The sequence below is a fragment of the Lathyrus oleraceus genome, chromosome 7 (genome assembly GCF_024323335.1).
Source record: "Lathyrus oleraceus cultivar Zhongwan6 chromosome 7, CAAS_Psat_ZW6_1.0, whole genome shotgun sequence".
Classification (NCBI taxonomy): Eukaryota; Viridiplantae; Streptophyta; class Magnoliopsida; order Fabales; family Fabaceae; genus Lathyrus; species Lathyrus oleraceus.
Window position 1 is genome coordinate 244,296,906 of NC_066585.1, and position 72,089 is coordinate 244,368,994.

General features: G+C 35.2%; 3 protein-coding genes and 1 long non-coding RNA gene across 4 annotated transcripts; 3 read left to right on the forward strand and 1 right to left on the reverse strand.

Annotated features, from left to right (window-relative positions):
- The first annotated feature begins 2,093 nt into the window (after nt 1–2,093).
- Nucleotides 2,094–3,271, forward strand: LOC127107309 (senescence-specific cysteine protease SAG39). The gene is made up of 2 exons (XM_051044606.1): nt 2,094–2,601; nt 2,685–3,271. The coding sequence occupies exons 1-2, from the start codon at nt 2,154–2,156 to the stop codon at nt 3,269–3,271; spliced, it is 1,035 nt and encodes a 344-aa protein (XP_050900563.1). The 5' UTR covers nt 2,094–2,153.
- Nucleotides 3,272–11,020: 7,749 nt separating this feature from the next.
- LOC127107308 (senescence-specific cysteine protease SAG39) lies at nt 11,021–12,226 on the forward strand. The gene is made up of 2 exons (XM_051044605.1): nt 11,021–11,528; nt 11,612–12,226. Exons 1-2 carry the CDS (start codon nt 11,081–11,083, stop codon nt 12,196–12,198), a joined length of 1,035 nt encoding a protein of 344 aa, XP_050900562.1. The 5' UTR covers nt 11,021–11,080; the 3' UTR covers nt 12,199–12,226.
- A 12,398-nt stretch (nt 12,227–24,624) lies between these two features.
- On the reverse strand, nt 24,625–26,196 carry LOC127103219 (F-box/LRR-repeat protein At4g14103). Its single transcript, XM_051040488.1, has 3 exons — nt 25,258–26,196; nt 25,006–25,164; nt 24,625–24,699 (listed from the first exon to the last, which is right to left on the reverse strand). The coding sequence occupies exons 1-3, from the start codon at nt 26,194–26,196 to the stop codon at nt 24,625–24,627; spliced, it is 1,173 nt and encodes a 390-aa protein (XP_050896445.1).
- A 36,135-nt stretch (nt 26,197–62,331) lies between these two features.
- LOC127106719 (uncharacterized) lies at nt 62,332–64,324 on the forward strand. The gene is made up of 2 exons (XR_007795471.1): nt 62,332–62,919; nt 63,537–64,324. It is a non-coding gene; the product is annotated as an uncharacterized LOC127106719 (long non-coding RNA).
- The last annotated feature ends 7,765 nt before the right edge of the window (nt 64,325–72,089 follow it).

The following is a 72,089-nucleotide window of genomic DNA, read 5'->3' on the forward strand; positions in this document are numbered from 1 at the left end:
TAATTTCACAAGTTCATTCTTTAAATTCAAATTCTAAACATAGTCATCACTAACAAAAAAATAGTACAAAATACAAATCAAAATAAAATTTGAACAAAGTCTAATTGCAACATAATATAATTTCATATTTTATAACAAAAAAGTTGTAATATATAATAAATTTAGTTCTAAGGAGGGAAAATTGTTTCAATGTTGGGCTCTCCTTCTTCATCAAAACCTTCCACGTCAAAATCAACTGCAACGTCTTCCCCATAAACGATATCATACTACTCTACGATCGTTTCTCCACACATGCCTTTACTTGGTTAACCAATCTTGCAATTCTCATCGTGAACTCGCTAATTGTTTCTTTTTCTTCCATTTGAATCAACTTCAGTTTCCTCTTGTGAGTTTGTAACCTCACCATTTTTGCCTTGTATGCTCCTGTATAACTTTTCTCCATGGTTTCTCAAACTTCCTTTGAGGATGTGCAATCATCAAACTTCTTAAATTTATCTGCATCAACACATTGTTGAATCAGATATAACGCCTTGTAATCTTTTGTCCTCTCTTCCTTATTCTTATTCCTATATGCAACTGTTGTACCTTCTACAAGTGGAGTAACATCGTTCTTGATCGCTTCAATAACATCTTGATAACCAAACAACACCTTCATCTACTTGCATCACTTATCGTAATTCTTTGCATCGAGAATTGGGAGATCTGCACGGATTCATTCATTGGAAATGGAAATCAATTTTGCACTCTGAGTGTTTGATGGATCGGGCCAGGTTTTTGATGGCAAATGTTAAAACAAGGAACCACATGAATGATGATTTTCAATGCGGAGAGTAAGAGAGTGGGAGAATGAGAGAGAGTAAATATTGAGGGTGAAAATGGTGAAGACTTTATTATTGAAACGCCCAAGGGGTATATGTACATTTACATGGAATGAGGTACATGTAACAAACAAAAAACTACTGTTGTAATCGATTACAACCCCGCAATAATCGGTTACTAAACGCTTTTGTTTCATTGATATAGTGTGGTAACCAATTGCATTCCTGCAATAATCAGTTACAATTCAATCATGTTTCAACTGTAACCGGTTACAATCACGCATTAAGCAATATTTATTCAAATTTTTATTGTAACATTGTCTCTCAAGCACATGTACTACAAAGTATGTACGCACTCTTGTCGAGTATATCTATCTTATTTGTGGTATTTATATTTCTGAGAAATTCTTATCTACTCATTAGAACAAAAAATTATCTTGAAAATCTCTTGAATTTAAATAATTTAATAAATAATTAAATATAATAAAATTAAATAACATTAAATGATTGATTGGAAGTACATTATTCGACTTTAGAGGTGGATAGAAAATTATCACCTAAATTTATTTATTATTTTGTTTCAAATGAAGTTTATGATTTTTGCATATAGTAATATAATATATTTATTTATTTTCATTTATTTGTTATGGTAACTTAACATAATCTTTTTTATTTAAATTTTTATTGTAATATTTTATTGTAAATTGAATAATTTAATCTTTTATTAATATATTTTATTGACAAGTTTTAATTTATTATTGACATACTTTATTTTAATATATTTTGCTTATAAAAAAAATCGGTTTTTCTATTCACTCGGTCAAATATTACAAGTAACCATCAAATGAAATAAAGTACTACGCATGCATTAAGAGATTATCTTCAAATCAGAGAAAACAGAAATTAATGTCATGAAGCATTATCATGCGATTCAAAAAACTTTCGTGCAAGGGAATTCAATCACCATGCAACATTAGACTTCAGCAAATCATAATTCCAAATATTGTTTGCCCATATATATTATATTTTTATTTTGGGTAGGTTGTTCGCTATTCTGTTTTCACATGTAGTTTAATGAGTTTTAACCAAATTGAAAATCCCCTTAGACAGAACAAAAGCTACCATGTTCTTTAAATAATAATATAAAATAACTAAATAAATAAAAGAAACAATGAAATATGCCGTGGCAGCAAATTCAGATTAATTTAAAGTTTTTTTATATCTATATAAACCACCACTTCCATTTTATTTCAATTCATATCAATTTACATTTCTTTCTCCAACACATAAACATACACACCTCAACTCAACAAGGCTTTCTTTGATAACAACAAAATGGTTTCTAACAACCAAAAACAATACATGTGTGTTCTGTTCCTCATCCTTGCTCTCAATATCACCAATGTAATGTCCCGAAAGCTGCAACAATCAACATCATCACCATCCTTAGAAGAAAGACACGAGCAATGGATGACAGAATATAGCAAAGTGTATAATGATGATGCTGAGAAAGACAAACGTTTCATGATATTCAAGGACAATGTTGAATTCATTGAATCATTCAATGATGCCAACAACAAACCTTACAAACTAAGTGTTAATCACCTTGCTGATTTGACTCTTGACGAATTTAAAGCTTCTCGTAATGGTTACAAAAAGAGGTCTTCTACTACTGAGTTAACTTCAACATCATTTATGTATGAAGATGTTACTTCTATTCCAGCATCTGTAGATTGGAGGGTAAAAGGAGCTGTTACTCCAATCAAGGACCAAGGTCAATGTGGTAAGTAACATAAACAATGAACAATATTTTACTAGATATTATTTGTTTCGAATAATTAATGTTTGTTTTGAAAATGAATCAAGGGAGTTGCTGGGCATTTTCAACTGTTGCTGCAACTGAAGGTATCAACCAAATAACAACAGGTAAACTAGTATCTCTCTCAGAACAAGAGCTAGTTGATTGTGACACAAAAGGTGAAGACCAAGGTTGTGAAGGAGGTTTAATGGAAGATGGATTTGAATTTATCATTAAAAATGGTGGAATCACAAGTGAGACGAATTACCCTTATAAAGCAACTGATGGAAGTTGTAACACTGCAACAACCGTTCCTGTTGCTAAGATTAAAGGATACGAGAAAGTTCCGGTTAACAGTGAGGATGCACTTCTCAAAGCTGTGGCTAACCAACCAATATCAGTTTCTATTGATGCTAGTGATTCAAGTTTCATGTTTTATTCGCATGGAATTTATACAGGAGAATGCGGAACTGAGTTAGATCATGGCGTTACTGCTGTTGGTTATGGAAGTGCAAATGGTACTGACTATTGGTTGGTTAAGAATTCATGGGGAACAGTGTGGGGTGAGAAAGGATACATAAGAATGCAAAGAGGTATAGCTGCTAAGGAAGGCTTGTGTGGCATTGCCATGGATTCTTCATATCCAACTGCTTAATTAACAACTCCAATTATGTATAGATTCAATCTCGATCATGCTTGTATTTTCCTTTTCTATATGAAATTATACATTCATACATGTAAACTTATATTTTGAAAACATTAATACATTAATATGAAATCTATATAGTTGTGTTATTTAAACAAAGGATAGACACACTACACGATTGCATCCATAACAACAACAAATCCAAAACTTATCTTATTAAGTATCATCAGTTATGTGAATCAACTTTTATTATAATGTTCTATTTATGATTATATTTCTATCCAAATCATTAATCTCTAGATCTTTCATAATAATTTCTCTTATTGTTTTTGTAGGTCTTTCTCTGTCTCTAATGGTTTGACTCATCTTCATTTCATCTACTCTCTTTATTTTTGAAACTACATGTCTTCTCTCTATAAACTCAAATCAACTAAATATATTTTCCACCATATCTTCTACTATAAATTTTAGGGGAAAATATGGGTGAGAAAAATCTAGAAAGGAGGGATGAATAGACATTTCTTTAAAACTTATTTCGGAAAGTTTTTCTCAAAAATCATAATTTTTATAAAATTGGACAGCGGAAATTTTATTGCATATACGTTGGATTTGTACGACGAGTTACTCAATTTTTAGACAATAAAATAAAATATATAGAACTATGAACAACCTAGCTAATCAATGTATTAATCAACTTAAAAACAAAAATTAACAGCTTCAATGTGAATTTTTTTCTTCTTTTGTTGTGCACATCCAACACAGTTTAAATGCCATGACCTTCACTCAATCTTGATTGTCCTCTTACTCATATCCAAAATCTGCTCTAAGCATCTGCTCCGTTGTGATCTTTACTTAATCTTATTAGTATCTTGTCTGAACAATTGGCTCATCTGAAGTAATAGAAACTCTCAAACTCATTTCGCAACAACCTTTACTCAGTTCTACAAAAGTCTTCGGTGGAGAAGAAATCCTTTCTTTTTTACTTCTGCTGGATTTTCAATTCCAAGCAACGCCCAAATCTTGACCTACAACTCAAGTACTTCACAAACATCAATGATAAAAGACACTTCTCATGATAGATCACATGTTCTCTAAGAATTAAGAAGCAAACAACTCATAGTATCTTATTAGAGGTTAAAAAAGATTAGATCTAAAATCTAATTGTGATTAAGTGTACTTTAAAAGCTAAAAACTTCATTTTTGAAAGGCTCTCAAAGTTATGATGATAACACACACTCTTTTGAAAAATGACATAAAATGATTTATATATGTGCTTGAGATATAGCACTAAAATTGAGTAAAAATACTCATTTGAGATATAGAACACACTCTCAAAGAAGGTGAATATATACAGTCGAAATAAAGACTTACCTCAGGAATCTCAGTGTTAAAGCTAGATCTCCCGCTCTCTGTGTCCTTCGACTGAAGTTTAGTAGTGGGAGTACTTGCATAATCCTTCCTGGTTGATTTAACAATGGACCTTTGAGAAGAGACCTTCGTGATTTTCTTCTTTTTCTGAGGAGGAGAGATTAGCTCTGGAGATTCGTCACCAGACTCTTCATTAGGAACTTTATCCTCCTCTTTCTCCTCTTCACTCTTTCTCTTCTGGATTGTTGGGGGTTTTCGACTTACCTAGTCATGCAGATCAAAGCCAGTTAGTTTTAAAAGGGAAAAAATAAATGAGAAGAAAAAAGGGTTGTACCTTTGTCGAATGTTTCTTAGCAGCACTTGGTGATGCTTCAACAGAAGTTTTCTTGGCAGGAATCCTCACGGCTAAGGAAAGAAAGAAGATTCAGAAACAGATATAAGAAACACATGATAATACAGTTAGAATAACAAAAGGAAAAATCATGTTTTCTGTGAACACCTTCAAGAATGGGATCTTCCACGCGAACGTGTTCTATTCCAATATGAAGGTGTCCTGGGTATTCACCCAGATGATACTTAGTCGGAACCACACGCTCAGCAGGTTTTTTGTCCTGTTGACGAAGAATTTTCATAAAATCCCCACAAACGAACCAATCTGGAAATGGAGGGCTAAAGCCACGCCAAATTCAGCAGTTGGCAAAGGAGGAAACTTTGGTGGATGACAACTGAAAGCCAGGTCATAGCGCGCCTCTGGTCGAATATTTGAAGGCAATGACAATTTTTCAAACTTCTCCGTCAATTTACGTTTTAACTCTGCTGCTGCTTCGTGTATGGTTCGACTAAGATCATCAGGTCTATACGCAGTTTCGAAATATTTTTGAAATTTTTGTATTTCCCTAATGTGTCTTTGAATACCTTTTTTGGTCCGATCCTGCACAAAAGCGAAAGCATTTGTTAAATGTGTAGCAAAGGCAGCCACGTCAAAAAATTTGTTGGAATAATAATCTTTCCACCATTCATCAAATTCAGGAGTACATAGGAATGATGGTCGGATGTCGAGAGAGTCATCAGTCAGTTTCTTCGACAGTTCTTTGCCCTCACCTTCAGTATGAAGGGAGTTGTAGAAGATGATGGATCCTTTCTTGGGGAATATAGGTCGAGGTTTTATCTGGATCAGGCCAAACTGTCTAGAAACAAGGTTGGGTTGATAAACTATCAAAGTAATTTGGGTTTTAGTGGCATTACGATAAGAAAAAAGGAGCCTAGGGGTTAAGAATGATTCCCAAACATTCAGAAATATATTTTCATCCTTCTACATTTCCAAAGGCAGTTGTTGGGTAAACCATTTAGGTCCAATTTTTCTATCAGCAAAAGGTGTCATGGTCGAAGTAAACTGATACCTCTTGGAAAACATCATGACATAGCCTTTGAAAGCTTGTCGAAGGCTAATCCCTTCATCAGTTGGCGTTATGTGCACCAACCTTGGCCATTCGACAGTCCTATTTTTCACTTCTTCTTCATCTACCTCTGGCTCTACAGGGAAAGAAGCTTCAAAGGTGGCATTAAGCCATAATTGCAAGAGCCATAAAGGTCCTGATAAGTTGATTTTACCTTGGGTTTTGATGGTTTTCAAAAGATGTACGCTCTCACTCAGAGATTCGTAAAGGCTCGCCAGAATCATTTCGCTCAAACATAGTTTTGTGCCTGCATGAAGCTGATTGGCTATGGTGATGAATCTCTTGGCAACTTGGAGGGAGCGAGAGCAGAACACATATTTGGATAGCCACAGAGTCAAAAAGGCTATGTGTTCAACATCTGAGACTTTCGTGGTGCTCTTGTCATGATAATAGGACGTAAATAAATAATACGGGGCGAGGCTAGTCTCGAAAGCGATGGTATCTTCATTCAGGATAGTAGGGTCGAAATCTATACCATTGGGATGAAGGCCAACAATGGCTGCTGCGTCGAAAAGAGTGGGCGTAACCATCCCCACAAGGAAGGTGAAAGGTGTTGTAGGTACTATCCCAGAAGTAGAGAGAAGCCAAAAGCATATTTGGGCAGATATTGGGTCCTACTCTCGACAACTGAATAAGGTCGAAAATGCCTACTTCTTTTCAAAAATCCCCTTTAACCTTTTCGATTTTATCTAGCCAAGATAAGTAGTCAGAAGGGTCTTTCGACCATGGACAGGTTCTAAATATCCTATTGTAATTCAAATAATTTAAGTTCAACTCTCCAGCATCCGTCGAACTCGATGGGTCAATTTGTTCTACAATTTTCTCCTTAGGTTGAGGTTTCACTCCATCGCCTATGGGTTTTGTATGGAAATAAGATGGAAAAAATTCTCTTAAACGATCTGGTTTAATCTCAGGATTTGGAAGGGGGCCTAACATAGCATGACAGTTTCCAGAAATAAGAACAGGAATTAATACCTGGGATCTATAGATGCATTCTTTTTCTTTCTCATTTGGAAGTTCAGGAACATACTGTTGATTTCCAATAGTCATTGGTACCTTCAAATCATGCACAGGAGAGAGAGCTGGATCTTGTTTCTTCTTGGAATGTTTGCTGCTTGAAGGTTTGTGAGGAGCCATTGTTGGGAAGAACAAAGGAATATTTCTCAGGGGAGTTATGAAAGCTTAAGAAATGGGTATGAAGAAAAGTAATCTGAAGCGTTAAAAAGTTCAGAGAAAAAAGGTTTATGGGTATTTATAGGAGGAAGATGATGAAAGCACTTTAGAATGGTAATGATGATAGTGGGACACGTGGCCGATTTTTATGGTGATGTTGAAGAGGTGGAAGTTGAAAAAAGGCCATGATGTTAGGAAATGATGGAGGTAAAGTCTGGACGTGGGCTAGACGTGACATCTTGGAGAAAGTGTAATGATGAATCTGTATTGGAACTTGAGATTACAAAAAACTTGGAAATAATGAAATTAAATGACATGGCATCAAAACACTGGTTGACAACAAATGACTGTTTCTCCAAAACAGTCGAAACATCTTTGTTGGGGGGCAATTTGTATACATGCGTTTTTGACGCCATGAGATTAGTATGCAGAATGGTTCTTTCGACAAATGACGTCATGAGATTAACAAGTTAGTTGATAAGTGTTGTTCGACATTTCGACAAGATATTTGCAGATGGAAAGACGTCTTTGACAGGCATGGATGATGTTATAGTATTTCGACAATTCGACAAAGTCTGGAGAGAGACGTCATTTCGACGTAAAGTGAAATTTCAAATTCAAAAGAGTTGTGACGTTTTGCAGAAGACACGTGGAAGCACCTGGCGAAAGGAAGTTATGCAGAAAGCCAAGTGTCATAGTTTTAGGATTTATTCGTTAGTAACAGTTATTTTTGTTGTATATAAATAGGATAGTTGTTATCTGAAAAAGGGTGTGAAAAATTACTTGTACAAATTCCTGCAAACACTCAAAGTACCCGTGTGATAGAAAAGAGTCTTATTTGGAACATGTACGTGTAAACAAACACCAATTCTTTCAAAGTTTTATCTTATAGAATTCAAAGTTCTTTACCAGTTTTCCTTTACATTTACCAGTCATTTATCTTTCTGCATTTCCTTTTCGACACTTTATGCTTTGCCAGTTATTTTCTGCCATTCATCTTATTCTTGTCAAATTTACATTTATTTAAACAATTGTAATCAGTACCTTTCGACATAAAAGACTTAATGAGTCAAATAAAAGATACAAAAGTCGTTCTAGAGATTTACGAAGTTATTTAGATTTGCACATGTCCTAGGATTTGTGTGGTTGATCCTGCAAGTAACCCAATTCTACAAGTTTTGGAAAATCAGAGGTTGTTCGCCAAAATTCACAGCGAACAATATACCATATTTTAACCTCGATTATCTAATAAAATCGAGAGGCAAAATAATTTTGAGTTTATTAAATCTAATGTGGATTGCTTATTTCACTAAACCCTATATTGAACATATAACTTCTCAAAATTGGGTAGGAAATAATTATATGAACAATTATGTTATATTTGAAGAAAAAATTACATTGATTAGTGATTTTGAAGCATCATACAACTCATCATTCATCTCACGTTATTTTATGGTTAAATCTCTCCAATGTTTCAAGTTTTTTACTCAACCATTCCTTTTCTACTAATTCATTCTTGAAAACATAAATTTTGATGCTTTAAAAAATGAATAAATATGGAAGAAAGTTGAGTGAAACTAGAAGTATTTGAGAGATTTTAACGATAAAACAACATGAGATGAATGATGACTTGCAAAATTATAGAAAATCATTAATCAATGTAAGATAAGTTTCAGATACAACATAATTTTGCATATGATTATTTCCAAAATTAATTTACTAGGTTATATGTTCAAAGAGGGATTAGTGAAACAAACAATCGACATTAGATATAATAAACTTAACTCGGCGGAACAAGATGAGAGTTGCACAAAGAGTCACAAAAAAATATAAACTCAATATCAATATCAATCTAAAACTCAAACTCAATAACAACAACTAAACTACAACATATAGATTTTCATAACTTTTGGTAGTAGAACAACTAAACAACGATAATAATAACATCAACAACTCAAAAACAACAGCTTACATTAAACAAAAACTCAAAAAAACAATATTTTATCAAAACTACAATAGCATCATCAATAAACCTATAGCATAAATCAGTTTATACAACAACAACAAGATTAAACCTCTAAGATTTAGGGTCTCAACGAGTCTCAACAACAACAACAACAACAACAACGTCAATAAACTTATAACATAAACTTGCTTAAACAACAACAACAACAATATTAAACCTCTAGGGTTTAGGGTCTCAATAACGGATCTCAACAACAACAACAACAATAATATCAATAAACCTATAATATAAATTTGTATAAAGAACATCAATGAAAACAAGATAAAATCTCTAGGATTTCGGATCTCAACAACAACAACAACAACAACAATAACAACAGTATGAGTAGTGATGTTTGACATGTCATATCTCTGAAGAAGAAGTAAAATAAAATGATTTGGATCTCTGAAGAAGAAAGAAGAGCACTAAACACATAACATATTCCTATTGAAGATGGTATGTATTTATGGTTCTCGTTATTTAGGGTTCTTTTTGTGTTGTTTAGATAAGTGAAACTGGATTCTACAAGGTAAAGTTATATATATCATAGAAGCATACTCACCTCGGTTGGAAAGAAAATCGATGCGAAAAGTAACGTTCTTTTAGATTAAAAATAAAATATTCAAGAAGGTGCCACTTTTAATGAGATAAAAACTATAATTGAGACTGATGGGATTTGAAACATGTACATTGAATAGGTTTATCCCTCGATTTTCAAAATAATCGACGGAATATGTTGTATATTTTTTTATAAACAAAAAACAGGGTGCGTCTAAGAATTATACATCGGTTTTTCAATACGTGAGGTGAAATCGTCGTCATAAAATGTATTATTTGTAGTAGTGCATATATCATGTTAAGTATGATTCGAAAATTTCATTTATGTCACTCATTTCTCTCAGAATGATTTATGGAGTACCCATCAACCATCTTCATGTTCATTCTATTATGGACAACGCTTGATTGGCAATAAAGTATTTGACTTCATATCTAAGGTATAATGTGGTTTCATGTCAAAATGTGATATACACTACTATTACCGTGAGAATAACTTATAACACTTTACATAATGTTCCATGAAGTATTCTTAAAGCGGATCAACTTAAGTATTACTCATAATATTTACACATATATAAAAACTTGATAACTTTTTATCCATGATATTAATAGATATGAGAATATACATTAAGTGGCATGCACCACATAATCCTATGCGGCACTATAGTCTTTAGAGGCTTTGCTAATTGGCAGAGTGTGATTATAACCAAAAAAAAAAAAAAACATTTTAATGACTTCACCTTTATTAGATAGAGAATACAGAAATGTCATCTGCCTATATTTTCAGTCATGTCATGCAAGGAAATTCCGTGCAAGGGAATTCAATCACCATGCAACGTTAGATTCAACAAGTCAAATATATCGATAAAATTCAAATAATGAATTTCCCATAACTTCAACTCCAAATATTACTTGCCCGTGTATATTACTAATACTATATTGATTTTGTGTAAGTTGTTCGCTATTCTGTTTTCTTACCTTAATTAAATAGTTTAATGAGTTTTAACCAAATTGAAAATCCCCTTAGACAGAACAAAAGCTACCATGTTCTTTAAATAATAATATAAAATAACTAAATAAATAAAAGAAACAATGAAATATGCCGTGGCAGCAAATTCAGATTAATTTAAAGTTTTTTTTATATCTATATAAACCACCACTTCCATTTTATTTCAATTCATATCAATTTACATTTCTTTCTCCAACACATAAACATACACACCTCAACTCAACAAGGCTTTCTTTGATAACAACAAAATGGTTTCTAACAACCAAAAACAATACATGTGTGTTCTGTTCCTCATCCTTGCTCTCAATATCACCAATGTAATGTCCCGAAAGCTGCAACAATCAACATCATCACCATCCTTAGAAGAAAGACACGAGCAATGGATGACAGAATATAGCAAAGTGTATAATGATGATGCTGAGAAAGACAAACGTTTCATGATATTCAAGGACAATGTTGAATTCATTGAATCATTCAATGATGCCAACAACAAACCTTACAAACTAAGTGTTAATCACCTTGCTGATTTGACTCTTGACGAATTTAAAGCTTCTCGTAATGGTTACAAAAAGAGGTCTTCTACTACTGAGTTAACTTCAACATCATTTATGTATGAAGATGTTACTTCTATTCCAGCATCTGTAGATTGGAGGGTAAAAGGAGCTGTTACTCCAATCAAGGACCAAGGTCAATGTGGTAAGTAACATAAACAATGAACAATATTTTACTAGATATTATTTGTTTCGAATAATTAATGTTTGTTTTGAAAATGAATCAAGGGAGTTGCTGGGCATTTTCAACTGTTGCTGCAACTGAAGGTATCAACCAAATAACAACAGGTAAACTAGTATCTCTCTCAGAACAAGAGCTAGTTGATTGTGACACAAAAGGTGAAGACCAAGGTTGTGAAGGAGGTTTAATGGAAGATGGTTTTGAATTTATCATTAAAAATGGTGGAATCACAAGTGAGACTAACTATCCTTATAAAGCAACTGATGGAAGTTGTAACACTGCAACAACCGCTCCTGTTGCTAAGATAAAGGGATATGAGAAAGTTCCAGTTAATAGTGAGGATGCACTTCTCAAAGCTGTGGCTAACCAACCAATATCAGTTTCTATTGATGCTAGTGATTCAAGTTTCATGTTTTATTCGCATGGTATTTATACAGGAGAATGTGGAACTGAGTTAGATCATGGAGTTACTGCAGTTGGTTATGGAAGTTCTAATGGAAGTGATTATTGGTTGGTTAAGAATTCGTGGGGAACAGTATGGGGTGAGAAAGGATACATAAGAATGCAAAGAGGTATAGCTGCTAAGGAAGGCTTGTGTGGCATTGCCATGGATTCTTCATATCCAACTGCTTAATTAACAACTCCAATTATGTATAGATTCAATCTCGATCATGCTTGTATTTTCCTTTTCTATATGAAATTATACATTCATACATGTAAACTTATATTTTAACAACATTAATACATTAATATGAAATCTATATAGTTGTGTTATTTAAACAAAGGATAGACACACTACACTATTGCATCCATAACAACAACAAATCCAAAACTTATCTTATTAAGTATGATCAGTTATATGAATCAACTTTTATTATAATGTTCTATTTATGATTATATTTCTATCCAAATCATTAATCTCTAGATCTTTCATAATAATTTCTCTTATTGTTTTGGTTCGAATGCTGATGTAAGTCCAGTGATTGGCATTCGGGCTCCACGTTTGCCTGTGTGTGTCTTGTTTTGTTTGTGTGCGTGTCAGCCGAGCTACGAATGCTCTGATTCTCCTTCGTCCAAGGAGATACGTATGCATAGGATGCGATATCCTAGCGAGCATGTGTCGTTTCCCCAGTCCGAACTACTTCGACTCTGATGTCTATGCCTGATAGACTAAGTAGGCCCAGGATGCGATATCCTGCCGAGTCAGTTTCAGTCTGTTTTTCTTGTGTCTCTTTCAGCCAGTGTGTGTGTGTGAGCAGCGTTTTAGCAACCATTTATCCTTCCTTTTGTGCGTGGATCCCGTCGAGTACGACGGATGCGTAGGGGTGCTAATACCTTCCCTCCGCATAACCGACTCCCGATCCCATTCTCTTTGGTCGCGAGACCATGTCTTTTCCTAGGTTTACTCTGAGCGTTTCCTTTCCCTCTTTTGGGATAAATAACGCACGGTGGCGGCTCTGTTGTTCTTGTTTTCCCGCCGGTTTTTCGCGTAACGCGACAAGGTTCATCACATACAACCTAACCTAGAGGAGTTTAGCTACTTATAAATCAGATTATAATACCAAATGAATAAAGAAGAATAGAATATGATTTCTCTTGAAGGATTGGCCTTCAATGACTTTAAATGCTCTCCAAATCACCCTTGATGCTGTAAAAACCATACTTGCAGTGCCAAATTTTGTTACCCTATCAGAAGTGCAGAATTTTCCCTTAAAAAGAGCTCATAATGGATCAGGCGCGTTAGGGAAAAGCCCAAAAAAAGGAGTCATTGGGCGTGTGATGACCTACGCTTGATTATTTCAGTGGTTGCACGCGATGCACAATACTGCACTTGATTATCCAGTGGTTGCACATTTTTGCTCCCTTTTTGTCAGTATCGTGCGCGCGATGTTGCACTTGTAAAAAGTAAATAAGTGTTTAAACAGAATTACGAAAGCGGTCAAGTTGTGTATTGAATCCCCTATTTCTCTGTTGTTGATGTTTAATGTCTTATATGAATAATCTTATCATTATAATTCCACAGAAAATTAACAAAGTCGATATAACCAATCCCTTGCGAAATAGCTCACTAATCATTACTCTGAGTTTCTTATCCCTAGTCCACCATGAAGTTCTGGTATCATATATGAGATGTCGAAGGTACTGTCACGACACTAATATCTGAATAATACACACAGGATAAAGATAAAGAACAGTAATGCAAGAGACACAAGCAATTGTTAACCCAGTTCGGTGCAACTCACCTACGGCTGGGGGCTACCAAGCCAGGAAGGAAATCCACTAAAATAGAATCAGTTCAAAGACTCTCAGTAAACTACACAATTTACAGTCTTTTTCACCTAATCTCTACCTGTGTGACTTCTACCTAAGAACTCTTAGATATGAGATCCCACTCACTCCCCCTCAATCACACCAGTGATATTAAACAAGAATTACTATGAAAAGAAGACACTCTTTAAAGAAACACACTTGATCTTACTTAGCAACCTCAATCAAGTAGACACATACTCATGCTTAAAAGCTTAGAGTGACAAATTACAACTCAAAAATCAGACCAATTCAATCATCTATGGATGAATTGAATGGCTTATAAGTCACACGATCACACAAAACTTAAACCCTTATTCTCTCTCAATATTTCGCTCTGTATTTCTTGTGTATCAAATCAGGTTTTCCATGTCCTTTTTATAGAAGCATTCAGCTAGGCTTGGACATCATAAAACTCTAAAACTATTTTCCATTGAAATCTTCTTATGACAGTTGATTAGATCTCCTTGGAAAATAAGTTAATCTCGTTGTAATTACTGATTGATAGCGTGTTCAATCAACTCATTAATCAGACACAGATTGCCATTAAAAACGCAATCACATAATACATAACATTTAGACTGAATGTTCTGTATACAGATGTCGTGACATCGGGTCTGACATCCTGGAACAATCCTGCATAATTATATTTTAAACATCTAACAGGTACAAGATATCAGGTGTTAAGACATCACATGTAACATCTTGTGAACACTCTTGGTTTTACCAAAATTGCTGCCAACACCAAGAACCAACACACCGGCGTTCACCACAAGAAAATAATAATAAACATATTTTATTATTATAGTTATTAAACTCTGTTAATTGCAATAATTAAAATAAATTTCGAAAATTGATCATACTACACAGAGTTAGTTAGATTTCCGCAACCCATATACCAAAATATTTAAAATAAATAATGATAACAAACTTACTATTATTTAATTAAATAAAAACATGATAAAAGAAGTATCATGTTCTTTCATCATAATTTTTCATTACCGACACGACGACAACAACAACATATATGTTTTATAATAATAACTATAACTATTTGATAGCTCATTTTGTGTGAGATATTGAATCATCTTAGACTTGGATTTTAAGATAGATTGGAGCTTGAGTAATATCATTTATTTATGTTTTGTGATACTTTAGTTAATTTAGGATAGAGCATACTATATACCCTCTTTTGTTAATTTCATGTGTTTTGTGTTTTGGACAGAATTGGCTTTTATGACAAGTTATGTCACGCTAGTAATTCTTGAACACAGTTCAACATGCCTCAAGCCAAAAGATGTTCAACTTAAGTGTTGATGCTGACGTGGCAGAGATATGAGGAAACAAATAGGGCGGAGTTGGATAAATTGAATTGATAATGATGAAACGCTACAAGATAAATTTTGAAAAGTTGTCCAGTCTTGTTCTTGATAGTGTGGGGGTGATTATTGGTTGGTTATAGAAGTGCAAATGGAAGTTATCAACATACATGTACATATATATTTTATTTTTCCTCTTTCCTGATTAATAGATAGTGTATATATATAGAGTATGAGGCTATTTGCTAAAGGTATTGGTTGTAACAGATTCTGTTAAGCTTTCTTCTTCTTCAATGAAGCTTTTCTGTTATTCTCTGCATTCTACAGTTTTCTGTTGTAACCGTTTTACCATCATTGATATGGTATCAGAGCAATAAGCTCTGGTAGCCATTCATTTCTTTCTCACGCCATTCTTTTTCCCTTCCCACACCTTCGTCTTCCTCTTCTTTTCTTTCTGAATGGCAAACCAGAGCTATGGTGATTACGCCACCAACTCTGCGAACCCGTACTATCTTCATCCTAACGAAAATCCTGCGCTTGTTCTTGTTACGCCATTACTCACTGATAAAAACTATCACACATGGGCTCGTTCAATGCAAATAGCTCTTATTTCCAAGAACAAGGAGAAGTTCATCGACGGAACCCTAACTAAACCGCCGGTGTCAGATCCTTTGTATGCTCCGTGGATCCGTTGCAACACTATGGTTCTTGCTTGGATCCAACGATCAATTTCAGAATCCATTGCGAAATCCGTGTTGTGGATTGAGAATGCCTCTGCTGTATGGAAGAATCTGCAAATTAGGTTTTCTCAGGGTGACGTTTTCCGCATTTCTGACATCCAAGAAGACCTCTACAGATTCAAACAAGGTACTCTTGATGTATCAAACTATTTCACTCAATTAAAGGTTATGTGGGATGAATTAGAGAATTACAGACCTATTCCTACTTGTACATGTGCTATCCAATGTTCTTGTGGTGCCATTACATCTGTTAGGAAGTATAGAGAGCAAGATTATGTGATACGCTTCCTAAAGGGTTTGACAGAAAAATTTGCACACTCAAAATCTCAAATTATGATGATGAATCCTCTCCCTGACATTGACAAGGCTTTCTCCCTTGTTATTCAGCAAGAAAGAGAGATGGACAATTCTGCTTCCAATACTGTTCCATCTACTGGAGTCACGGAAGAAACTTCTGCTCTCCAGACTCAGACACATGAGGCAAATTACACTGCTAAGCAAGGTTCATATGGTTATCGAGGGAAGTTCCCAAGCTCCAATGCTCCAAGAGGCACAAATAGGGTTTGTACACATTGTGGCAGGGTTAATCACACTGTTGAGACATGCTTTCTCAAGCATGGATACCCACCTGGTTTTAACAAAGTAAAGGGTAAAGCTCAAGGCCATTCCTCATCTTCTGCCCCGACTGCTGCTAGTGTCAACAACACCACAGAATCAGCTTCTCAAAGTTCATCATCCTCCTCCTTTGGTTTTACTAAGGAACAATATGACAGCATCTTGGCACTTCTTCAACAATCTAAACCCAATCCCACTGTTCATTCAGTCTCCACTTCTCCTTTTGTCCTGAATTCTCACTCCTCCCAAGTGAATGGTAAGAATCCTAACCTTTGGATCCTTGATACTGGGGCTACAGACCATTTTACTTTTAGTTTATCTTCTTTCATTGATCATAAGTCTATCATCCCTATTCCTGTTAGTTTACCCGATGGATCACAGACGGTTGCCTCTATTTGTGGTACAGTTGTTGTTTCCCCTTCTCTTGTTTTGAACAATGTACTCTATGCTCCTAGTTTTCATGTTAACCTTATCTCTGTTGCCAAACTTGTTGATAGTAGTGATTGTTCTGTCCAATTTAACTCCAATGCTTGCCATATTGTGCAGAATCATTCCAAGGAAATGATTGGTATAGCTAGGCTGCACAGGGGACTCTATGTTCTGGACTCCACAGCTGGTCATTCTTTTGTTAATAATTCTGCTGCTCATACATCATGTAATTTGTGGCACATGAGACTAGGACACATCTCCAATATAGGTTTACATACCATTTCAAAAGTTTTTCCTTTCATTACTTGTAATAATAACAATGCTCCTTGCGATTCTTGTCAATTTGCTAAGCAAAAGAAACTTCCTTTTCCTAATAGTGTGTCTCAATCTAATGCTCCTTTCACTGTTTTACATGCTGATTTATGGGGACCCTTCTCTACTATTTCTATTTTAGGCCACAAGTATTTTTTGACTCTTGTTGATGACTATACTAGACATACATGGGTCATCTTTCTTAAAACCAAAGACCAAACCAGACCTAGCCTCATAAATTTTGTAGCATACATAGAGAATCAATTTCACACCACCTTAAAATGCTTACGGACAGATAATGGCACAGAATTTTTAACCATGTCTGATTTCCTTCTGGCCAAAGGAATTCTCCACCACAGAACTTGCGTTGAGACACCTCAACAAAATGGTGTGGTGGAGAGAAAACACCAACACATACTAAATGTTGCTAGGTCCCTCCGTTTTCATTCCAACATCCCTTTGTCTATGTGGAACTTTTGCATTCAACATGCAGTTCATATCATAAATAGGCTCCCTACCCCTCTCCTTAACTCTAAGTGCCCTCATGAACTCTTATTCAAGCAGCCCCCCTCCATGATCCATTTAAAAGTGTTTGGATGCCTTTCCTATGCCACCTCTCTCCAAGCCCACAGAACCAAATTCGACCCTAGAGCTAGGAAAGCCATTTTCATTGGTCATAAAGATGGTACCAAAGGGTATATATTGTATGACCTTCAAACCCATGACATTTTCATATCTAGGAATGTCATTTTTTATGAAACTGTGTTTCCCTTTAAGGATGTTCAACCTCCTCTAGATAATACCAATCAGACTTTTTCCACTCTTGATGATATTCCCAATGAAAACCCTCCTCCTAATCCTACTGAACATCTAAGCCACACAATGAACCACTCCCCTACCATATATGTGTCACCTCAGGACAGTAATGTTGACACCACCCCACAGCCTATCAATTCACCCAGTCCTGGCCCCAGTCCTGTCACTGCTTCAGGTACTACACCTGACAGTAATGTTGACAGCCCTCCTTTTAATACCAATAATCCTTCTCCTATCCTTAATCATACTTTAGACTCCTCTGTACCTACTGTACCTACTGTACCTTCAGCATCATTGATAGAAGTGATTATTGGTTGGTTAAGAATTCATGGGGAACAGTGTGGGGTGAGAAAGGATACATTAGGATGCAAAGAGGTATAGCTGCTAAGGAAGGTTTGTGCGGCATTGCCATGGATTCTTCATATCCAACCGCCTAATTAACAACTCCAATTATGTACAGAACTACCAATTGAATCTCCTGCTTTTTATTTTCTTTTTTCCTATTTGAAGTTATGAATATATACATCACACATGTAAACTTTTGTTTTAACATAATTAATCACACTCATACAAAATCTATATAGTTGTGCTATTTTAATATATATATATATATATATATATATATATATATATATATATATATATATATATATATATATATATATATATATATATATATATATATATATATATCACAAACTCCAACACAAATATTAAAACACGACACTTATACTTTGATAAATAATATTAAAAAAATCAGAATGCCGACACTGTTTTATATATATATATATATATATATATATATATATATATATATATATATATATATATATATATATATATATATATATATATATATATATATATATATATATATATATATATATATATATATATATATATATATATATATAAAATACTTTAATCAAAATGAATGTTTTTAGTTTATTAGAAATGCACCAAACAAGTAGTGTAAGTTCCACAAAGTGCCTCACTCTTAACACCTCGATCAAGTCGGTGATTCAGAGGAAGCATTAGGTGGGTGAGGAAAAGATAATGCCTATAGATGAGGAGGTCAAAAAACTAATGAAGACAAGATTTATTAGAGAGATCAAATATCACATGTTTTGAAAATATAGTAAAGGGAAAGAAGATGTTAAGAAAATGAAGGACGTGGGTGGTTTACTTAAACTCAACCTGGCGTATCCCAAAGACCCTTATCCTCTATCTAACGATGATAGGTTAAATGCTAGCCCCTTAGGGTATAATACGTTGAGCTTCATGAATACTTATTTTGGATACAACTAGAAAAATATGGATTTTCTAGATGTGCCCGAAATCGACTTCATGACAACAAATACAACGCCCTTTGGAGTCAAGCACATAGGCTTCACCTACAAAAGGTTGATGGACACTATATTTTCAAATCAGATAAGGATAATCTTAGGGTCTAGATAACAACATGGATGCGAAGACCAATAAAAAAGGTAACACTTGCAGCGACGTGGAAGACATCTCGAGTTTGGTCAGAAGATGCAAAATATGCATGAACCTGACCAAATGTTCGCCTGAGTGACACTAGGAAATTCTTGGCTTTCATGGTGAGAAAGAAGTGGATAGAAGAGAACCCACATAAGTGTAAATCCATCATCGATACGAGGAGTCCGACCATAATCAATGAAGTTAGAAATTGACAAGACACCCCTCTCTAAGGGTATCAGGAGTCACTTCTAAACATATTCATCTTGTGTGATTCGTATACTGAGAGTTGGAGAGATTGAGAAACACTTGGATAGAAATAAAGTTTTCGACCATCAGTGAGTCATCTGAAGGTGTTTGGCTCTATGTGTTACAAGCATGTTCTTGATGCAAGAAGAAGAAAGCTTAATGACAAAAGTGAACCTATGATTCTGGTAGGATATCATAAGACTAAAGCATACAGGTTATTCAATCTAATAAATGAGAAGATCTTAATGAGTCGAGATATTGTGATTGATGAAAATTCTTCCTGGAATTGGAATTCTGGTGAAGCAACTAAGAAGCCACTGATGGGTTATGGCATCGACGAAGAAACTAATGAGGTTTAAGTCGAAGACGTTGCTGAAATTCCAAATATAGTCGACATCAAAGAAAACAGTCGAGAGGGTGTGGCTAGTATAAGACAAAGACCACAAAGAACTAGATTTCTTCCAGCAAGGCTTCAAGACTATGAAGTTGCTAGGGATGATGAAGTCACAACAGATGGGGAATTAGTTCATTTTTCTTTACTTGCATGTGCTTAACCAATCAGCTATAGTGAAGCATTAAAGAATAAACTGTGGAAGTTAGCTATGGTAAAAGAGTTGCAAGCAATTGAAAGGAATAACACATGGGAGTTAGTCGAATTGCCAGCACATACAAAAGTTATCAAAGTGAAGTGGGTGTTGAAGTTGAAACACAATGCTTATGGGTCGATACCAAGACATAAAGAAATATTGGTATCTCGAGGATTTCTTCAGAGAGAAGTACTCGACTATTCTGAAGTATATGCCCCAGCAGCAAGATTGGAAACTGTCAGATTGGTGGTAACCTTGGCATACAAGTAAGGTTGGTCGACATTTCACTTAGATGTGAAATCAATATTTTTGAATGGTCCCTTAGACGAAGTTGTATATGTCACACAACCTCCTGGGTTTGTGATTCAGGAGGAGTAAGGAAAGTATACAGGTCGCACATAGCGCTCTATGGTTGATCACACTAAAATTTACGTATTTTCGACTCCGATTTCGCATGCATTCTAGTTATTTTATTATCGTTTTCTTGTGTTATTACTGTGTTTTCCTTTGTTTTCAGGTTTTTACCTTAATAGGAGCCCCGGTCGAGAAAAGGAGCGAAAAAGAGCCAAAAACCCTAAAAATCAGCATTTTGCTCTTATGGCCTACCCAATGGCGGGCGCCACAATCCAAGCCATGACGTGTCCAATTCAAACTTCCATCAACTCCCACGTTTTCCCACCACTTTCACTAAGGCGCCCCACTTTGTGCTTCTGGCGGGCGCCATGGCCTTGTGGCGGGCGCCACAAGAGGAAAACGGTTTCCTCTATTTTCAAGTTGAAGGGCATCCAAGTCAATTCCACCTTTTTTATTTGCTTATAAATAGAAACGCGAATTCAGTTTTACAATCACCCAAACTTAGAGCAGACGAAGATCCGAACGTTGGAATAAGGCGAAATCAGAAGCAACTTTGTTTCACTTAGGCATATATTCAGTTTTATAAAGTGGTAATCGCTTCGCATTGGAGTGTTACCACAATTGTGTAATTGAGTCTGTGATAGAGTTTGTACTCGAGTTTGGAGCACTTTGGAAGGAAGTTAATCCTGCCGCCATTTTCTTTTCCGCATTGCAATTTACTCAGCCCTCCGATTGGAGCAGGTTTTTATTACTCGTCTTTACTTTATTTATTTCCCGCACTCGCTTTACTTTTATTTATTTCCCGCACTCGCTTTACTTTTATTTATTTCCCGCACTCGCTTTACTTTTATTTATTTCGCGCACTCGCCTTTACTTTATTTATTTCCCGCACTCGCTTTTACTTTATTTATTTCCCGCACTCGCTTTTACTTTATTTATTTCCCGCACTCGCTTTAAATTATTTACTTTCCGCACTCGCACTATTTTCATTTATTTTCCGCACTCGCTTTAAATTATTTACTTTCCGCACTCGCACTACTTTTATTTATTTTAATGCACTTTCACTTTACCATGTCTAGCTAAATTTATAAGGCTAGAATGTAAGGACCGTAATTAAACCAGTAACCCGTACAATTGTTCGTAGAAACACTTAAAGGGCTATTTTAACTTTCAACTTAAGTTTTCCCGCACTTCAATTCCGTTGGGTAAGATCGAAAGCCGTCCAACGTCTTTTTAAACTTAATTGTTTTTAACTATTTCAAAAACAACGAAAGCGCTTTGTTTAGTTCATTAGGAGTTTTTAACATCAAGAAGAAAAGAGATTTTAAAACTAATTTCGGACGCGTTTATAAGTTTAGAGTCTGGTTCGTGAGAACCTCTTTTGGTTAAGAAATCCAGGTTATAATACTTTTCAACTTAGTCAAGATACTATATTTCTTAAAAATAGGTTTACTACTCTAACGCAATGCGCGCCTTTTTATAAGTGACAATAAGAGGGTTTGATTAGGGAGTACAACTCGGTTTTGAATACGCGAAAGCGACAGTTCCTGTTAAATTAGTTCTTTTCAAAGTAGGAAACATTGCCCATAAGTAGTTCTATTAACAAGTACTTGGATTATCAATTGATTACGTGAATTACATTCGACCCTGTCTTTATTAATTATATTTTATTTCAGTACTTTATTTTTCAATTGCACACTACAAAAAACACTTATTTTGACTGCCTTTGATAAACACCATAACAACATATAACGATAGATTGACACTTGGTCTCTGTGGTTCGATAATCTTTTATATTACTCTGACGCGTTCGTACACTTGCGAACATCAAGTTTAACAACGCATCAATGGTCTTAAACAGGCACCCAGGGCATGTAACAAGAAGATTGACTCTTACTTAGTCGAATTGGGATTTGTTAAATGCAGGTCAGAGTATGGTGTCTACGTACAGGTCGAGGCATAAAATATAACCATCATCTATTTGTATGTCGATGACTTGCTAGTAATAGGAAATAGCATGGAGAACTTGTCGAAGTTCAAAGAGTTGATGAAGAGAGAATTTAAAATGTCGGATATGGGAAATTTGTCATATTTCCTAGGCATGAAATTTCAAAATACCAAGCAAGGGATGATGTTGCATGAAAGAAAGTATGTCAAAGAAATACTCAAGAGATTCATGATGGATGAGTCGAATCTTGCATCCTCGCCTGTCGAAACAAATTTGAAACTGGAAAAACATGGAAAAGAAAACAGAGTCGACGTAACTTTGTTCAAACAAATAGTCAGATCTCTGAGGTATGTATGCAACAGTCGATCTGATATATATTTCTCAGCCGGATTAGTCAGCAGATACATGAGTAAACAAAGAGTGTCACACATGAAGGCTGTAAGAACAATCCTGAGATATCTAAAAAGATCAATAAATTGTGGAATTATGTTTCCACGAGATTTTGAAAGCAAAGAAGTTGTTGTTAATTGCTATTCAGATGCTGGTTGGTGTGGAGATAAGGAAGATCGAAGAAGCACAACTGAATATTTCTTTCAAGTATTTGGTGCACCAATCTCATGGTGCTCGAGAAAGTAACATGTGGTTGTATTGTCGTCATGTGAGGCTGAATATATAGCTGGATCCTACGCAGCTTGCCAAGCAATTTGGATCAGATATATGTTAAAAGAAATGAAGGTCGAAGTGAAGAAACCCTTGGTGCTACAGATCGACAACAAGTGAGCCATAAATCTTGCAAAGAATCCAGTTCTACATGGGAGAAGCAAGCACATTGAAGCTAGATTTTACTTCTTAAGGGAGAAGATGAGTCGAGGTGAACTTGAAGCGAGACATTGCTCTAGTGAAACACAGTTGACCGATATTTTCACCAAAGACTTGAAGATCGACAAATTTCTAACGTCGAGAAAGAAATTAAGAATAGTTCAGATCGACTAACTAGTGTGTTCGACAAGTTTGTACATTCATGTTTAACAAGCTTGTGTGTTCAACAACTTGGATTATAAGGGGGTATATTGTGAATATAATCCAAGTTAGTTACTTGGTTAGGCTCAAATCCAAAAGTTAATTAGGATTGGACATGTATATAAATAGATGTAGCTTGTAATTCAATTGTACACCATTATATCTATTCAATAATAACAATTCTATTTTCTCTATTCTCTCGCCTCTCTCTTCTTCGACACAAACTCTTCTCTCACACAAATGCTTCATGCATTGACAAGATGCACCTCTTATAATAATGATAAGATCCAAGTGACCCAACAAAACAAAAAGAGAAAAATCAAAAGAAGAAAAAAATACTAGACAATATTTCATCCCTAAATCAAATCTTTTACTCATTTGAAAAAAATAATCACTATAATTTAGTACATGTATTAAAAATTAAATCACAATAATCCTTATAAATTTATTCCATTATGTTAAAAGTGTTTAAATTCTTTAATAAAATATTAATTGTATAGACTACATTGTATTCTAAAATTATTTTCTTAATCAAATATATTATTCATTATATATTTTAATAACAATTAATTTAATATTGATACATGTAACAAACCGTGCAAAACCCGTGCAAAAAGCACAGATATATTTGTGTAGTACCTTATCACACCAAAACAACCAAAAACTAAAACTACGGTCACACTAGAAACCAAAAGCTATTATTAAAACTAAGAGCACTAGAATGGATGCGTCGAAAATAAAAGAACAAAACAACTCTAAACAAAGTCCCCATTCTTCACCATGAAAAGATCAACCAGAACTCTGCACTACGAAATCACTATCAATTGAAATAGAATCAACTTGAAAGGGAGTCTTCACATTTGTATATAAATTGAATCGCATTACTCATTTTATGATCCAATTTTGCAGACCCATAGATTCCAATCGGTCATAAATATCAGCCTGTTTCTTCAAATCGGCCTGTAAATTGTTTGAACCGTATATATAAATATTTTTTAAAAATGGGGCATTTTCTAATATAAACTTCAGGAACTGGATTTCAGCTTCATCTCCATCAAAATTAGAAAAGCAAAATAAATTGAGACACGTTTTGAAACACCAAGGCACTGAGTTCATTATCCACTCTTCACCATGCATGCAAGTGTTTGGATGAAATCCCTATATAAATATCAATAAACAAGTCAATGAACAAAAATAATACTTCTAATTAACCTGCCTTAAAACACACGGCAAATGCAAGCATTGAAACATGATATATACACTTACATTGGGAATCTCAAGCTCTTCAAGTTTTGGAGTCTTTTTGAGAAAATCCATTAGAAATGCATTTGTATAACCAGTAACCGTTCCAAAATTCACATCAAGACGTTTCAAATCATAGAATGAAGGAAGAACGTGGAAATTATCTTGTGCAATGAAAAGACACTATGAAAAAATACAAAAAAAGAAATCAATGTTAAGTGATAAAGAAGAAAAACATAGTTAAAAGAGAGAATGACAATTGACATTGATACACACTTGGAGAGTATCATTTGATAGCCGAAGAGATTTGACATGATGAAGTCCAGTCAATAGTTTAATTTCATGAGCAGCAATATATGGTTGATTTAATGGAAAGTAAATCTGAAGATCAATATATGCATCAACTATAGAGGCTAGGTTAACAAGGGAAACTTCAACCGTTAAAAAGCCTGAGCATGCGAAAGATAAGAGATTCACCGCATCAATCTCAATTTTAGAACCGAAAAGCTCATCATCCGTTGGATAGTTGAAGTCCATGCTTAATTTCCTTAATGTTGACATTGCAATATTGACATGCTTTATGTTATTCCAACCACAACCAAACATGATTAATTCTTGGAGGACAACACATCCGGAGAGAAGTTTTTGAAGAGAATTATCGTTTGAAAATGTAACCGTTGAAATATTTAACGTCTTCAAATTAGAAAAACAAATGCAACTCGGAACATTTAGAACACACTCAAGTTGTAAATGTAAATTGTTGAATGATGCACAAGTGGAGAAACTTTGTGGTAATATAAACGGATTAGACTTTAAATTTAGAGAAATATCGAGCTCTTCAACTTTGTACATGTTTGGATCAGATAAAAAACAATGAAGCTTGACTGGATCAACAGTAATTCCGCTACCATACATTGCAATGGTGAGACTAATTGGACGACTATTAGATCTGTGAAGTAATCTATGAACAAGATCTAAGAGATGATTTGTTGGATTGCAAATTCCACTGTCACTTTGGTTGCGATAAATTGCAAAGTTAAATGCAAACAAATCCATCCATAAGTAGTTCCACCTTTTGGATAATATGGAAGTTGCGACAGCATCTTTAGTAGGCATTAACGAAAGAATACGATGAAGAATGTGATCAGATAAATTTCCGATGAAATCTTTTCTATGAGAGATATCATATATTTGGAGCTTATCATGTAAATTCATTGAAAAGACGGTAGATGTAGCAGCAATATCAATGGAGATAACAATATAAGTAGTCAAGTCTTTATAGGTAACAAGAATGTAGCTTTGGTACGGAAAAGTTTAACAAACTTCCTAAAGAAAAGAACTAACTAAAAATAATTAATTTATCTCTTTTTCATATTTTAATTGACAAGGCATTAATGTAAAAAAAAAGTATGTATTCGGCTGTTTCTTCCACAACTATATCTTTTGTTTTTATTTAAAAATATAATAAAATTTAATTAAAATTTAATTAAAATTAAATAGATTATTTGTTTTTTTCGCAGAAACTAGATATGTTTTCTCGTATATATTAGCATGTTCTTACGTGTATGCATCATTTGGATTAGAAAGATAATACTATTCATTTAAAAATATATATTTTTTGAATCAAAAATAGAAAAGGATTTTAGCCTTTTTATACGGTTTATATATGATTTTATTCATCCAAATAAGCCCTAACTCACAAAAAAAAATCAGTTTTTTTAGAACATATGGTTGGGATTAGAAGAAAAAAATTGATGTAATTTTTTAAAAATAGTTATCTTATAATTCAAACAAATAAATTCAAATTTTATAGAAAATAACCTAAAAAATTTAAATATGAATATGAATTTGATTAGATAAAGTCAAAAAATCTAAATCCTATCAACATTTTAAAGCTACCTATCTTTACGAAATTGAAATCATATCCTACCCAACAAAATCGATTAGTTTTCTATCCTCCATAGTGTTTTCTTTAGAGATAATATAGTGAAAAGTTAAGACTCTATTAAGGGCATCATCATTATGAAACATGTTTGAGTACATCATAAAACGCAATAGCGGATCATTTAGCCCCCTGGTTCTATGTTGTGCGATGATGTTTCTTTGAGGTTGTAGTTTGCTTTTGGTGTTTTGTCATCTGAGTTCTAGTTTGGTACAATTTGGGTGGTGGATCGTTGTGGGAGTTGGAGGAGAGATCTTTTCTTTCTATATTTTCTTGTTGTTTTGGTTAGGGCAATTAGTAATGGATATTTTTGTTTGTTTTCTTTTTGTTCAGGTCGGGTTGTTTTTTTTTTCTTTGTGTCTTGCTGGCTTGAAACTTATTCTGCCTGTTGTATTCTTGTATTCTTCTGACTTGGGCCATTTTAATAATATGTCATTTTATCATTAAAAAAAACCCGATCATAAAAAAATATAATCACTCAATAAAAGAAATAATAATAATAATATGAGTGTGTTTGTTTGATGAATTAAAATTATAATCCCGAAAATATTATTTTTAGGAATATTATTGTCAGGAACTTTAATCCCAGAGGGTCTTTCTTGTCTCTTGCGTGGGTATTCCCTTGAATTTACCTTGCACCTATTTGTTAACTGTAATCTAACTTTTAGTGTCAGGTATAAGATTTTTAAGCGGTCAAGGGTGCAGTTGACACTTCCTAAGGATCCTAGTTTGATTTTTTTTTAGTTTTTCTTGTTGGATATATGACTTCACAGAGAGAGTGGGTGATTTGTTGGATTGCAAATTCCACTCTCACTTTGGTTGCGATAAATTGCAAAGTTAAATGCAAACAAATCCATCCACAAGTAGTTCCACCTTTTGGATAATATGGAAGTTGCGACAGCATCTTTAGTAGGCATTAACGAAAGAATATGGAGAAGAATCTGATCAGGTAAATTTCCGATGGGATATGATATCTTTGGAGCTTATCTAAATTCATTGAAAAGATTGTAGCTTTAGCAGCAATCCTATCTCCGCTTGCACATTAGCGAATAACAACATTAGTAGTCAAGTCTTTATATAGAGATATTTATAGGTAACAAGATGATACTAATTAAAAGAGACTAAAAAGTAGGCTAACTATTAAATAGAAATCCTCTTTTTGATGCGGAAAAAACTAACAAACCTGCTTTAAAAAGTAACAAAAAAATAACTATTTTATCTTTCATTATTAATTGTGTTTTTACAGAAATTTAATTGAATTTTAAATTAATTTTTCAAAATCTTTCGTATGTATACTTATTTATTTATTTATTTATTAGTATGATATATTGCGTTAATTTATTATTTAGTGAATAACAACGTTAGTAGTCAAGTCTTTATATAGACATTTATAGGTAACAAGATGATACTAATTAAAAAAGACTAAAAGGTAGGCTAACTATTAAATAGAAATCCGCTTTGATACGGAAAAAACTAACAAACCTGCTTTAAAAAGTAACAAAAAGATAACTATTTTATCTTTCATTATTAATTGTGTTTTTACAGAAATTTAATTGAATTTTAAATTAATTTTTCAAAATCTTTCGTATGTATACTTATTTATTTATTTATTTATTAGTATGATATATTGTGTTAATTTATTATTTAGTGAATAACAACGTTAGTAGTCAAATCTTTATATAGATATTTATAGGTAACAAGATGATACTAATTAAAAAAGACTAAAAAGTAGGTTAACTATTAAATAGAAATCCGGTTTGATGCGGAAAAAACTAACAAACCTGCTTTAAAAAGTAACAAAAAAATAACTATTTCATCTTTCATTATTAATTGTGTTTTTACAGAAATTTAATTGAATTTTAAGTTAATTTTTCAAAATCTTTCGTATGTATACTTATTTATTTATTAGTATGATATATTGTGTTAATTTATTATTTAGTGAGTAACAACGTTAACGTTAGTAGTCAAGTCTTTATATTGACATTTATAGGTAACAAGATGATACTAATTAAAAGAGACTAAAAAGTAGGCTAACTATTAAATAGAAATCCGCTTTGATGCGGAAAAAACTAACAAACCTGCTTTAAAAAGTAACAAAAAAAAACTATTTTATCTTTCATTATTAATTGTGTTTTTACAGAAATTTAATTGAATTTTAAATTATTTTTTCAAAATCTTTTGTATGTATACTTATTTATTTATTTATTTATTAGTATGATATATTGTGTTAATTTATTATTTAGTGAATAACAACGTTAACGTTAATAGTCAAGTCTTTATATTGACACACTCAAGTTGTAAATGTAAATTGTTGAATGATGCACAAGTTGAGAAGCTTTGTGGTAATATAAACGGATTAAACTTTAAATTTAGAGAAATATCGAGTTCTTCAACTTTGTACATGTTTGGATCAGATAAAAAACAATGAAGCTTGACTGGATCAACGGTAATTCCGTTACCATACATTGCAATGGTGAGACTAATTGGACTGACTATTAGATCTGTGAAGTAATCTATGAAGAAGATCTAAGAGATGATTTGTTGGATTGCAAATTCCGTTGTCACTTTGGTTGCGATAAATTGCAAAGTTAAGTGCAAATAAATCCATCCACAAATACTTCCACCTTTTGGGTAATATGGAAGTTGCGACAGCATCTTTAGTAGGCATTAACGAAAGAATATGATGAAGAATGTAAATTTCCGATGGGGATATGATATCTTTGGAGCTTATGTAAATTCATTGAAAAGATTGGAGCTTGTGTTAATTTATTATTTAGTGATATTTATTTTTTTAATATTATTTATCAGTTTAATTTAAATATCATTTTATAATATTAATTTTTAATATACTATACATTATATATTATATCAAATCTATTTATTAACCTTTATTAGCATTTTTTAATCTTAATAAAAAATATATTTTATAATTTAAATATTCAAAAAATGATCTAAAATAAATTGCATAAAATTGAATTGGATCAAAATAGATTTTTTAATCAATTATCTAAAATCAAATTGAACCATAAATAAAATTATATTAGGATTAGAAGATAAACTATTAGTTTAAAAAAATAACAGTTTTTTTATCAAAGCTCTAGAATCTGCATTTTCCCCCTCTTTGAACTAGTAACTCGTCACTAGACCGAAGTTCGTACATCGTCAATACAAGGTCACGACGAATGGTTCTTATATGAACCAAGAACCTCGACATAATTCAACATAATATATAAACATCGCAAATATAAGACCATAACAGTTGCAAGCCTCTGAACCACACATCTCAACATAACTCAACAATGATATATATAATTATAAATCAACACAATACAATATATATAATTATATAATTACTAAATAATACTCACAAACAGGATAAAAATAGCACTACACAACCCTAAGCATTCAACATGGTCAACTCATAAGTCAATAAAGTTCACAACTAACTCTTCCACTTTTTATTCAAGGATTACGAGTCACAAAGTGTCATACCCCAAAATTTGCCTGTTAATTTTTATGATAAATTGATTCATGCATGACATTCATTTCACATTTGCATTCATTCATTAGCATACACTCTCATATAAATTATAAATTTTAATTTATTTATTATGTGATACATATATAAAAAATAATAATAAGTTTGGTTCTCTGTATGATATAAATAAATTTTATATATATAAATAAAATAGTTTTAATTTAATGATAAATAAAAATAGATTTGAATTTTAATTGTATAATTAAAATTTTAAATTAATTTTATTTGTTAAAGCTCATTAAATTATTATAACTATTTTTTATAATTTAGTGACTCATGTTCCATTTATTCATTATTTATAAATAGTATTTATTTAGTAATTCACGTTTTTTACTTAATAAAATTTATTTATAAGAGTAACATTTTTTTAAAAAAGCCCATAAATTATAAAATAATTTTGGTCGATATAAGTAAGAATAATTTTGATTTTTTTTTAAATGATGAAAGTAAAAATAGAAATAGGTTTAAATTTTAATTCAATTATGTAACTAAAATTTAAATTAATTTTTATTTGTTAAAAGTCATTTAAATTATTCATTATTTATAATAATATTTGTATTTAATAAATATTTAGCAAGGTTAAACCCTAACTCTCCTAAAGTATAGGAAGAGATCCAAATATTTAGCAAGGTTAAACCCTAAAGTATAGGAAGGGATCCAAATATTTAGCAAGGTTAAACCCTAATCCACACCATTATAAATACTTCATATGGTTGCAGCAAGAGTGAGGAGAGAAAAAAGGGGGGAGATACAGCAGAAGAAGATACACAAGGCAAGGCAGAAGCAAGAAGATTCACGGGCAGGGAAAAGAGAAGCAACCATAAAGCACTCATAGCCTGAATAAGAACAACACACATACAGTGAGCAAGCTAGAAGAATCAAATCCGCGGTAAGTGTTCATTAGGGAATTTGCATCCAGCATGATTCCCTTGCAATACTCCTTAATTCATGCATGAATAATATTGGTTTAATATATATATTGAGATGATGTATTCATGGTTTGGTGGATGTTGATATTGTTTTATTCAAGTATGCATCTGTTCTTGATATGTCATAGCATGTTGGAGAAATTCAGTTTGCATGATTAAAGAATTATATCTGCCATTTAATTATTATTATATGAGTGTTGTTTCTAGCATGATTATGTTTATTTCACATGCTGTTATTACATAATAATGATGATGATATAATGGTGATAATATAAATCCTTGATTGTCTTTAACATGTATGTGTAAGGTTTGTTTTACCATTATCACTTGCCGTAAAGAGAACTAATACATTAGTAAAATAATATAAGCTTCTTGATTTGTGCATGACTATTTTTATTATTGTACGATGATTACATATGATCTTATTTTATGTGTGTGGTTTGATATAAGATGAAGTTACAGGTTTGTTATATTCACATGAAAGAAACAACATCAGAAAAAATAAAGTAGCTTGTCGTAAGAGAGAAAGCTGTAACATGCATGGTGGTGTTGTGTCAAAATGGAAAAATCCATGTAGAATTAATATATATTTTAATGAAGGCGAATAAATAATGAATGGACCAACATGTCTCGTTGGTAGCTCCCCCCTCTTTTTACTATGTTTACTCCCTTTCCACTATAATTAATTCACCACTATTTTTCTATTATTAAAATAAAACTCATTAATTAATTTTCTAATTAATATATTATATTAATTATTTAAACTAGGATATAATTTAATCTAGTTTATTAATTAAATTTTCATATATCACTTAATTAATTAAAATGGGCTATTTTGAATAATAAAAATCTAATTATATTTTTTATTTCTTTCTTTTTAGTTTAATTAGGTTTTATTATTTTGTATGCCCTTTTTATTTTGTACTCGTTAATTAAGATTTAGATATTTTATATCCCCTTTTAAATTATGTACCCCATCCCGAAGCCATGTAATAGCGTAGTCTTATTTTTCGCACTTTAATTTTTCCATACTGTGAATATAACTGTCTACATGTATGCTAATAGGATTGCATGGAAAGATAAATAATCTAACTTAGATAAATTAATTCAAGATAATATATCTGAATCCAATCATTTCCACACTTGCACCTCTAGGGTAACCCTCTCTTTGTTGCCTTACGATATTACGGTCATGTCCCGCGAATGTGGGGATACCCTTAGCAAAGACCCTTTCGATTAAATCATCATCATCCCTAAACAGATAAGTCATAGTCCCTTCGATCAAAAGGTCAATGTCCCTACAAGATAAATCATAGTCCCTCAAACGTTGCCTTCGAATATATGACCTTGTCCCTCGAACGTTGCCTTCGAATATATGACTTTGTCCCTCGATGACCCTTCGTTGTAGCCTACGATTAAATGATGATCGTCTCTTCGAATGCTAAGGTATCCTTACAAATGTTGCCTTCAATGACCAATCGACGACCCCACGATGTCCCTTTACATCCAAAGGATAAGACTACTTACTTCTCAATAGTAAGGACAATTTTACCCTCCTAAGGTAGTCTTATTTTTCGCACTTTAATTTTTCCATACTGTGAATATAACTGTCTACATGTATGCTAATAGGATTTCATGGAAAGATAAATAATCTAACTTAGATAAATTAATTCAAGATAATATATCCGAATCCAATCATTTCCACACTTGCACCTCTAGGGTAACCCCTCTCTTTGTTGCCTTACGATATTACGGTCATGTCCCGCGAATGTGGGGATACCCTTAGCAAAGACCCTTTCGATTAAATCATCATCATCCCTAAACAGATAAGTCATAGTCCCTTCGATCAAAAGGTCAATGTCCCTACAAGATAAATCATAGTCCCTCGAACGTTGCCTTCGAATATATGACCTTGTCCCTCGAACGTTGCCTTCGAATATATGACTTTGTCCCTCGATGACCCTTCGTTGTTGCATACGATTAAATGATGATCATCTCTTTGAATGCTAAGGTATCCTTACAAATGTTGCCTTCAATGACCAATCGACGACCCCACGATGTCCTTTTACATCCAAAGGATAAGACTACTTACTTCTCAATAGTAAGGACAGTTTTACCCTCCTAAGGATAGGAAATACCTATAAAGACCTTGGTTAGGTATAACTCTTAAATGCTTGCTCACAGCTTAAAATACTTTTCACACCTCACACTTTTCAAAACATCTTTTAGAAAATCACCATACATTCGCACCAGAATCATCACCGAGTTATATTTTTCTAAACATCTTTCAAAATCAAACGAGATAAACACTTTGTATACATTCGTACAAGAATCATTACAAAGTTAAACTCTTCTTTCAAAATATTTTCTAAACACACCATATTTCTCCAACAAGGAAAACATAAGTGAGTTAAGCAATTAAGAGCCCATGGATAACCATGGATACAAAGGGTGCTAACACCTTCCCTTTGTATAATGTACCTCCCGAACTCAAAATCTAATCAAGGTCTTTCCTGTTCTTTTCCGCCTTTCCTTATTGGATAAAAGAAAAGTTGGTGGCGACTCTTGCTGTCCGCAACATTGCTTTTCAAAGCAAAAACACAAAGTCAGTTCACCGTATCACAGAATTGGCGACTCTGCTAGGGAATCTTAAAAAGAGAGGTTACCTTAAAGATAAAATTACTTATGTTTTCGAATTGTTTCTTTGTCTGATTTACTTTTAAGGGATTGTTTGGGTATTTTATGCTTGAGTGAAAGATCCTACACCCGGATCTAGTGTACCTTAGGTAAGTAGCAAGAGATCATCGCGACTGTCCGGCGTATACTGGAATGGTTAAAATGATGGCTACGGTTAATGTGACACTTTGGATGTCCTGATGTTCCTCATGTTTACTTGAGGAAAAATTTGGTGTCTGCGTGTGTCGCACCTCAAAAAAATGAGTGATAATGCGATCCCTCGCGATGGGACGCGGAAAAAATTTGTTCGAAAACAGAGTCGCCACCGAACTTTATTCATTCCAATGAAGGAATAGGAAAATATCGAGAAAACCTTTGGAAATAAGAATAATGGTCATCGCAACCATATTCGGGTTCGGGAGTCGATTACGCAAGGGGAAGGTATTAGCACCCCTTACGTCCGTTGTACTCAACGGGAACCTCTTAGTCTGATTTTGCTATTTGACTGTTAATTGACTGTTACTTGTTTGCTTGCTTCGAGTGATTAGAATTGATGGTAGATATGGATGAAGACCTCGGGAAGGGGGAAATGGGAGGTTTTTTATTAGTGTGCTCGCGAAGATACAGCAATCTCCTGCCTACGTATCCTTATGGTGCAATAAGGAAATCAGAGCAATCGTAGTTCGGGCTACTACGAATATTTGGTGGGTTTTGTTTTGATGAACGACTGTGTAAGTCGGCGTTCTAACGGCTAAACGCTGGCATGTCTACTCTCGGGGGAGGCTCTAGCACTAGTTTGTTGGGCGCATTAGAAAGGATTGACAGTGTTCTTTTTGAAAGGGTTTTGGTCACGCGGGGGGTGACAAGTTGAATTGATGTGTTTGGGTTTGATTGGTTTCGATCGCTCGGGGGCGAGAAGTTAGGTTGAATTGTTTGAGATATTTCGATCGCACGGGGGCGAGAAGTTGAGTTTGATTTGTTCGAGATGTTTTTGGAGAACGACGAAAGATTGAGCAATGTGGTGTTCACCAATCGTCCAATTCTTTCGAGGAGTAATAAGGCGTCCGCCTTTTATTCCTTTTTTCATTCCGATTATTTTGAAAGTTTGTTTGTGGATGTTGAATATGCACGGTAGTGAGGCGTACGCCTCCTACTTGCTTATTCAAGGAATAATGAGGCGTGCGCCTCCTATTCCCTTATCCAAATTTATTTAATGTATTTTAGTCGGAAGTCGATAATTTGTGCAATATGGCGTACGCCAATTATCCAAATAATCGAGAGATGGTGAGGCGTACGACTCCCCTCTTTTATCATCCGAGGTTTAAATTGTAAAAGGATATGTTTCTAGATATCGTATTTGATTTGCGAAGATAGTTTGTATTTGAATTGGTAGGTTTTGATCGAAAGGTGATTTGAATTTATTTAATTATGGTTTAAAGTTGATGACGAAAATTCGAGCAATGTGGCGTACGCCAATTATTCGAATGATCGAAAGATAGTGAGGCGTACGCCTCCTATCCTCTTTTCATCTGAAATATGGAATTAAAAGGATTTATGGTTGATTTAGAAAATGTGATTTGAATGTATATGATTAAGGTTTTAATTTGATGACGAAGATTCAAGCAATGTGGCGTCCGCCAATTATTCGAATAATCGAAAGATAGTGAGGCGTACGCCTCCTATCCTCTTTTCATCTGAAATATGGAATTAAAAGGATTTGGAATCTGTAGAAATGATTTGAAATATTGTGGTTTAAATGTATATGATTAAGGTTCTAATTTGATGACGAAGATTCGAGCAATGTGGCGTACGCCAATTATTCGAATAATCGAAAGATAGTGAGGCGTACGCCTCCTATCCTCTTTTCATCTTAAATGTGGAATTAAAAAGGATTTGGAATTTGTAGAAATGTTTTGAAATATTATGATTTGAAGTTTAATCGGGTGACAAGAACTTGCGCAATATGGCGTACGCCAATTATTCAAGTACTTGAGAAATAGTGAAGCGTACGCTTCCTATCTCCTTTTCATCCCAAGTTATATTTAAAAGAGAAAAAATCTTTTGAAATTATATTTGATTTTGAAAAGTGATTTGAAATTGAAATTATATTTGATTTTTAAAAAGTGATTTGAAAGTTGTGAGTTTTAAGATTTGATCGGGTGACAAGAACTCGCGCAATATGGCGTACGCCAATTATTCGAGTACTTGAGAAATAATGAAGCGTACGCTTCCTATCTCCTTTTCATCCCAAATTTTATGTTTAAAAAATCTTTTTGAAATTGAATTGGTTTGAAAAAATGATTTGAAGTTTGTGTGATGAATGAAATGAAATTTATTTAGTGTATTATTTCATCTACTCGATTAATCAATAACCAAGTAGGTCTCATTGTAAGAAAGCCCAAGAATAAGCTATGTGAGGTTGATGACGATGCGAAGAGCAATCGACTTACAAGGTGTTTTGAAAATGGGCTCGATATTTAAATCGAGAATTGCATGATTGTGTTCTTTTGAAATTGGCTTTGAATGGGTAATGAATTGAAATTGAAATAAGATGCAATTGAAAATGATTTATGAAAAGATGATTTGTGAGATTTATGAAAAGATAATGACATGAAAAATGATTATGAAATGATGATGAAATAAGTTGGTACATGGAAGTAGTTAATCAATCTCTTTTTAACAAAATTAATTTATTAAAATTTGATTAAAGTGATTAATTAAATTAATTAAAATTTATTATCAAAATTATTTAATTAAATTAAATAATTAAGTTAACTAAAATTAATTAATAGAAATTAAACTAAATTAAAGATTTTAAAAAACTTAATTAAGTTAAAAGAGAAAGAAGGTGGGTATTAACCGGTATGTGTGAATGAAGATATTCTCGAAACCGGTTTGAGCATAAAGACCATGTGATCGATGTCCTACGTGAGGTTGTAACGCGGTGCAAATTGATCCAATTAATATATCGGAATTGAGTGGTCTAATGACATGAGATTGTCAAATCCACTATTTAAAGAAAATCTGATTTATGCATCAAACGCAAACATAATCAATTTAATATTTACAAGTTTATTTACAATAATAACAGTAAACACCAAAATTCAACTAAAATCTAGAATCAAATTGTATCAAGAATATGAACAGTTCGGTTTCCACTTAATCGTATCAAGTATATCACAGAGCAAAGCATTCATAAACATCCATAACTCAAATTTTCAAGATAAGAAGGATGACCATTGGAAAAGCTAAAACACTTTTTGACAGCTTAACTGAAAAAAACTCCTATGTCTACACACTACATTAAAACAGAACCAATTTGTTCAAATATTACACCTCAGTTTAGTAATCAATCTACCTCAATAATCAATCTGTCTCAATGCTACACCAGAACAGAATTTGAAGAAAATCAAAGATATTGCAATTGAAACCAAACATATATCGACAGGATTAAAAGGCTAATTAGAAATTACAAGTCAGACAACCCCTGCACACTGATTCAAAACCTAAACAGAAGTGAAACCTCGCTCGCAGTTAAATACTTTTAACAGATATCAGCACAAATTCAACATAACACATAAAAAAAATTAATGATTCTAAACCCAAACAGAACCTAATGAATTGAAAAGATGACGAAAACAGGTTTGTAACCACTGCCGAAAAGTTAACCCGAGGAGTTACCGTAATTGCAGTAACTGCAATAGAGCCCAAATCAAAACAGCAGCAGCTTGAGATCTCTTATCCAATCGTCATGTCTTCGGCGCTTTGACAATCCGCACGGCTTGCTTCACCCAATATATCCATGGCTCTTTGACCTTCAAACTTTTTCCCTGAAAAACAGCAAATTACAGCAACAACACATTTCCGAGAGTTAATTTTTGACAGGAACGGTTGAGAGGTAATGCGGAATGGGTTTGATTTTAAGGGTTTGGCATTAACGGAGGGTTTGTTGGTGAGAGCGCGACGGAAGGGGTTTCTTGTGGTTTGACGGCGAGGTTTGAAGGATTTGTGTGGGAAGCGATGAAAAGGGTGAGGTTTTGACGGTGACGGAAGCGATTGAAACGGATTCGCCGGCGAAAGCGTCGTGAAGAGCTTGTGCGTTTCAGTTGGTGGAAGGTTGATGGTGATTTATGGATTGTTGAAGGTGATAGAGAGGAGGGTTTCGCCGGTGATGCTTTGATGGTGGAAGATGAGCGATTGTGGATGGTGGTCGAGGGTTTCGGTGAGCGGAGGTGAGTTTGGGAGAGGGTTTAGCGGCGCAAAGGAGGTTTTCTGTTAGGGAAGAGGGAGAGGTGATTTGAAGGGTTGATGGTGGAAACGATGAAGAGGGACAGATTTTGTGGGATTCTCAATGTGAGAGTCTGAGAGATTGTGAGTGATTTTTCTCCGTCCATAGTGGTGAGAGAGTGTGTATCTTTTATTACCTTTATTTTTGTCGTTTAGTAAAGAGAGAGGAGAGGTATAGTTACTGAGTGAGTGAGTGGAATGAGAGTGGAGTAGTGGGATTAGAAAGACGTTAGAGATTTTAGAATTTGTTACTGAATTTTTTTTTTTCTTTTTATGGAAGAGAATCCAATGCAGAATATATATTATTATTATTACAAAAAAAATCTATCTAATATATAAAAAAAAGAAAATTAACTAATATTATAAACAAAAATTAACTAATATTTCTAGAAAAATCTAACTAACATATAAAAACTAATTAATATTTAAAAACTAAAATTAACTACTATTTTAGAAAAAATCTAACTAATATAAAAAACTAATTATTTAAATTAACTAATACCTAATTAAAATAGCTAAAAAAAACTAACTAATATTTAAAACTAATCAATATTAAAAACTAACTAATTCTTAATTAAATAACTAATATTTTTTTAAAACACTAACTAATTATTTTAATTTAAATATCTAAAAAAAAAGAAAATTACCAATTAAAAATTGAGTACAAATTATTCGGAAAATTAAATAAATCACAGTCTTTCTTCGAATCTTGACAATTCAACCGATTTCTTTATTCTCAAATAAATTCCCTCTGATTGATATTTCCGGCATTTATTCATGATGCAAATGTGTGTCATGTTATGTGTATGATGCAAAAATGAAACTGAAATTAATTTTGAAAAGAAATTAAAATAAGCCCGGACAAAATTGGGGTACGACAGCGTGGTGTCATCAAAGCATTAACCAGACCTTTAGAACCCTAATTGACTCATCCTAGCCATTAGAAAGTAGTGAGATAACTGACTTCGGTTCCGACTGGGGTTGGTTGATACTCGATACTGCACTCTTTGAGATTGGACTTTAGGGAAATTTTGGTCAACCGCTTGGTGTTGCACTGAAGTGGACTTAAGGAAAGGTCAATGATTTGAGATCCTTCTAGAACCCGGTTACTATTCTAGGACAGGTTGAACCAACCAAACTTCAGTGGGGAGGGTACTTACCTATGGAACTCATGCAAGCCTTAAAACCTAGGAATGATTGTGGTGTGACTTGTTTGTGCTTGTTACTTACTTGACATCATAACATCATAACATCGTGACACCATGGCATTGTAATAACCATTTCGAGGACTTAGGGATTTAACTTTGCTCTGTTTTGTAGGGCTATGGCTTCCAGGAAGACCATCCGGATCAATTTTGTAGCGACCTCTCCTCAACTCAAGGATTTAGTGTCGGAACTTCCCGATCATGCTCAGTTCATCAAGAAACATGGTTATCTCCTCAATTTAGTTACCACCGGTTTCAAGGAAGATATGATGAGAGTTTTATTCCAGTTCTTCGATCCTAAACATCATTGCTTCACCTTCCCAGATTATCAGTTGGTACCCACATTAGAAGAATTTTCCAGGTTGCTTGGGATACCTATCCTTGATCAAACACCTTTCAGTGGTTTAGAAAAGATTCCGAGGTCTGAAGAGGTTGTCGCGGCTTTACACATGACAAAGTCCGACATTGAAACTAATTGGGTAACAAGAAGTGAAGTTAAGGGTTTACTTGCCAAATTTTTGATAAATAAGGCCCGAGAATTCCTAAAAGCTATGAGTGTCCACGCTTTCGAAGATGTTCTAGCATTACTAATCTATGGTTTGGTGCTATTTCCTAATCCAGATCAATTCATAGACATGAATGTTGTTAAGATATTTCTCACTCATAACCCTGTGCCCACCTTGCTTGGAGACATTTTGGCATTCCCTCCACACTCGTACTATGAAAAGGCAAGGGACTCTCATGTGTTGCGTACCTTTATTATCTAGGTGGTTTATTTCGCACCTTCCTCAATCAATCTTGAAGAATGAGCAAAATTTGAAATGGTCTCAAAGGATAATGTCGCTCTCCCATTCTGACATCCATTGGTGTCCCCAACCCAAAGAAAATGTTATCATCATTGACCGTTATGGAGAATTCTCTAACGTACCACTCCTGGGGATAAGAGGAGGTATTACTTATAATCCTGCTTTAGCCCTACGTCAGTTTGGTTATGCTCGAAGAGATGGTCCACATGAAATAATTATCCAAGGCACTGTGTTTGACTATGACAACGATTCTCAAGGTCTCCGTCAAAGGTTTGTACGAGCTTAGGGCATGGTGAAAAGACGTATTTTAGGACAGAAAAACTCTATTCCTATGGAACCTTATCTCAGATGGGTACGCGCTAGAGCTCGTGAGCTTATCATGCCATATCTTGCAATCGGACCTCTGATTGTTGAACCAAAAGTTGAAGGAGGTACCCCTCAGATCATTCCTTATCCAGATATGCCTACCAATGTTGAAGAATTGAAGAAATCTTGGATCCAGTTGAGAGAGGAAAGGGATACTTTTGAAGCTCAGTTATGTGCTGAAAGGAAGAAAGTATTAGAGCTCACCAGCCAGCTTAATGAGGAACGAAGTCTCAATGCATATCTCCGCCCAAAAAGAAGCCGTCCCTGGGAGACTTGAGCTTTCATTTTTTCTTGTAATGAACATTGATTAAAGAAATTATTAATAAAAGTTCCCCTTTTTGGTGGTTTACGCAAAGTTAAATTCCAAAAGTCCTTGAAAACATTTCATACATTGCATAGCATAACATAACATTGCATAACAGGTACTCTAAAGGATCAATGTTCTCACGGTCTTCCTCTCAAACAGAAAAATGGCCCTCGAACAAACTGTCAAGGATCTCCAGGCTCAGAATGCTCAATTCCAGGAGATGATCTTGAACTTATCCAAGGGGCAAGAGGAACTGAAGACTCTATTGCTCGAGAAGAAGAAAGACAAGAAATCTGTGAGTTACATTAACCCGGGAAGAAGGCTTAAAGGACAGGCTCTAGGAGTCAAGATTGGAATTCCGAAGGATAAAGAAGATGAGACAGAAAATGATTCGGAAGATGAGAATCCTGATCCCTTCAACCCTAAGGACGACTATGAAAATTATGAAAATGAACAGTACTTTCCGAAAGATGATAAGTATAAGTTGCTGGAAGAACGTATGCTAGCTATGGAGGGTCAGAAGGCGCCCGATCTGGATTTAGAAAGCTTAGGTCTGGTCTCTGATGTGGTCATTCCTCGCAAATTCAAGGTCCCCGCTTTCACTAAGTATGATGGTGCGTCTTGTCCTCAGATGCATCTGAGAGCTTATGTGAGAAAGATCCAGCCGTATACCACTGATAGGAAGCTATGGATCCATTTCTTCCAAGAGAGTCTGTCTGGCACACAGTTATAGTGGTAATATCAGCTCGAGAGCTCTAACATCCGCACCTGGATTGATTTAGCGACAACTTTCTATAAGCACTACCAGTATAATTCTGAATTAGCGCCTACTCGGCTACAGCTGCAGAATATGACTATGGGCTCTAAAGAAAGCTTCAAAGAATATGCTCAAAAATGGAGAGACTTGGCTGGCAGAGTCAAACCCCCTATGACTGATCGAGAATTAGTGGACATGTTCATGGGTACACTGACTGGCCCATTCTACAGCCATCTATTGGGGAGTTCCTCATCGGGTTTCACTGAACTTATATTGACGGGTGAACGTGTTGAAAGCGGCATTCGAAGTGGAAAGATACAGGCGGCTACCTCTGCAAGCACCAAAAAGTCCTATCAGGGAAAGAATGAATCAAATGTTGTGTATGGTCAAAGGGGTCATAGCAAGAAAAATCGTGACCATACTGTTGGAGCAGTTACGATTGCAGCACCGCCATCTCAAAACTTCCAACACAGACAAGACAGGCCAAGAAGGCAGTTTACCAAGATCAATATGACTTTAGCACAAGCACTGCAGGGTATGCTAAAAGCAAATTTAATTACCCTCAGAGATCCTCCTGCAAATCCCAACACTACTTCTCCTCGTTATAATCCCAATGCCAGGTGTGCATATCACTCCGATAGCCCCGGGCATGATACAAACGATTGTTGGTTGTTGAAGAATAAGATTCAGGATATGATCGACGCTGGAGAAATTAAATTTGATCCTCCGGAGACTCCTAATGTCATCACTGCTCCTATGCCTAATCATGACAAGACTGTTAATGCTGTGGATGACAATTCTCACATTACTAATGTAGCTGACTTAGCATCTCCTCTCCTGATCATCAAGAAGAATTTATTGCAAGCTGGTTTATTTCCAGGTTGTGCTGAAAATTGCGATCTCTGTATACTCTGACCCAATGATTGCTTGAGGTTGAGGAATGGTATTCAACGGCTGATGGATGATCGTATAATTCTCTTTGAAAAGATTCCTAAGGTGGAAAACCCTATTGAAGAAATATCTGTGATTGCTAGGTCCAAAGTTTCAGTGAAGATTACCGCTACTAGAGTTCCTGTGAAGATTACTGCTGAGCCCAAGGTAGCTCCCCTAATTATTACTGCACCTGGCCCAGTACCGTATTCCTCAAGCAAAGCCATTCCGTGGAATTATGGAGGTGATGTTTACATCCACGGCATAAAATAAGATGATAATTCTGCTAATCCTAATGACGTTGACATTGTTGAGACTAGTAAAATTACTCGAAGTGGAAGGATCTTCTCTCCAGAAATCTCACCTCCCGCCCCTGAAACTCGAGGAAAGGGACCAGTAATCAATCCTTCTCAGTCAAAGACACCAGTCGAAGTTACTACCGAAGATGTTACCAAGCAGGAAATGGAAGAAATGCTGAAAATCATTCGTAAGAGTGATTTTGATGTGGTAGAATAGCTGGGGCATAATTCGTCTAAAATTTCGATGTTATCCTTGTTGTTATCTTCTGAATCTCATGCCAATGCGTTGATAAAATTCTTGAAGACCGCTTATGTACCTCAGGAGACATCTGTCGATCAGTTAGAAAATTATGTTGCTAACTTGGCTATTGATAATGGCATAGGCTTTTCTGATGCTGACCTGACACCCGCAGGAAAGAATCACAATAAAGCTCTACATATCTCCATTGAGTGTAAGGGGATTGTAGCGGGGTATTCGTTACCATTGGAGATATTGACTAAATCCAAGGTAAATCATACAAGTCGAGTCGCCACCACACTTCTATTTATCCAAAGGAATGGTTAGAAAGCGAACAAAAACCTAAAAGTTTTATCGAATCAAAAACTAGTAAAAATGTCAGAGATCTGGGTAAGGGGGTTGGTTATGCAATGGGAAGGTATTAGGCATCCAAAGCATCCTAGGTACTCCTAGGGAGCCATTTTCATATTTGTTACAAAGGTTGTTGTTTTTTTGTGAAAAATCATTTGTGCAAACATGACTGAAGGGGTGGGAAAAGCGTGTATGTTTATCTATTGTACTACTTACTAAAAGAAGGGTTAAAATGACTCGCACGGACGTCGCATCCACTGCATACGTATCTCATCTGGATATGAGAATCAGAGTCTTCGTAGCTCGGCTACCTAGGGGTTAAGGGGGATGTGTGCTCGGTAAGACATCGCGTCTTATGCCTACGTATCTCATCTGGAATGAGAATCAGAGCAAACCGTAGTTCGGCTAACTACGGGGTTTGTTTTGGGCTTTGGGGTGAACGACGTCACTACGCAATCTACCGGATGCTCGACCTTTGGAGACTTACTCGCCTGTAGTAGAAGGAGTAAACGTGTTAGGAGAAGAAAAATCAATGGGTAGGTAGGGTTAGGGTTGCTCAAGGGAAAAAGGGCAGTCCTAGATGAAGGAACCGCGCAACCTGTGGGGTTACAAACACATACAAAACAAACATGTATAAAATAACGTGCCAGCAAGGCAATCAGAATAAATCTCCCAAATGGTATCCCATAAGCAAAGTGGAATACTCAGCGAGCTATCCCTGCAAAAATCATGTGAGCTTTCACAAAAACTCAACAAAAGGGTTAGTGAAACAAGATAAGGATCAGGAGAAAACATGATATGACAAACATAAGTCAGGTTAGAGCAAGACGGAAAAAAGCAAATGCTACTGTCGCGATCGCTACTGTCTCGCCTAGTGAAGGCTTGGCGAAGCGTCACTGTGTGCTCGCCTATCGAAGGTGCTAGCGAGCGCCTGCGAGTTTTGGATTTTTTATGGATGACAGTGTGGTTTCAGAAACCTCAAACCTTGTGGCATACACTTCAGAAATTAAACGGTTAAGCATTCAAGGCATACTTTATACATTCATATACAATTATAAACCCGTGGGCAAAAACCTAATGAAATTCATCCATCATACCTCATACATTCAGAGTATTCAAATTCAAAGCACAAAGGTAATGGGAATAAGGGCAAACCTGATCGGAGAGACCGATAAAAATCGAATGGCACGGCTGGATTTGCAAAGCAATATTGGGGTTTGCGTGAGGCGGAGTGAACTTTTCAGAGCAGTTTGGGGGTTGCTGCAGAATAGTTCTCACTCTCTTGTTAGTCTCTAGACAACCAGGTTTCTCTCAGGTTTCTGTCCCGACAAGTAGGTTTTGTCCAGGTTTTGTTTCAACTGAAACTCTAGTATTTATAGTCAAATTTCGTGGCTTGTGGGCTTTTGAGAGAGGTCCAAGTCTGTTTTACTGTCTGTTACTTTCTGAAATACGCGCGCTTCGCCTAGCGAAGGATTTGCTCGCCTAGCGAGCATGACAGGTCTCTTCGCTAAGTGAACCCTGCTGCTCGCCTAGCGAACATGACAGCTTAGGCTTGCTTTTTGCTTCTTCAAGGTTAGTGCTTTGGGTGATGAAGAGGCTTCTTGGATTTGATCCTGATTGACACGATGAAATGCAATGTGACATTCTAAATGGCCTAAAAATGAATGCATGAATGAGGAGGGAAAATTTTGGGGTGTTACAGCTGCCCCTATTCAATCATCAGTCCACCCGAGCAGGATGAAAGCGAACAGCTTATCAGCCAAACAGGTTGGGCTGTGATTGAATACCGAAGACAGACCGAAAATTTGCGCTCTGAGAACACCACAGAAATGCTGAAATACACCGCGTTATTTATCTTCTGATCCTCTGGCTGAATCTGAATCAGTCTTCTGACTTAACCTGGAGTTTCGATCCTCTGGCCGAATCTATACTCAAGTTAATCCTCTGGTTGGATATTAACTTTGATCCTCGGGCTGGATACGATTTTGATCCTCTGGCTGGATACGATTTTCGGTCTTCGGGCAACTTCACTGGGGATTAATTCTCTGGCTGAATCTATTCTCGGTCTTCGGGCTAGACCTGACTCGATCTTCTGGCTAGATCTTCTTCCTGTGAATCTATATTTTATGATTCTCTGGCTGAATCTATATTCGGTCTTCGGGCTAGACCTGACTTCGATCTTCTGGCTAGATCTGGATTGTTGCGATGATAAATTCTCATCATCAGGATCTCGCATCTGAGGTATACGTTGGTTGACCCTCTTTCGAAATCTACAATCTTCATGTTAGATATGCAGCTTCGAGAATATTACACTTCTGGGCTTCGTACATATTCTTCAGGCTAGAACATGTTGTAACGATTCTTCAATTAGACTTTGTTTTTAAATCGCGATCCGCGGGCTGGATCCTCTTGTAAGCTGATTTTCTGTTGAGCTATCAATCTACTCCTCTAGCTGGCTTGCTGGGGAAATAACGCTCGTAGTCGACTCTCTGTCTGAGTCTTCAAATTGAACCTTAGGCTGACTATTGGGAAAACGACTCTCAGGCCGAATCTTCAAGTGACCCTCAGGCTGGATCACTGGGACACGATCCTCAGGCTGAATCTTCGAAATGACCCTCAGGCTGGATCGCTGGAACACGATTCTCAGGCTGAATCTTCAGAATGACCCTCAGGCTGGATCACTGGAACACGATTCTCAGGCTGAATCTTCATAATGACCCTCAGGCTGGATCACTGGAACACGACTCTCAGGCTGAATCTCATGACTTTGGTTGTAAAGTAATTCTTCAGTCTGCTTTGAAGAACCTGTTTATCAGCTTATGTGTATGCTTGATATGTATGCAAATGCAAATGTTATGTTATGCATGGTGCAAAAAGAAATCCGCTTGGGGAAGCAAACTTCGGTAGGGAACGGATCATTGTATCAATCCTTGAATGCTCTGTGGGGAATGATCCGTCTGCCGGGACCAGGGAGCCACCGAAAATAAATCGGATTCTTCCTTTTTTGAAAAGTTGACCTTGCTGGGGGAGTGTCAACTACGGGACCTTTGTTTGGCGAGGCTCTGTGAGGAGAGTCTGAGGAAGTGTCAACCAGTCCTGTCCTTAAGCCAACTTCCCGTGTGCCCAAGGTTATTCGTGCTCCTCCTGCTATGATTTCTCTGAAAGATGCTCAAGCCGTGGTTGAAGATGGTGGTCGTACTGACTGGGGTCAACTGATCGATGTATTGTACAAGTCTGATAAATTTGGCCTGGGGTTTAGGTCTGAAAAGATAGTCAAAGATCAGATTAATGATGTAGAAGATGCTGATAGTGATTGCGACTTGGATAGCTGGATTTTCCCAACAATTGGTGACGGACTCAATAATTGGAAGGCTGAAGACACTATCCCGATTTCCTTTAGTCAGGAGTAATTGTTATTGCTTATTTTAGTGTTTCAAATTTTGTAATTTTTATTATGAACAATTGAACTTCTTAAAGCATTGTGTCTATGCCCGGGGCACAATAGCTAATTTGTTAAGGGTTTTGTCATTTTCATAAGCATATTCACATTCAATAAATCAATGGACTTTTTGCATTCAAATATTGCGCTCTTTATCTTTCCTGTCATCTTCAACCACGACTTATCTCTGCATGGATTCTTTGCATTACATTGTCTTGTCTTTACAGATGAATTGCGTGATCAATGCATACACCGTCTACCCTATTTAACTGCATGTGAATAACAAATCAATGCATTCACCATCAATATCCATACAGATAATAAACACTAACGTTACATTTAAAAAATGTCTTCCTCACCATATTACATGATCAGTGCCCATATCGAAGGTGGAATATTTGAGCATCAATTATTCGATTTTTCAGGTTGTCAACTTCGTACTGGAAGATGAGTGATTCTTGGGAGATTGGATCCATGGGTCCAGTTCACACATGCATGCTCACGAACCCAATGCAAGACCATCAAAAACTTAGATCTCAGTTAATATGCAATGAAATTTTGTCCGTCATTAGCGACAATCCGTCGTTAAAGGTGAGTATAATAATCTCGCATATTGTAGCACAATACAAATATACTCAACCATACAGGAAGCCTTGGATAACTAGGACAAATGCGGTTGAAAAAGTGTATGACAATTGGGAGGAGTCTTACAAACAACTTCCAAAATACTTGGTGGCTTTTAAACAGTATGCTCCAGGGACTATTGTCAAGTTGGAAACGTTGCCGACGTATACCCCACACGGGACTTGTGCTACTGGAAATGGAATATTCCACCGTCTCTTCTGGACGTATCAGCCATGCATCAAAGGTTTTGCTTTCTATAAACCTATTATACAAATTGATGGTACATGGTTGTAATGGAAATGTAAAGGAACGTTACTGATGGCAGTGACACAAGATGACAACAATAACATTTTTCCAATCGCCTTTGCCCTAGTTGTAGGGGAGACTGTTGAGGGATGTCGTTTTTTTCTAAGAAATCTCCGATTGCACGTTACTCCTCAACCTAACTTATGTTTGATCTCTGACCGACACCCTTCAATAGTCAGTGCATACAAAAACATTGATAATGACTGGAAGGATCCTCCGTCGACGCATGTCTTCTGCATTAGACATATCACTCGTGATTTTATACGGGAGAACAAAGACAAAACGTTACGGAAGAAGGTTGTCAATGCAGGTTACGAATTACCAGAACCTTCTTTCGAACACTACCGTGAAGACATCAGATTGTCAACCGCAGATGCAGTACAATGGATTGACAGTATTCTATTTGAGAAGTTGACTAGGGCATACAACAACGGTCAACATTGGGGGCACATGATAATAAATCTTGTGGAATCAATGAACTCTGTCTTCAAAGGCATCTGAAACCTACCTATAACCGCTTTAGTGCAAGCAACATATTTCAGACTAGAGGCACTGTTTAAGATCAGATGTTCCAAATGGAGTTTAGTGTTGCAATATGGGCAGTTGTTCAGTGATGCTTCAATGAAATTCATTAGACACAAAACTGCCAAAGCAAACACACACGTGGTCACAGTGTTTGACAGTACTAAAGGTTGGTACAATGTTGCTGAGTCCATGGATCACAATGAAGGCATGCCGATGGGACAATACAAAGTGGAACTAGATAGAGGTTGGTGCGACTGCGGAAAGTTCCAAGCCTTTCGTACGCCCTGCTCTCATGTCATTGCGGCATGTTCAAAGGCTCGAAGGGATCCATCCTACTTACTATCTGACATTTACAAAGTCATAAGCCTATCCAATGTTTACAAATTTAGTTTTTCAGTTGTTGCAAAAGAGGATTATTGGCCAGAATATCAATGGGACATTCTCTGGCACAATGAAGTTATGCGAAGAAAGAAAAAGGGTCACCCAAAATGCACCCGTATTCGAACCAAAATGGATACGACGAACAAAATGGTTCAATTATGTAGTTTATGCCGTCAACCAGGTCACAATCGTACTAACTGTCCTAGTGTTGGAACGAGTACAACAAGATAAATTTACATGTACCTCTTTTGCAATATATAAAAAACAAAATTTATTTCATATGATAACTTTGTGAGAAAATACCATCACAAACAAATACAACACACAAGCAAACATAAACAACTAAAAAAATTAAAATACCATTACTATAACTAAGCGATTACAACCATCAAAATAATTTTGAACATATTATGCATCATCTTGTGAACGTCTCTGCCAATCTTAATATCCACCCATTCACACACTTTTCCATTTTGGTTGAACGTAGACTCAAGTCATTGAATCCTTCTAATCCTTTCACCATCTTCAATTTCTCTATCTAACCAACGGTTCAACGTCTGATTAAGACGTTCAAACGAATCTATATTCCAAAGTTGAATCTTTATCGATGGTGTGTGTTAGATACCCAAAAATGCTAATTTGAGCTATCAAATATGGGTATCTTTCACTCCATTTCCTTGCTAAAGTGTTCGAAACCACCTTTGTTTTAGATGAAATGCAATTCAATGATAAACGATCTTGGTACCTTTGATTTGTGTGTTATTGTGCAGGAAGTAGGCATGAAATAATAGAAAGTGAAGACACAAGAAATTTGGCAAAGGGATCAAATAAAACAAGCATTCATCAGCTTACTCGCTAGGCGAGGGCTGTGGCGAAGGACTCGCTAGGCGAGCTTCCAGCGAGGTGTGTGGCGAACACGTCCAGACTTGGTGAAAAGCGCAGCCAGCACTCACTCGCTAGGCGAGCCTTTAGCGAGCTCCCAGCAAGCATTCCAGTAGCAAAACCTCTCAACCTCGCTGGAGCGAAGGTTGAAGCGAGGCCTTCGCTAGGCGAAGGTTTTGTTCGCTCAGCGAACATGACAGTCTGACAATGGTTGTTTCTCTGGGCGCAGGTGCCCCAGGTGCTTCATTTAGGGGCTCGCTAGGCGAGCCATTCTGCTCGCCTAGAGAGCATGACAGCTCAGTAGCAGCTCTATAAGTAGCAAGGGCTACTTTTTGGAGCCATACTCTTACCTTCCATACTTTTGTACTTTTTGGAGATATTTTCCAGCATTGTTCTTAGGATCTTTTGTGACCTAGAAACCATTTCTCTTCATCTCTTAACAATCTTTCACAAAAAGAAGGTGGATTCCCATCCAATCTCGATTATTCGACTCAGATGTTGATCAACCTTCTTCCGAAACTTGTTGAACAAGCTACCATGAAAATGAGTAGCTAAGTCCTTCATTTTGTCAAGGTTAGGTGTAGATGATCATTAGCTTTGTGTGTAAATGTAAGGATCTTCATTTGTAAACTCTTTAATGGTGAATATATGATGAAAACTTTGTTCTTATTGAAAACTCTTGTTGGTTTATGATCGAGAGATGTTTACCAACTCTTAACCTAGGTTTTCATCCAATCTTGTTTGTTAGCTAGAGATAGTAATGAATGATTTTGTTCACCATAAGGTTGAACCAAAAAGTTGTCATTTTGATAGATTGTGTTAGAGATAAATAGTGGATCAAAATGGGAAAACTCACAATGTGTGTTAGAGATAAACACATTGGGAGGACTTTGTGAAATAGTTTATTATCTAAAGGAGTTTATAAGTTTTATTGATCGAACATATACATGCAAAGTGATCGTCGAACCCTAACTTTGGCAATATTTCTCAAATATTCAAACCAAAACTTTTACCGCATTTTATTACACTTTTATGCAAGATACCGTGACAAACACCAAAACCCCATTGTTACCTTAAGCTAAGAATTAAAACAACTGTCGAAAGGCGGTGATATCTTACAATCCCTGTGGAGACGATAACAAAAACCTGACACTTAAAATTACATTCAACAACCCTGAAGGCACGAACCGAGCATTCGCCGGGTTGATTGACACCAAAAAGTGGGATCGGTTAATTTCCCCACTCGAGCATTACGATATCGCAATGGTGCGTGAGTTCTATGCGAACGCACTGCCGGATGATGACGAGCCATTTACATGGACATCTAGAGTGTCCGGTCGTCCTGTTGCATTTGATCGGGATGCAATTAACCGCGTCCTAGGTGAACCGCTCCAACTGGGAGCCGAGGAGAGAGACACCTACCGTACAGAATTACGGCTTCACCGGGATACGGAAGCAATTTCTGCTGCCCTGCTTTTGAAAGGGAAATCAGTTGAGCTGAACCCATATGGGGTTCCCATGAGATACCATAGGGAAGACATGACTCCCTTGGCTCAACTGATCCTTTTGTTGGTTCTGACAAACATCCAACCCAGGTTTCATACTTCTACAGTGCCGATCCCAGTGGCACACTTGGTACACAGCATCCTCACTAACGTCCAGATTGATGTGGCGAAGATTATTGCTTATGAGCTTAAGTCCGTGATTGAAAGCGGGCTAAAGTCGGGGGCTCGTGTGAATTGTCCCCTGGCTTTCCCTTGCCTAATCATGAGTTTGTGCATGCAAGCGAGGGTGAGGCTACCCTCTAGGGGTCAGGTAAGGATCCCGTCGCCCATTGATGACAGGTACGTGGCCAAGTATTGTAGGGCGAAGAATGTTAGAGGTAGTGCAGCTGCTGAGGGTACCCGGGCTTCTGATGGTCCTGGTACTTCTACTCTCGGATCCGATCCTTACCAGCAAGCTGTCTGCAACTACAACTGGGACTGGATGGCGGTAACTCAGCGTGCCATGCTCAATATGCACGATTCTATGCAGCTGTTACAGCTGCAGGGACGTGACCCCACCGGTGATCACTCATTGATGACGCGTGAGCAGTTTCTGCTTAACGCTAACTGGCCTGTGGACAGGCCTGTGTTTGGAGAGGGGGCGAGTGCTGGTGCTTCTTCTGGTGCTGATGATGATGATGATGATGATGAGGCTACCGGTTCTGAAGCCGGTAGTGAGGAGGGTTCTGAGCCCTTGGAGGGCTAAGTTATTTTATTTTTTTTCATATTATGTTTTAGTTCTATTGTATTTTCAGAATTCTGTATTTTGATTTTGGCTATGTACTTTTGGGGTGTTTTGTCCCCCATGAACAAATTTATATTTTGAAGTTAATATTATTATTTATGTTTTAAATTTCTTCTGTTTTAATAAATTTTTGGTTGGTTGAGTGTCAAACCTTCTAGATTGGTTGCTTCTCAAAGAAGTATCCAATGAAGGTGCATCCGAGCTTGGATGGCAATGATAAAAAATAAACAAGTGAACAAGGCTAAGGTACATGGTTACCTCCGGCTAGAATTTTAGAATGCACTAAGAACATTACTCTTTTTTGTAATTGAGTATTGTCTTTTTGCAACATAATTGAATGAATGTTTCATCTAGGACTTAAAACCACAAATTGTGAGGAAACCTCCATTTTACACTTAAATGCTGGATTCTAATAAGCTTTGTTGATTCATTTGATTCATGCTTTGTCTTTTATTATTGTGAATATGTGGAAGCAATTAGAAATGATCAAGGCACTTGTTTTCTATCGAGCACAACCAGTTCCAAATACAACTTACTTGTGAGCAGAGAGAGTATTCGTTAACCCCTTTGAGCTTAAACAGTTGAATCTTAGCTTGAAATAAAGCGAGATTTCAAAAAAAAAATCTTTTTCTTGAAACCCGGAAAATTTTGATAATTGTTCTTTTGCTGTAAAAAGTCAAGAGCATTCACTTAGGGTGAGTAAGAAATAAGTTGGGGAGAACGAAAATAAGAATCGGTAAGTGCCACAACTCTTGAAAAATCAAGCAAGCATAAGAAATATATATATATAAAATTTAGAAAAAGAGAAACATCTGTTTTGTAAATATGATGTGAAAGAAAAAAAAAATATATATATATATAGAGAAAATGAAAATGAATGCTTGCTTGGAAGAAAAATAGTGAAAAACAAAATTTGAGTTGTGAAATAAGAGTTGTGAAGGTTTCAAATGAGAAATAAATGGAACGAAGTTGAGATGTGTGAATAATGTACAGTGAATGTCTCTTTTGCATCGGCAATCTCGTTTTCAATGGCCTTAGAAATGACCCTTGTTTGTTAACCTAACCAAGCTTCAACCGAAAAGCCCTTAGTGATCTTCGTGCTTCCACATTACCATTTATAATTGTTAGACATTGTATGAATCAAATTGATTTCTTCATTGTTTGTTAGAGAGTGAGATTATTCCCGCGGTTGCAAACGCGTAATTTCTTCAATCCTTATTCGAAGAGGAGAGATAGGGTGATTCATTCAAGATAATATTGTTGTAGATAGATACATATTTCGCATTGCTACTAAGTCTTAGTTCTTGTGTATTACTTTATTCGAACCGTTGGAAATTTGTATCTGCTGATTCGCTTGTGTTTGAGCCGTTTTATCCAACTTCGGAGACACCTTTTTCTTAAAGCAAATCCTCTTGTCCTTCAAGAGGCAAACTTTGCTTGAGGACAACCAATAATCTAGTTGGGGAGAGTTGTTAGATACCCAAAAGTGCTAATTTGAGCTATCAAATATGGGTATCTTTTACTCCATTTCCTTGCTAAAGTGTTCGAAACCACCTTTGTTTTAGATGAAATGAAATTCAATGATAAACGATCTTGGTACCTTTGATTTGTGTGTTATTGTGCAGGAAGTAGGCATGAAATAATAGAAAGTGAAGACACAAGAAATTTGGCAAAGGGATCAAATAAAATAAGCATTCATCAGCTTGCTCGCTAGGCGATGGCTGTGGCAAAGGACTCGCTAGGCGAGCGTCCAGCGAGAGCCCAGCGAAAAGCTCCAGTATTTTACAGTGGCAAACATGACCACACTCGCTAGGCGAGCTTCCAGCGAGGTGTGTGGCGAACACGTCCAGACTTGGTGAAAAACGCAGCCAGCACTCACTCGCTAGGCGAGCCTTTAGCGAGCTCCTAGAGAGCATTCCAGTAGCAAAACCTCTCAACCTCGCTGGAGCGAAGGTTGAAGCGAGGCCTTCGCTAGGCGAAGGTTTTGTTCGCTCAGCGAACATGACAGTCTGGCAATTGTTGTTTCTCTGGGCGCAGGTGCCTCAGGTGCTTCATTTAGGGGCTCGCTAGGCGAGTCATTCTGCTCGCCTAGCGAGCATGACAGCTCAGTAGCAGCTCTATAAGTAGCAAGGGCTACTTTTTGGAGCCATACTCTTACCTTCCATACTTTTGTACTTTTTGGAGATATTTTCCAGCATTGTTCTTAGGATCTTTTGTGACCTAGAAACCATTTCTCTTCATCTCTTAACAATCTTTCACAAAAAGAAGGTGGATTCCCATCCAATCTCGATTATTCGACTCGGATGTTGATCAACCTTCTTCCGAAACTTGTTGAACAAGCTACCATGAAAATGAGTAGCTAATTCCTTCATTTTGTCAAGGTTAGATGTAGATGATCATTAGCTTTGTGTGTAAATGTAAGGATCTTCATTTGTAAACTCTTTAATGGTGAATATATGGTAAAAACTTTGTTCTTATTGAAAACTCTTTGTGTTGGTTTATGATCGAGAGATGTTTACCAACTCTTAACCTAAGTTTTCATCCAATCTTGTTTGTTAGCTAGAGATAGTAATGAATGATTTTGTTCACCATAAGGTTGAACCAAAAAGTTGTCATTTTGATAGATTGTGTTAGAGATAAACAATGGATCAAAATGGGAAAACTCACAATGTGTGTTAGAGATAAACACATTGGGAGGACTTTGTGAAATAGTTTATCATCTAAAGGAGTTTATAAGTTTTGTTGATCGAACATATACATGCAAAGTGATCGTCGAACCCTAACTTTGGCAATATTTCTCAAGTATTCAAACCAAAACTTTTACCGCATTTTATTACACTTTTATGCAAGATACCGTGACAAACACCAAAACCCCATTGTTACCTTAAGCTAAGAATTAAAACAACTGTCGAAAGGCGGTGATATCTTGAAAATCTAAATAACGACAGTTCTACTAATCACAATTGAAACTTTACTTTAGTTCATCTGATCGAGAAGAAAGGTAAATCCATGGTCCGAAAAAGAATTAAGCACAATGCGAATGATCAAAGGTGAGATCTTATTTAATATCATCTAATCCAAAAGAAAGGTAAAACCATTGTTTGAAAACTAACTAACCACAATATTAAATCGGAATTGAAGTCTCGGTAGTTCATCATATCTAAAACTTAAGTTATACTTTAATTCATCATAGTAGCTTGAATTATATTAATTTTGTGTAAGTTGTTCGCTATTATGTTTTCTTAGGTAGATAAACACACTTTAATCATATAGTTTAATGAATTTTGACCAAGTTGCATGCCCCTTAGACAAAACAGAAAACAAGCTACTATCTTCGATAAATAAAATAATATAAAATAAATAAATAAATAATCTAAATCAAATGCAATATGCCGTGACAGAAATCTTGAATAAGAAAGAAGCAACGTACAGATTAATTTTAAGTTTTTTATCTCTATATAAACCACCACTTCCATTTTATTTCAATTCATACCAATTTACATTTCTCTCTCAAACAAACACACATACCCCTCAACAAAGCTTTCTTTGAATAAGAGATGATTTGTTGGATTGCAAATTCCGCTGTCACTTTGGTTGCGATAAATTGCAAAGTTAAATGCAAACAAATCCATCCACAAGTAGTTCCACCTTTTGGATAATATGGAAGTTGCGACAGCATCTTTAGTAGGCATTAACGAAAGAACATGGAGAAGAATGTGATTAGGTAAATTTCCGATGGGGATATGATATCTTTGGAGCTTATCTAAATTCATTGAAAAGATTGTAGCTTTAGCAGCAATCCTATCTCCGCTTGCACATTAGCGAATAACAACATTAGTAGTCAAGTCTTTATATAGAGACATTTATAGGTAACAAGATGATACTAATTAAAAGAGACTAAAAAGTAGGCTATTAAATAGAAATCCTCTTTGATGCGGAAAAAACTAACAAACCTGCTTTAAAAAATAACAAAAAAATAACTATTTTATCTTTCATTATTAATTGTGTTTTTACAGAAATTTAATTGAATTTTAAATTAATTTTTCAAAATCTTTTGTATGTATATTTATATTTATCTATTTATTTATTAGTATGATATGTTGTGTTAATTTATTATTTAGTGATATTTATTTTTTTAATATTATTTATCAGTTTAATTTAAATATCATTTTATAATATTAATTTTTAATATACTATACATTATATATTATGTCAAATCTATTTATTAACCTTTATTAGCATTTTTTAATCTTAATAAAAAATATATTTTATAATTTAAATATTCAAAACATGATTAAAATAGATTGCATAAATTGAATTGGATCAAAATAGATTTTTTAATCAATTATCTAAAATCAAACCGAACCATAAATAAAATTATATTAGGATTATGAGATAAACTATTAATTTGAAAAAATAAGATTTTTTTTTATCAAAAATAAAAGAATTTTAATTTTTTATTCTACTTATATATGATTTTATTCATCCAAATAGGCGTAGGACCTAATTCACAAAAAAAAAATCAATTTTATAGAAAATAACCATGGATTAGATAAATCGAGAAGATCTAAATCCTATAAACATTTTAAAACTCCTTATCTTTAAGAAATTAAATTCATATCCTACCCATCAATTTTCTATCCCCCCATAATGTTTTCTTTAGAGAAAATATAGTCACAAATTACAACTCTATCGATGACATGATCATCATGAAATTGGTTGAGTTTATCATAAAACTCAGCTGAATTCTCTATCTTTTTCTACTTTAGAATCCTATTATGTGTTTTCCCCAATAACACATCAAGATTTCTAGTTTGGTCCATGTTCTATGTGGTTCATTGATGTTTTCTTGAGGCTCCAGTTTGCTTTTTATGGTTTTGTTGTCTGAGTTTTAGCATGTTTGGATAGTGGATCGTTGTTGGAGTTGGAGAAGAGATCTCTTCTTTCTCTTTGTGTTTGTTGTGGCTATTTGTAGTGATTTTTTTTGTCGGTTTCCTTTTGTTCAGATCAGTTTGTTTTTTTCTTAATGCTTTGATGGCGTGACACTTCTTGTGCCTGTTGTATCCTTTTATTCTTCTGTCATTTAGTAATATATTATTTGACCATTAAAGAAAACATGAACGTCATAAAAAAATAGAATCACTCAATAAAAGGAATAATAATAACAATCTGAATTCAATCAGATAAGAAGGATGCTACGAAGAAGTGACAATACCATTTTCAGTTTAGTGGAGAACTTATGAAAATAGATTGAGTATACCTTATGAACAATGTCATAATTTTTTTCATTAGATTTCCTAAATAAATCGGCTCACAAAAATTATGCTACTAGTTAAGCTTAGATAAGTCAATGCAAACAAAATTTTTATTATCATTGATCTTTTAGTTTTGTTTTAGTCTATATAAATATTAATTGAATTGCTTATTTACATATGTTCAAATTAAATATCCTTTTAAGTAGCCTAACAAGTCAATCAGACCTTCAAAAAATTCATGCTCATGCCTAAAAATAAGCCTATGACAGACTACAGACCAATCATAGACTTTGATATTTTTAGCAGACTAGACTTAGGCTTGGAAAAACCAAACTTTTTCCAGCCTATTCTCACCGAAGACTCGTTATCGGACCAAAGCTCTAGAATCTGCATTTTCCCCCTCTTTGAACTAGTAACTCGTCACTAGACCGAAGTTCGTACATCGTCAATACAAGGCCACAACGAATGGTTCTTATATGAACCAAGCACCTCGACATAATTCAACATAATATATAAACATCACAAATATAAGGCCACAACATTTGCAAGCCCTTGAACCACACATCTCAACATAACTCAACAATGATATATATAATTACAAATCAACACAATACAATATATATAATTATATAATTACTAAATAATACTCACAAACAGGATAAAAATAACACTACACAACCCTAAGCATTCAACATGGTCAACTCATAAGTCAATAAAGTTCACAACTAACTCTTCCACTTTTTATTCAAGGATTACGAGTCACAAAGCATACTCTAACATTAACTCAATTACGCATTAACTCGACTATGAACATGTTAGATAACTAAAAAACCCAACCCTCCTAACACACTAAACACTCCAAACACATTAACGCAACTCAATAACTTACTCATAATTCTAAATATATCAAGTGACTCAGAACTCAACCCCTTTATTCGAATTGACTCTAAAAATATCAAATACCTCAAACTCAACTCTAAAAATGTCAAATACTCCAAACTCAACTCTAAACATTTCAGACTCAACTCTAAAAATATCACATACCTCAAACTCAACTATAAGAATGTCAAATACACCAAACTCAACTCTAACCCGTCAAATAATTTCCGAATTAACTCTAAACATATCAACTTTAACTCTAAACAACTCAATAACTCAAATTTAACTCATTTGATTCTCAAATATAACTCTAATATATCATATAGCTCACAACTTAAATCTTTTAACTATACATATCTCAAATGCAACTTTAAAATATAAGTTACCTTCAACTGTAACTCTAAACCTATCAATGGACTCTAAGCATATCAATCCAACTCTAAATAGCTCAAGCTCAAGCTCAAGTTATTTATAGTTATATCCAATTCCTTAAATTTCTAAAGGGTTTCCCAAAACTCTAGAATTAACTCTAAAATTGTCTCACTTCACAATAACACCAAATATTACAGACTCATGATAAATTATAAAACTCCCCAGATTAAAATTTCTTTAAACACTCTTTCAAACGTAATTGATTGCATCTCGATCGGAGTTACGAAACTACAGTTCTATTCGTTTCAGTTCAGCCATATCACAATATTTCTTGCATAAACTCTAAAACAAAATGCATGACTTTAAAATAGCACCAACTATTATAGACTTATGATAAAATTACGAAACTCTCCATTTTGAAATTTCGTTAAGCCGTCTTTCTAACAAAATTAACCGCATGAAACAAAAGGCACCTTAAACGAACTTATAAACTCAACTTACGCATGAAACAAGACGGTTAATCCCTTTCTTTGTCCACCTGTAATTTTCAGTGTTTTTCTCTATATTGAACAAATCCAAAACTTTCCACATAGAAAAAGACCAAGGAGATGAGATGACATTCAAAGGCACTGTAGGTACATGTATTTTGTCTGTGTAGATTTGGCATTTGTGACACGTCAGCACATGACGAAAACAATCAACTTTCATTTCCAACTAATAGTATCTTGCACTAAGGATCTTTCTGGGCAAGGGGTGCCCACTGGAGTGTGTCCCAAAGGAACCTTCATACACGTCTATTATAATTCAGTCTGCTTCGTGTATATCCACGCATATGAGCAGAACCGAATCATAATATCATTTGTAAAGCATGTCCCCACTTAAGAATAATTTGGCTGAGAGCTTTCTCAAGGCCTTCTTGTCTGTGATAGATGCATTTTCAGGATACATATATTTTTCAAGATATGTCTTGATGTCATAGAACCAAGGTTTTCCATCTGACTCTTCCTCAATTGCTAGACAGTATGCAGGCTCATCCAAGTGCGCAATATGGATAGAAGGAGCTTAATTCCTCCATTTGACCTTAAACATGGATGCTAAGGTAGCAAGAGCGTCTTCTAATTAATTCTCTTCCCTTGGGATATGATGAAAATTGATTTCATAAAAAAGGCTCAACCATTTATCCACTTTCACCCAAGTCTTTTGACCCATTTTGAATTTTTTTATTATGTTTAGTAGTAATTTTATTTAAATTTATTAAGTTGTTAGAGACTTGTTTAATGTTTGTCTAATAAGCTTGTCTTTGATTGGCTTGAGGAGAGATGGAGTGATTGTTTCAAGTTTGAATGCATAAACAAGAAAATGTTATGATAATGATAAAAGTTTGAAAGGAAAGTACATTCTTAAGGTACATGTTTAATGTTTTCTATAACACAACATGAATATGAAAGTTTGGCTTTGTATAAATATCATGCCACTTATTCTTTTGCAATACTTATTCATATTTGAATCACTTTAGATCATAGTCAAATGTGAGGTAAATTTTCATTGTTCACTATATGCATAGGAGACCAACGATCCTTGTTTTAAATCGGTTTTATTATGTTTAATCTTTCATTTGTGTTGAATTGTATGAAAGCATGAAAATGATCAAGGCATTTTGTTTGGTTTTAAGCACAACCACTTGACCAAAAAGTAGCTTATCCATTTTGATGTCAACTTTTGGAACTTGTACATAACTAATTAGTTCATTGTTGATTTTTAGATTGGATTTTGAACTTTTTTCTTGAACCCTTAACCATAAGTTATGGTTTGAATTTTTACCATTGCCTTAAAAAGTTTGGGAGCATTCACATTACAATGATTGGTTGCATTCAAGTTAGGGAGAAAATGTTGGTTGCTATGAGGTTGAGAAAGAAAAAGAAAAAACATTGAAAAAGAAAAAAAAAGAAAGAAAAAAATAGCAAATAAATTATGCTAATAAGTTGTGTGAAATGGTGTGACAATTGTGTAATGAGAAAAAGGTGAATGTAATTTGTTAATGCTTGAGATTATGAGAAGTGATCACTCCCATATGATTAGGAAAGATTTTTTTTCAATTACTTTTAGAAATGACCTTTCTTTGTTATCTAAAATCCACATTACAACCCTTGAAGTCCTTGTGATTTGTGTTTTATTCTTTTTATACGATTTTTTTTGGACAAATGCATAATTTGATCTAGATGTTAGCAAGATTATTGGGTGTGAGTTAATTCCCTCATGTTTGTTCTTCACCCATTGATCAAGTTGTGTGTTAGGTGTGATGCATCTTTAAAAATCAGAAAAAATAGAAAAGCAGAGCTTTCGTAGTTCAAGCCACAAGAGCTGAAGACAAGATGATTGATGAGGAAAAATAAAATGATTGATTGAATGTGGAAGAAACTTGATAGTTACTTGGTAAGAGCCATGCTAAAGTCTATTAATAAGGGCGAATGCTTTGAATAGCTAGGGCCTACTCCTTGTACATAAAGTCACTCTAGACAAGGATAGGAGAAACTTCGTCTCATCATTCCTTATTACTTAAGGCTCATGGCATATGATACTTCTCATCTTAACTTTAAAGGTGTTAGAGAAGAGTCTTTGTTGCTTCTTGTAATGATGAAGACCTTATCAATCGTTTGATTTGAATTGCACTAAAGTCTATGAATAGAGGTGAATACGATGAGGAACTAGGTCAAGCGTCCTGTACCCAAAGATATTCAGAATGAGTTAATGGAAATCTCCATTCTCATTAATTCTTTATTACTTAAGGCTCGTGTCATACAACTCGAACCATGATCGATGATTTGTTGGTGTAGTTCTTTGTTTGTTGCACTACTGCTTTGGGAAGGGGAGAGACTTACCAATCGTATTATTTGAATTGTGCTAAAGTCTATAAATAGAGGTGAATACGATGAGCAACTGAGTCAAGTGTTCTGTACCTAGAGATATTTAGAATGAGGATAGGAATTATCCACTCTCACCTCTTCTTTATTGCTTAAGGCTCGTGCCACACAATTCTAACTTTGATTAACAAGCTCTTGACGAACCACCTTTGATGTGCCTTGTATGATCCACTGCTTAATATGAATGAGGATGCCTTGATTGAGAATTTGACTTGAGGCTTCGAGCTCTACAACTTACAGAAAAAAATCTTATTAAGTGACCAAGGGTCTTTTGGTCACTCCAATTAGGTTGTGGGATTATACATGATCAAAGCATTTAGTTGATCAAAATTACTTTTGATCAACTTGAATCGAGGATTTAAATTAGCTTAAAAAATTATGACTAATCCTAATCTAAGGGTTATAGTTAAATTCAAAAGCTATTCCTAAGGGATCATGCATTTGTTATATCAAAACTTGACTAAAAATTATAAGCCAAAGTTCCTAAGGGAGCATGTTACATGGCTAAAATAGTAAGAAAACCCTTAAAGAGTAAAATAGTCATTTTACAAGGATATTCAATAAGGAACACAAATTAAATTCTAGTTAGAAAATCTAACTAGAACCTAAAGTTTGATTAAGTCCTAAAATATATTCTAACCTAATAGTATTTAGCAATTAACTAAATTCTAAAATTAATCAAAATCTAATTACTTTCTAATTTTTAATCTAATTAAACACTATATTAAAATCTAATTAGAAGACTTTACTAAAATCTAATTAAATCCTAAATTCAAATTAATTTCTAAATCCTAACTAAATTCTAAAAATTAATTACCCTGAGTAAAAAGATTAACAAGAAAATAATCCTAATTAGATCTAAAAAAACGAATTAGCATGCAATTAAACTAAAGCTATGGGGGTACAGAAGTGGAGCTGGGCTGCAATCCAAGAAGAGTGGGGGGGTGCAGAGTTGAACAACCTTGAATGCTTCAGCATACGAAACAAATGAACACTCCCGTTCCTCCATCTTCCTCTCATTCGAAAGCTTTGAAGCAGATCGGAAATGGATTCAAACGTTGATCCCTCATTCTCATCTCAACATTCACCCTCTCTTTCACAAATGAAGCCTCCCTCTGATTCTTCTTATTCACGCACATAAATGATGAACAAGAAAGAGAAGAAAAGACCTACCAAAGCGGTGCTCCGATGCGGTGGCTACCAGTGACAGCAGGTAACGTTTTGCTTTCTTCTTCCTTTGATCCTCCCCGATGCCGCTTTCCTTCCTCGGTCCTCTTCCTCCTTGCGTTCTTATTGAGTTCTAGTGAATGTAGAGGGATGAATCCCGTGAAAGAGAGTTTTTAGTTGATTCGTTGTCAGTGAAGAATCGGTTCTGCAGTGAAGAAAACTTTTATTTGTGTGTTAAAATGATGAACTCTCTTTCTTTCAATCACAGTGAGTCCCTTTTATAGCTTTCCATATTTCTGTTATCAAATTCAGTTAGTTAGAAATTGAGAAGTTAGTTAAAATCCAATTGAAATGAAAATCAATGTTTTAGTAAATTTATTGTTGAAATGAAATGATGAATGAACTGTTAGTGTAGTCCAAAAACACCCTCCTGTTATATTAACAGTTAGAAAAAAATTGTTTCTATTAGCTTGTTAGTTAGTGATCAATTTATGTTAAGTGATGTGGTTAAGTGTTGTTATTGTCAAACGGAAATTGAAGTTGAAAAGTCAGTCTTCTGTTATTATGTTGAGTTTCCTAATTACACTGTGATATTTACATGGAATTTCAACTTTTGCTGTGAAATGTCAGTTGGAGTTAATGTTAATTCTTGGGAATGCATCGATGTTCATGAATGCTATAAGTTGTTGCCGCTAGAATTAGATAGCGATTGAAGTTAATTGTTAGAAGTTATTTGATTGAAAAAAATGGTTCTGTTATGAATTTAGTTATGCTAGTTATGTCATGGCCTTGTTGTGAATGTACTTCTAATGTCCTACATTACTATGCTGTTATGAAATTATTGCAAACTGATTCGATAGCTTCTCTTGGACTTTTCTTGTCAGCGGATCTAATCACAGCTACAACACGTGGAATGGTCTCCCTACATTACCTCAAGAACAAAATACTAGGAAAAATCATGAAAATAGTTTGGCTTTGGGAGTCCCATGTCAGACTCAAAACTTCGACTCTTGTAACATTTCACCAAATGGAGTAGACCAGAAAATACCAGTTTCCTCAGATGCTGAATTCACCAATGCAAATGCTTATTCGATTCTTACTCTCCGGAAATCCTTGGAGTCAGTAAGAAAACTGTTCAGGGCATTTACAACAGAAAATGATAGTTGAGGTGATGCCTCAAGGGCTGCAATTGCTTGGGCCTGAGTAATAACATTTCTGCCCTTCTCTAATCGATTAATCTACATCTGAACTGGTTGATTAAAATAAACCTCAGTAAGGTACTCCATGTCAGGGTCTGCTCTGATCCAGAATAAAGGGGACTCTGTACTGGAGCGTGTATCCATTGAAGGCATGTCACCGTCGTTGGTTTTTTTGAAACTGTCTAGCAGCAAGCCTTGAGTAGCATTAACTATTACGTGGGATTTTTATGAAGTTCCTTGATTGATACTTCAATTGCCGCGGATGGTTGCAGGTGTATGGTTTAAATGGTGGTCATGAGGGTTGGATAATTGCAACTGTCTTGGCTAGGTTTAGGTGTTTGTATTGTAATGAGAGTAATGGATGTTATTGAATGATAAGTGTTGAATTGGTTTCTAAATGGAAATGCTTTTTAGAAATTGTATTGATGAAATTGGTTTATGCTTATGATGAACTTGAATGCCATATTGTCTTATTTCATTATGTGTTGCTTTGTTTGGAATTGGAAATGCTATCTTGCTTGGAATCAAGATGTTTGGAATAACACATGAAGAAAAACAAATGTTACTTACAAGATGCCATGAAGTTGAAAGAAAAAGGATGAAAGCATGAGGAAACCAAATGGAAACTAGGAATTAGGTTTGATGATTAGATGAGTTGACTTTGGTTAACTGGTTGACCAAAAAGTCAACAGTTCATCAAAATCAACTATAGGTAAAAAAATCAATTTTGTAATTTCTTGCATGGACATATGTAACATGATCTTGTATGACTGAAGTGGAAACTCTTAATGAGAAATATTCTTATGGTCAATGAAATATGCTTTAAATTCAAATTTCCACTTTTCCATCCAAGAGTCATGTTTGAAATCACTTGAAACAATAATCTTAAATGCACCCTAAAACATGAATCAAATGAACAATGAATGTAATATGACCTTGAAATCCATGGATCATGAATGCATCATAAAGAACTTGAATGATTAAAACTATGAAACCGTGATCCTCTAGTGAACTTAATGAAGGACATGATGCAAATAAAAGTGATCAAATAACCCCTCCCATGAGCTAGGGTTTCACAAAAAGGTCAATACTCAAACCAAACCATAAATGTCAGACATATCTGATCACGATTTTAAGCATACACGAAGCAATGAGGCTCACAACCACTATGAACCAACAAACTAGGTTCTATATGGACCAAACTACAGGATCTCATCACCAAGGCCTAAAGCATCTTGTAACTAGGGTTTTGATTAATAACAACTCCAAAAGTCAACCAAACAAGGCACTTGAGTACTAATATCCCTGATTAGGGTTTCAAATAAAGCATCAAGCTCCTCAAGCAACATCTCAAACCATGAGCCCATAATTAGGGTTTAGAAGTCAAATCAATTACATAAAAGGTCAAACACAAGATCCCATATGAGCAAATATAAGAAATAGGGTTTCAACCCATAAGGTGTGCAATATCATAATCTTCAGGCCAAAACCCTGATTTTTATTAACCACAACCTTGAAACTATGATGTTCGTTAGCATGTGTTAATCATGAATAATAGAATGATGCACATGAATGTGTCATGAATGAGTCTCAAGTCATAAGCCGGATGAAAAGCAAAAATGGATGAAAAGCATAAGTTGTTGAATGATGCACAAGTTGAGAAACTTTGTGGTAATATAAACGGATTAAACTTTAAATTTAGAGAAATATCGAGTTCTTCAACTTTGTACATGTTTGCATCAGATAAAAGACAATGAAGCTTGACTGGATCAACGGTGATTTCGCTACCATGCATTGCAATGGTGAGACTAATTGGACGACTATTAGATCTGTGAAGTAATCTATGAACAAGATCTAAGAGATGATTTGTTGGATTGCAAATTTCGCTGTCACTTTGGTTGCGATAAATTGCAAAGTTAAATGCAAACAAATTCATCCACAAATACTTCCACCTTTTGGATAATACGGAGGTTGCGAGAGCATCTTTAGTAGGCATTAACGAAAGAATATGATGAAGAATGTGATCAGGTAAATTTCCGACGGGGATATGATATCTTTGGGGCTTATGTAAATTTATTGAAAAGACTGTAGCTGTACCAGCAATCCTGTATCCGCTTGCACATTAGTGAATAACAACGTTAGTAGTCAAGTCTTTATATAGACATTTATAGGTAACAAGATGATACTGATTAAAAGAGACTAAAAAGTAGGCTAACTATTAAATAGAAATCCGCTTTTATGCGGAAAAAACTAACAAACCTGCTTTAAAAAGTAACAAAAAGATAACTATTTTATCTTTCATTATTAATTGTGTTTTTATAGAAATTTAATTGAATTTTAAATTAATTTTTTAAAATTTTTCGTACGTATACTTATTTATTAGTATGATATGTTGTGTTAATTTATTATTTAGTGATATTTATTTTTTTAGTATTATTTATCAGTTAAATTTAAATATTATTTTATAATATTAATTTTTAATATATTATACATTATATATTATATCAAATCTATTTATTAACCTTTATTAGCATTTTTCAAGCTTAATAAAAAATATATTTTATAATTTAAATATTCAAAAAATGATCTAAAATAGATTGCATAAAATTGAATTGGATCAAAATAGATTTTTTAATCAATTATCTAAAATCAAATCGAACCATAAATAAAATTATATTAGGATTAGAAGATAAACTATTAATTTAAAAAAATAAGATTTTTTTTATCAAAAATAAAAGAATTTTAGTTTTTTATTCTACTTATATATGATTTTATTCATTCAAATAGGCGTAGAACCTAATTAAAAAGAAAAATCAATTTTATAGAAAATAACCATGGATTAGATAAATCGAGAAGATCTAAATCCTATAAACATTTTAAAACTCCTTATCTTTAAGAAATTAAATTCATATCCTACCCATCAATTTTCTATCCCCCCATAATGTTTTCTTTAGAGAAAATATAGTCACAAATTACAACTCTATCGATGACATGATCATCATGAAATTGGTTGAGTTTATCATAAAACTCAGCTGAATTCTCTATCTTTTTCTACTTTAGAACCCTATTATGTGTTTTCCCCAATAGCACATCGAGATCTCTAGTTTGGCCCATGTTCTATGTGGTTCATTGATGTTTTCTTGAGGCTCTAGTTTGCTTTTTATGGTTTTGTTGTCTGAGTTTTAGCTTGGTCATGTTTGGATAGTGGATCCTTGTTAGAGTTGGAGAAGAGATCTCTTCTTTCTCTTTGTGTTTGTTATGGCTATTTGTAGTGATTTTTTTTTGTCGGTTTCCTTTTGTGCAGATCAGTTTGTTATTTTCTTAATGCCTTGCTGGCGTGACACTTGTTGTGCCTGTTGTATCCTTTTATTCTTCTGTCATTTAGTAATATATTATTTAACCATTAAAGAAAACATGAACGTCATGAAAAAAAATAGAATCACTCAATAAAAGGAATAACAATAACAATCTGAATTAAATCAGATAAGAAGGATGCTACGAAGAAGTGACAATACCATTTTCAATTCAGTTTAGTGGAGAACTTATGAAAATAGATTGAGTATACCTTATGAACAATGTCATAATTTTTTTCAATAGATTTCCTAAACTAATCGTCTCACAAAAATTATGCTACTAGTTAAGCTTAGATAAGTCAATGCAAACAAATTTTTATTATTATTGATCTTTTAGTTTTGTTTTAGTCTATATAAATATTAATTGAATTGCTTATTTACATATGTTCAAATTAAATAACCTTTTAAGTAGCCTAACAAGTCAATCAGAGCTTCAAAAAATCCATGTTCATGCCTAAAAATAAGCCTATGACAGACTACAGACCAATCATAGACTTTGATATTTTTAGCAGACTAGACTTAGGCTTGGAAAAACCAAACTTGTTCCAGCCTATTCTCACCCCTAGTATTCATCTATCTCTACTTCTTTAACTGCTATTCTTTTAATCTATTATTCTTATTACAGAATCTACAGACATTCTCTCTACATACACAAACCTTTTAAATATATGTACTTGTTAAACAATATAGAATGTGTGACACCCTTATGCTGGTATGGACGACCAAAGGCCTTATTAACTTTATGGTGGGTTAGGGCTTACTCACGGTGGCGAGAGGCATTATATGGTGATGTTTATGGTGAAGAGATAACTAAATTATGTGAGATGTGAAGCTTTATAGCTTTTAGAGGGTGTATCATGTGTATTACCACTTATCTCTTCCCGTGTTATGGATGGGATATTTATGGAGGTTTTGGACCTGAAGTTAGCTTTTCCTTGGAAATGATAATCGCCCACTTAGTTAATGGTGGACCGTTGAATCCCAATTTCTTAGAAAAACATGGACTAGCTCGTTGACATTGACTTGTCTCTAACCAAGGAACGTCATTTCCCATGTTTACCATGATTAGGAGAGTAGGGAGAGCTCAGGGCGAGGTAATCCCTAATTACGGGCGAAAAATGAGAGTCTCCCCTAATCGAAGGTTTACGACCCCCCATCCTTAATAGGCCTTTTACAAATATATTGCTAGAGAGTCCCTCAAGCACAAGGGCTTTGATTAAGGACATAATGCTTAAAATGACAAAGTTTTATGGGGTATTAGTCTGATGAAATCCTTAGTCCCTCGGGTGAGGTTATATGTTGTGCCTTTTCGATGAGACTTCTAATTCCCCCAGGAGAGGCGCTTGAGTCTCTCGGGCAAGACTTGGGTCTAAGCCCTCAGACAAGAATTTATAAGTTAAGTCTCTTGGGTCAAATTTTGGTCGTGCCCCTCGGGAGAGGCTTTATGTTAGATCTTGACTGAGGAGACACCAAGTCCCTCTGGAGAGGTTATATGTTAAGCCTGTCTAATGAAACTTATAATTCCCTCGGGTGAGGTTATATGTTGATCTAGTTTGATGATACTTCTAAGTACCTCATACGATACGTTTGAGTCTCTCGGGCGAGACTTGGGTCCAAGCTATCAAGCAGGACTTATGAGTTAAGCTTATCGAGTCAGATTTTGGTTGCGTCCCACTAGTGAGACTTTATGTTAAAACTTGACTGAGGCGGCACCAAGTTCCTCAGACGAGGTTATATGTTGAGCCTCCGTGATTAGATTTTTAAGTCCCTCGGGAAAGGCACTTGAGTATCTCAAGTGAGAGTTGAGTCCAAGCCCTCTTGCAATACTTATGAATTAAGTTTCTTTGGTTGCGTCCCTCGGGCGAGAGTTATGTTGGACCTTATATGAGGCAACATCAAGTCCCTCAGGTGAGGTTATATGTTGAGTCTGTCTAATTAGACTTCTAATTCCCTCAGGAGAGACGCTGAGTCTCCCGGGTGAGACTTAGGTCCAAGCCCTTAGGAAATACTTATGAGTTAAGTCTCTCGGGTCATACTTCAGTCGCGTACCTCAAGCGATACTTTATGTTAGACCTTGACTGAGGCGAAACCAAGTCCCTAAAGCGAGGTGTTGGACATGCCTATCTCATAATACTCTAAGTTCGTCAAGCGAGGCGTGTAAATTAGGTGATCCCTCATAAACATCATGGCCATTGTTATTTAAGGGCAGAAAGGATCTTCATATGTAATTCCAACATGTTCTTATAGCCTGGAAAGGCGACACTAACCTTCAAGTGGAAGTCCATCATATTCGTATTGCACAGAGAGGCGGTAATGATCTTCTTGTGGAAATCTAGCATATTCATATTGTCTGAAGATCCGATACGGATCCTCGTGTGGAAGTTTAACATATTCGAGAGGCTACAAGGATCTTCTTGTGGAAGTCTAACATGCATCACAATAAAAACCAAAACATTTTCATTGGACATAAATATTCAAAAGTTTGTACAAAGGTGAGCAATGTGCTCGCTATGAAAATTCATTACAAAACTAAGTTGAAATAATATTTTAAACATACAAAGTTCTAAGCCTTGGAGATAAGTCTCCTATCTAATTCTTGTAGCTTGTATGTCCCATGTGGCAACTTTTTGAACATGAACTATGGTCCTTCCTAGTTGGGCTGCAATTTTCCCTACTGTGCAAGCGGAACAACTTGTCTCATCCCTAAATCACCCTTCTGCATGTCTCTTGGCATTATCTTGGAGTTGTATCTTATAACCTTCCTTTTCTTGGCGGAGAACTCCTGGATATGGGCGACGTATCTAACATCATCGACCAAGTCACCAACACGCTTTAGCTCTGAACCATTCACCTCCTGGTTGAACTGAGAATGATGTCATGAAGGTGCATCGATCTCGTAAGGAAGCATTACATTCGTACCATATACCATGGTAAATGGGGTTTCTATGGTAGTTAAGTGGAGAGTGGTGTGATTTAACCATGCTGACGATAAGAGCTTTATATTAACCTTAGTTATTGCTAACTTTGAATTCAGACTTCAGTGCATGTTCAATCAATATGCCTACAGGTCCTTCGATAGTGTCCACTCCAACGGAGCCTCCTCGTCCACTAGCAAGATAAATTCTGCTAGAGTTTGAGACTTGATGGTTCTTCTTGGGACATATTGGATGTCGTACTCTTAAAGTTGCACCACCCAAGATATCATTCTTCCCGCCAAGTCTGGTTTCTTGATAACGTGTAGGACATGATAGTTTATTTTTATGAGCACTTTATGACCATGGAAATAGGGCCAAAGCTTTCTCATAGAAATATTGAAGACCAAAACTAGCTTCTCGATATTCTTAGCATGCTTCGACGCCTTTGAACACATTGCTTACGAAATGGATGGGTCGCTTCACCTTATGTTACTCTTGAACGAGCACTGAAGTCATCGCCTGATCCGTGACTAAAAGGTAGATGAGCAGTAGTGACCCTTCCCTCAAATGGATGAGGATGGGCGGAGATGTGAGGAAGGTTTTTATCCTCGATGAGGCCTCCTCACATTCTTTAGTTTATTCAAACCTCTCTTGCGTTTTTAGGGTGGCGAAGAAAAGGAAAGCCTTGTCGCCCATGTGAAGAAGGGATGGCGGTGAACCATGTGAAAGAAGTTTTTGTCATAGAATTAGGGAAATATTTCATCTTTAAATTCTCATTATTGGCCAATCACCTACCTCGATCTCGTATCGAGCGACGTGTTCGATAGTAGACTCACTAGTGTCACCTGCAAATTTAGGAAATTTTGGGATCTTCCAACCCATATGGAGTTCGATTTGCAATACATACTTAGATAATGCAGAGACGAAATTGGGCCTATGAAGGCCGACATTAAGACCATTTGGACTAGGATTTGCTCAACCATATTAGCTAAGTTATTTCCCCCCTAAAATTATATTATTGGACATTTCTAACTACTTGATCTGCATCTTGGTTCCTATTAACCAACACTACTTCTGGGCCATTTCGACCTAAGTCACCTTCGACTACCTTAGGTATAAGTTGTTCGACCGGTTGAGGCATAACCTGTTGTTTCACTTGAATAGGAAAACCACAATTGTTCGTAACTCCTAGGTTTTGAATTTCCCTAACATCTTGGATTTGAGGGATTGGTTGAACAGGCGTCTGGGAAGCACCAAAGAAATTGACAATTTGACCCATTTGATGCACCAATTGTTGATAAATATGATTTGTGTTTTGGATTAGAGTATTAAACACAATACCAATTTGTTGTGTAAGCATATTCACTATATCGTGGTTACTTTCATCCATTTATTTCCTCACTGTTGTACCCCAAAATTTTCCCTCCCTTTTCGCTTCTCATTTGACTTATGATTTGAGACTCATTTATGTGCATCATTCATTCATGATTAACACTTTCTAACAGGCATCATAGGTTCGGGGTTTATGGCTAATGAATATCAGGATTTTGGCTTGAGGATTGTGGTATTGCTCATCATATGGAGAGAAACCCTAATTTATGGATTCTTTAGGACAATGATTCTTATGGCCTACATCTTGACATTCATTTGTACATCCCAACCCTAATTCTTGACTTTGTCTTTTACCTTTTGTGTAATTAACCTGACTTATGAACCCTAATTGTGGGTCCATGGTTTGAGGTGTTTCTTGTGGAGCTTTGGGCTTTGTTTGAAACCCTAATCAAGGATAGTTGGTATTTAGGTGCTTGCTGGTTCAACTTTTTGATCTACAGTTCATCAAAAACATAGTCCTTAGCTTTGAGGTTTATGCATCCTATGGTTTGCATTAAGGTAGTGGAAACCCTGGCTGTAGGTTTAAGAGTGAAACCTTTTTGATGATGTTTGTGATTTTATGATGTTATGATATTGAT

Bases quoted from the DNA above. Each gene is read 5' to 3' on its own strand.
- LOC127107308 (XM_051044605.1), top strand. From the start codon at position 11,081: ATGGTTTCTAACAACCAAAAACAATACATGTGTGTTCTGTTCCTCATC. The intron at 11,529-11,611 runs GTAAGTAACATA...AAATGAATCAAG, and splicing joins CAAGGACCAAGGTCAATGTG to GGAGTTGCTGGGCATTTTCA.
- LOC127107309 (XM_051044606.1), top strand. From the start codon at position 2,154: ATGGTTTCTAACAACCAAAAACAATACATGTGTGTTCTGTTCCTCATC. The intron at 2,602-2,684 runs GTAAGTAACATA...AAATGAATCAAG, and splicing joins CAAGGACCAAGGTCAATGTG to GGAGTTGCTGGGCATTTTCA.
- LOC127103219 (XM_051040488.1), bottom strand. From the start codon at position 26,196: ATGAATTTACATGATAAGCTCCAAATATATGATATCTCTCATAGAAAA. The intron at 25,165-25,257 runs GTGTGTATCAAT...ATTTTTTCATAG, and splicing joins TATCAAATGATACTCTCCAA to TGTCTTTTCATTGCACAAGA. The intron at 24,700-25,005 runs GTAAGTGTATAT...AACAATTTACAG, and splicing joins AAGAGCTTGAGATTCCCAAT to GCCGATTTGAAGAAACAGGC.